The 71,873-nt window shown below is 42.4% G+C and overlaps 2 protein-coding genes across 4 annotated transcripts; one reads left to right on the forward strand and one right to left on the reverse strand.

Moving 5' to 3' along the window:
- Positions 1–20,350: 20,350 nt before the first annotated feature.
- Positions 20,351–31,968, reverse strand: DNASE2B (deoxyribonuclease 2 beta). Of its 3 annotated transcripts, none has more exons than XM_037060969.1 (6): positions 31,665–31,966; positions 28,606–28,783; positions 25,178–25,259; positions 22,860–23,021; positions 21,188–21,385; positions 20,351–20,842 (listed from the first exon to the last, which is right to left on the reverse strand). In XM_037060969.1, exons 1-6 carry the CDS (start codon positions 31,772–31,774, stop codon positions 20,502–20,504), a joined length of 1,071 nt encoding a protein of 356 aa, XP_036916864.1. In that variant the 5' UTR covers positions 31,775–31,966; the 3' UTR covers positions 20,351–20,501. The 3 variants fall into 3 exon arrangements, with proteins under 3 accessions (XP_036916864.1, XP_036916866.1, XP_036916865.1); XM_037060971.1 differs by lacking the exon at positions 31,665–31,966 and adding an exon at positions 31,495–31,657; XM_037060970.1 differs by lacking the exon at positions 22,860–23,021 and having other exon boundaries at positions 31,665–31,968.
- A 771-nt stretch (positions 31,969–32,739) lies between these two features.
- LOC118997369 (uricase) lies at positions 32,740–59,103 on the forward strand. The gene is made up of 8 exons (XM_037060972.1): positions 32,740–32,832; positions 42,258–42,476; positions 45,134–45,250; positions 45,348–45,426; positions 52,263–52,449; positions 53,994–54,117; positions 56,060–56,143; positions 57,979–59,103. Exons 1-8 carry the CDS (start codon positions 32,806–32,808, stop codon positions 58,051–58,053), a joined length of 912 nt encoding a protein of 303 aa, XP_036916867.1. The 5' UTR covers positions 32,740–32,805; the 3' UTR covers positions 58,054–59,103.
- The last annotated feature ends 12,770 nt before the right edge of the window (positions 59,104–71,873 follow it).

Here is a 71,873-nt window from a genome sequence, read left to right on the forward strand (position 1 = left end):
GAAAATTGATATCATACAAGAGAGAAAGCTGAAGGGCAGTGAAAATATGCTCAACTGGGAAGTAGACATACTGTATTTGCACCCCAACTTTTCCATTTACCACCTTTGAGTGCTTAGACAAGTCACTTAACATTTTTTAGCTTCAATTTCCTTTTGAAAGTAGGGGGAGAAGTAGCTCAGCTGATTGTAGGGATTAAATAAGATAATATATATAAAATATTTAGCATAGGGCTTAGCACACAGTAACTAAATAGTAGCTACCTTTATTCTCTTCACCATTACTATAACCCTTACTGAAGAGGTATTGTAAAAATTAAATGAATATGGAATATGGACCACATTCTTTTTTGAATTCAAAATATTTTGTTTACCCACTTCAAAAATTTATATGGAACCATAAAAGACCCCAAATAGCAGCTGCAATGTTGAGAAAGAAGAACAAAGTAGGAGGGATCACAATACCTGATATCAAACTGTATTACAAGGCCACTGTAATCAAAACAGCCTGGTACTGGCCCTGGCTGGCGTAGCTCAGTGGATTGAGCGCGGGCCTGCAAACCAGATGATCGAGGTTCGATTCCCAGTCAGGGCACATGCCTGGGTTGCAGGCCAGTTCCTTGCAGGCTAACTACCAGCAGGGGACGCACAAAAGGCAACCATACATTGATGTTTCTCTCCCTTTCTCCTTTCCCTTCTAAAAATAAATAAATAAATAAAATCTGAAAAACAAAAAACAAAAAAACAGCCTGGTACTGGCATAAAAACAGGCACATAGACCAATGGAATAGAACAGAGAGCCCAGAAATAAACCCAACTCTCTACAGTTAATTAATATTCAACAAAGGGGGCAATAACATGAAATGGAGTAAAGACATCCTTTTCAACAAATGGTGTTGGGAGAACTAGACAGCTACATGCAAAAAATGAAACTTGAGCACCAACTTACACCATACACCAAAATAAATTCAAGGTGGATAAAAGACTTAAATATAAGCCGTGAAACCATTAAAGCCCTAGAGGAGAACATTGGCAGGAAAATCTCAGATATTCCACACAGCAAGATTTTTACTGATACGTCCCCTAGAGCAAGGGACATAAAGGAAAGAATAAACAAATGGGGTCTCATCAAAATTAAAAGCTTCTGCATGGCTAAGGAAAACAGTATCAAGATAAAAAGAGAAGCAACTGTTTGGGAAAACATATTTGCCAATGATACCTCAGACAAAGGTTTAATCTCCAAAAATACAAAGAACTCACTCGACTCCACCCAAAGAAGACGAGTAACCCAATTAAAAAATGGGCAAAGGACTTGAACAGACATTTCTCCAAGGAGGACATACAGAGGATCCAGAGACACATGAAAAGATGCTCGATATCACTAGCTATCAGAGAGATGCAAATTAAAACCACAATGAGATACCACTTAACACCAGTCAGAATGGCTATCATAAACAAAGAAACAACAACAAGTGCTGCAACCCCAAGAGGTTGTGGGGAAAAGGGGACCCTAGCTCACTGTTGGTGGGATTGCAGACTGGTACAACCATTATGGAAAACAATATGCAATTTTCTAAGAAAACTAAAAATGAACGTGCCTTTTGACCCAGCAATTCCACTGTTAGGAGTATATCCTAAGAACCCCGAAACACCAATCCAAAAGAACCTATGTACCCCAATGTTCATAACAGTACAATTTACAATAGCCAAGAGTTGGAAGCAACCTAGATGCCCATCGGTCAATGACTGGATCAAAAAGCTATGGTACATTTACACAATGGAATTTATGCTACAGAAAGGAAGAAGGAGCTCCTACCCTTTGCGACATCATGGATGGAACTGGAAAGCATTATGCTGAGCGAAATAAGCCAGGCAGTGAAAGACAAATACCATATGATATCACCGTTAACAGGAATCTAAACAACAAAACAAACAAGCAAGCAAATATGACCAATGACACTCAAATACAGAACAGGCTGACAGGGTCCAGAGGGGAGAGGGGAGAGAATCATAGGGGAAAAGGAGATGGACTCACATGAACAAGTATAAAGGATACATGGACAATAACTAAGGGTGGGGGGCGGAAATGGGAGGGAGGTGGGGAGCACTGGGCGGGGGGCGGGCAGGGCTGGGAATATAAGACAGAAAACTGTACTTGAAGAAGAATTAAATAAATAAAAATAAATAAATAAATAAATAAATAAAACATTTTGTTTACCAGTAAGCATTAAATTCATGTAACATATTACTATCTCACTAAAAGGAAGTGATGCTAAGAAAGGTTAAATGATTATTCATTAATTACAAACTTAGCAAGTTATTGTGTATTATGCACAAAATAATGAGATAATTATCAAAAAGTCTTTTTTTCCCCAACTCACGATGATTTATATTCTCAGACACTCTTGAATGACATAAGCAAATTCAGGTATATATGTTTACAATTTGCACAATGAAAGATTAGTTAGTAGGCAAAAAACAGGTGATCAACTTCATATATGTACCACATTTTCTTTATTCATTTGTCTATGAATAGACATGTACTTTGCATCCATGACCTGGTGGTAACAGATAATGCTGGGTATAGCAAAGGTGATACAGTCAGTAACATTATAATAACTATGCATAATTCAGATGGGTACTTGACTCATGGGGTTGAACCCTTTGTAAGTTGTATAATGTGTAATCACTATGTTGTGCACCTGCATCTAAAATAATATTCTATGTCAACTGCAATTGCCAAAGACGGGTAGGATCAAGGGTGGGGATGGCTGGGCTGAGGGGGAGTGTTTTGGGGGGAAAATGGAGACAACTGTATTTGAACAACAATAACATTTTTTTTAAGTTACCAGTTTTTGCTTTATGCATGTATCTATGTACCTATCTGTCTAGATACTGCTCCCAATTATTTTAGTGTTAAATAAAAGACATTCCTGTCCTAAAGCCATGTTATCTTGTTCTGGATCACAAAAGTGATTGAAAGATTGCCAATTTGTATTTCAAAAACAAAACTCTTACTATTAACCTGATACATGGCAATAACTGTGAGACCCATGTTGTTCATAAACATATATTCTGAATCTAAAAATATGTGTCTAAAAGAAGAGTACTTAAAAAATTTTAAAAAGAACAACAATAACTTATTTTAAAAAAACAACTTATTTTGCATATTAGGCAACTGCTTAACAGGCCTTTCCAACCAGTAAGTGAGGACCCCACTTTGAATTCAGTCAGGGTGGGCGTAGCGGCTGCCGGTGGCTGTGCAGTCAATGCTTGCTGGCCCCGGGAGGGGTGCCAGCCCTGGGTGCAGCTTGAGCTCTGCCTTGGGTTCTCTCTTCCTCAACTTTCAAAGCCTCTTCATAGCAGCAACGCGGGAAGGCTGTGGGATCACTATCATTGAGCTCGGCCAACAACTCAAGGGTTTTCATCTTACTGTTCTTGGCTTGGACTCTTGGACCCCACAGGAATTCATAGTGTGGGAGATCACCATTGAGCTCCTGCTGGCACACCAGGTATTTTTCCTGCACCAGCTCTTGAGCGATAAGCTTCCTGGATTCCCCCCAAATTAAGTGGCTTCTCCATCATAGACAACTATCACATTCAGGAATTCCCAGATCTCCTCCTCAGAGGCACAATTGCCATTTAAAAATACCACACTCAGGAGAGGCACCAGAATTACTTTTGTAGGAAATCTCCAACCTCTGCTCAAATTCTCCTTGTTGGTGTCACCTTGACTGTGGAAAAGGGTGCAGAAGTTACTGTTGGGCTTGACCTCTTTCAATTCCAGGCCACAGCCAGATCTGTGTGCTCAGAGGCTTTCCTGAGGATCTTAGAAAAGTCCTTCCTCTACCATTTGTGGATTATCTTCAGCGTGTCTGCCTTCTTAATGGGCTCCTTCACTTTATACCAAGTAAGAAGATACTCTACCAACTTAGTCCCCCTCTGAGATGAAATAAAAGGGCCAGAGCCCTTTGTGGAAGTTGAGGCCCCAGAGGAACTTTGACTTTTACCAACATGGCCCTTGGCTTTTCCAGCAGATCTTTCACATGAAACACCTGGAGCAGCTCTGGTGGGGGCCCGGGCACTTGAAGACACCCACGGAGTGCCCGCACCAGTGGAGCCGGAGGGACTGTCCGCAGGAACAGAAGAGGAGAAGCAGGAGGCCTTTCTTCCTCCTTGCAGTGGCCTGAGCACTCTTAAGATGTTGGGTCTCAGCTCTTTTGTGGCAGTGTTTCTCACGAGCACAGAGCTTGCTCTTCTGACCCTGAGACACGATGGCTGTGGTTCAGGACAGCAGACAGCAGTGTGGGCCTACAAACAGGTGATTGGGGCACCTTGACTAGAGGCCGGTCCTGCAAATCTGCCCTCAGATGGAAAGCTGCCTTCGGAAAGTCTCATATGAGACTGTTTTTCATGGTAACATATTCTACAACAACTAGGATGACCGGGATAAATGACAAAATTTATATTTTAAAAACATCGAGTTGCTATGGAAGCAATGAAGATCAGATGAACTAAAATTCCAGAGAGAATAGAATCCTTTCCAAGTTAGCTGACTCTATCTGATATTTTTTCCTTAGGGTGTTTTTTGATCTTGACTGTGGATTGAAAGGTTTGCTTAGATAAAGAACTTACTCTGGGTTAAAAGGAAAAAAAAAAGTAAAGTTCTTAACAGTTTCAAAGGTATAATGTGACAAATAGGAAGGAGGAGACTCAAACATACGGCTGGTTTAAAACTCTCCATATTTGCTGAATGGAGGTACTGCACAGGAGTCTGCAAAACTAGGGTACAGCTCCCAAAAGACAGAATAAAATCTGCCTCTCATTGTCTTGAAATGCTTAGGAAGCAAAGGCCCCCTAGGGAGGACCTTTTCTCAAAATACTGCCAGTCTCTATTCAAGAAATTTCCTGGATGTTGAAGCTGTGGGGGACCAGAGGCTGAAGAGCTGGGCGGAAACTTCTGGAGCGCATGCAGACAGGATCTCCTACAGCCTTGCAGGGCTGAGGAGAGGATGAATGACTCTGGGCTCATGATGGCCAACTCAGGGGAGCCGTGCCCTAGAGCAGAGAACAGACTGGAGGGAGAGCAAATCTTAGTAAAATGGAGATTCAGGCCCAACACACTTCAGTTTCTCATGTAATTGCAGTGACCAGCCTCCTACCCTGTGTGCCTAATAGAGAAAAAGGGGAACGCTCTCTGGTAGAAGATAACATTTGTAATCTTTATGGTGCTTTTATTACTAATGTCCGGCATATGATAGAGGATTAGTGAACATGTGATGAGGCAATAAAACGTTGCTAAAAATCAAAAGAAAAAGGAGATGATAGAGACGGTCCCATTGATGATCTATAGATATTACAATCAGCAGTCAAGTATTGTCAAATAATTCAGAGCATAAAGTGCACGCTAACAAAGGGACCGCCAGTTCCCAAACAGAATAACAATTCCTTAGGACCGAGCTGTGGTTTGTGGGGGAGTGTCCTCAATCAAGAGCGATCGTCAGCTTCCTCCTTACAGAAGGTGGTGGCAAGAGCAAGGGAGGGATGGTCTTCGGACTGTACACCAGGACCAGGGCTTCGTGTGCTGGATAGTGGCTGAGAATAAGGCCAGATCACCACATCCAAAATTCCAAATGGGAGCCGAGGAGTACAAGCAAAAAGGGCAGGAACCAAGAACTGAAGTGTGAAGGTGAGGACTGAAGACACACGCTGATACAATGTGCAGATAAAGCAGCTCACAGGAGGAAGGCAGGGAGGAAGGCGTAGATTTGAGGGCTATTCAGGAAGCAAAGTCAAGTGGACGCAATTGTTTGGATGAGTGAGGGAAAGGGAAGACTCTACAGTGTCTTCAAAATTGAATTATTGGGTGAGTGTTTCTCAGACAGGGAAAAACAGAGGAGGAGCCCATCTGAGGACCAGGAAGGAGGCTTGAAGGTGGGGCATGTTAGGTGCCCTCCAGGTGATGTTCACTACACTGTTTTACACACTCACGTACGTACGCGTGCACAAGTGAGAACTTTGTCAGAAATATAGATGTGAGTGTCATCAAAGCAACAGTGGACAAGGCTGCCCAGGGAAAGTGTTTCAAGTGAGAAGAGCAGAGATAGAATCCTGAGAAATATTGACATGGAGGGTTCAGAGGGGAAAAGGTAACTTCAGAGGAGACCAGGTAAGAATTAGAACATTCTAATTCAGAATTAGAAAGGAAATAAAGCAGAACAGCTTTACAGAGATCTGGAGGAAAGCATGGCTTAAGAAGAGGAAGGTAGAGGATTTGATTTTAAAATAAGGGTATGTGTGTGTGTATAAATTTATCTATCAGTAAGTCAATAGAGATAAAAATCAGTTCTCACTGGATGGGATTTTTAAGATAGTAATATACAATATGCCTAATATTTTAAGTGGCAATACTATTAGTAGCCAAAATAATATATCCCAAACAAATGCCAATTTCAAAATTTTATTTCAGAAAGTGATTTTACAAAGTGCTTTACTTTGCCTTCTTAAACAAAATGTTCTGAACACAGCTTGGCCTTTGCTTGATGACTCACTTTGAACATCAATCACTGTCCAGAGCCCTAATGCCGCCACGCCCCGGCAGCATCTGAGGTCCGCGGGGCCGCTATCTCTGTTCTAAATGGCTCCAGACGGCTGTGCGTTTAGGCTTCTTCTTCCCACCCTGTCATTTGCCACTTCTCTGCTCCCATCGGTGTGTCCTGACTCTCTGCTTCTCACGTGTTGCCTTNAAACAAAATGTTCTGAACACAGCTTGGCCTTTGCTTGATGACTCACTTTGAACATCAATCACCATCCAGAGCCCTAATGTCGCCACGGCCCGGCAGCATCTGAGGTCCGCGGGGCCGCTATCTCTGTTCTAAATGGCTCCAGACGGCTGTGCGTTTAGGCTTCTTCTTCCCACCCTGTCATTTGCCACTTCTCTGCTCCCATCGGTGTGTCCTGACTCTCTGCTTCTCACGTGTTGCCTTCCTTTCATACACACCTGCTGGGTGAGGGCCTGGAAGTGCCTCCAGCTACCCCCAAAGTGCAGACACAGAGACAATTTGTTCAGCTACTCTGGTACCTTTCTACAGAGTCCTGACCCAAAGGAACTGCAGCCTTCCTGCCTCCAAGTCCTCACCTGGGCTCCAGGAGGGAGTTGTGGGAGCTGCAAGTCTGACTTCTAGGATGCAGAGACACAACAGGGTGGCCGGCATCATAGCCCAGCCTCCCCTAATCAAGTGGAGGCAATTGTTTGGATGAGTGAGGGAAACCAGACCCTCTTCCTTCTCTGGGAGGTGTGGAGACATGAGTTATCAGGAGGCTGTGATTAAACCCTTGTTTGTGGATGGTCCTGAGTTACTGAGCACTGCTGGGAATAAGTCATGAACTCTGACCAGTGTTTTATTTTTGTTATTCCGTCAATAGGGCCAATGTATGTTGTCCCTGGTAAAAGTAGATGGATTTTTATGGCTTCCTTTCCTGCTTTCTAGGAACCAGCCACAGCAGGATCAGATTAGATTACCCCACGGTTAGCATCTTCATCTAACTGCCCCAGTAGAAAGGACGACTTACTCTCTCTTTCTCTTTGGCTACACGGCCCACCTGCACACAGGTACCCGCAAGAGCGGAGGTGGAAGTTAGAAGGTAACTGCTGCTGCTTCCCCTGCAATCGGGCTTTTGTGCCAACATCCGTGATAACTACAGGGGTGGTTTTGACTTCATATCCTCTGGCTCCTTCTCACTCCTGGAATCCAGCATGCAAAGGAGGAAACCAGCTCTCAGGGGCTCATAATTGTGAAGGAAACAGAATGTGTCTCCCCCAAACATGCCATTTTGGTTTAAGAAATAGTTTCAGCTAAAGGCACTTGAAAAAGAGCAGGGATAAGAAGGGTGTTCCGACCTGCCCTTTTCTTCCTAGGTGCAGGAGACAAAACTCCCATGTGAAAGATTCCTCTCTATACTCTCGGGAAGTTGAGGCCCAGATAATTCTGTACAAACAGACTTGTTAAAATAACTCTTTTCTAGAAGAAAATAAACCAACAAACAAAACTGAAACAGACTCATAGACACAGAGAACAGACTGACGGTTGTCAGAGGAGGAGGAGGAGGGTTGGGGACTGGGTGGAAAAAGGGAAGGGATTGAGAAGTCCAAACTGGTTGTTACAGAATAGTCTTGGGGGTGTAAAGGACAGCATAGGGAATATAGTCAATAACATCGTAGTGACTATGAACAGGGCCAGATGGGTACTTGAAATATTGGGGGACTCTTTGTAAAGTAGATGATTGTCTAACCACTATACTGTACATTTGAAACTAGTACAAAATAATATTGAATAGGAACTATAATAAAAAATAAAACCTGCTAATTTTATGTTTAATTTCTTTAGATTTTATTTATTTATCTTTAGAGAGAGGTAAGGGAGGGAGAAAGAGAGGGAGAGAAACATCAATGTGTGGTTGCCTCTTGTGTGCCCCCGACTGGGGACCTGGCCCACAACCCAGGCATGTGCCCCGACTGGGAATTGAACCAGTGATCCCTTGGTTTGCAAGTCAGCCCTCAATCCACTGAGCCACACCAGCCAGGGCTACATTAAAAATTTTTAAAAACATAACTCTTTTCTTCATTTAGCCTCCCCACTTATTTTAGTTAGTTTTTCACAATTGCCTTTTTTTGTTCAATTTAGTATAAAAGCATTTCGTTTTTTCCACTTCTTTGGGTCTTCATTTCTTTATCAAGTTTGCATGTCACATAACCCTATATTAAAGCTTGTATGAGTTTATTCTGTTACTCTGTAATTGTATCAGTTTAATTCTTAGACCCAGCTGGAGACTCAAAGAGGGCAGCGGTAAAGTTTTGCTTCCTCTAAAATGACTTCTGGAAAATGACAGGTTTGTCTGTGAAAGAAAGGGCCAGCATTTTTTTTTTTTTCGCTGCCTTCCTCTTTAAGATGTCTGGTAAAACTCTCAGTGGAGGAGTCCTGCAGTTGTGTATCAGGCACACACACACAGGTAGAATCACATTTGCGAAGGCAGATGTGATGTAATCCAGGGTGCTGGCAGCCACTGCCAGTCTCTCAGCAGTCAGTTGCCATTAAATTTTGATGGCAAATGTTGCTCCAACATTTATATAGCAAGACTGTCTAGTAAGTGTGCAATGATTGTTAAATCATCAACAACGAGACCATGGAGACCGTAAAAGTCAAAATAGCTTTGTGTTTCTCTCTCCTCAAAGCGATTTTTCCCCTTTGGGTGTTACATGGTAAGCTTTGTGGGAGCCATTGGTTACAGTAGTAAAACCTACTTCTAGGTAAGAGAGTAAAAAATAGGAATTGATAAAAACCAGTTACACTTGATCAAAATGATACCATTTTTGCATAAACAAATATAAACCCATAGAAAATCATTTGAAAAAAAATGCATATAAGGGTATTAACAGTAATTTCATGTGGGTGATGACAGAAGTACTTTGAAAAGTTATCCATCGGCTTTATAGTGGCATTATTTACATACAACGAAATACTGTACCCCATGTAAGCATACAGTTCTATGCATTTTTAATGTTTTTTTTAAGTTGATTGTAGAAAAAGAGGAGAGAAGAGAGGAACATTGAGGCAAGAAAGAAACATTAATCGCTTGCCTCTCATACACATGCCCTGACCAGGGATCGATGTGCCGGACAATGCTCCAGCCAACTGAGCCACCCTCCCAGGGCCAGTTCTATGAATTCTGACCATGTAGACACATTTTTAAGCATCACCACAATCAAGGCAGAACATTTGCTTCTCCCTCTGAAGGTTCCTTCATACCCCTTTTAATCGATTTCACCCCACCGCAGCCTCCAGTTCCTGTCTGCCACTGATCTGCCTTTTTGTGAAGTACTTTGAATTTTCTTTCTTTTGCTTATTTGTATACTGTAATATTCTCCAGTTAACAGGTAATTCTTTTTTTAATTAAAAATCAATTTTAAGAACCTAAAAATAATTTTGAAACTAGGTTAAAAATAGGAAAGAAATGCAAAACATTAATCTGTGAGATAAAGTTATTCCAAAATTGATTTATATATTTCTTCTCCATAACATGTGCACCAAAGGGCGGAATTTCTATTTTCTTACTTTGCCCCCTTACCCTAAAGGACCTCTGCAAACTGCCTACCAACACTCCAGTCATTTGGCTGACTCAAAGTCGCTCAGGCCCGCCCTGCCCCCAAAGCCCACAGTCCCCCGCCCCCTCACGAATGAGTGGCCTCTAGGGGTTATAACAATCTTCTCACATGAAATGGAAAAATGGGAGACAGCTCCCTTTTCAGAAAGTTATAGATATGTGACATTGATACCAATTTATTGCCTAGGACAATCACTTAAATTATTCTTCTTCCTTCAGTTCTGTTTGAAATACCTCCCCACCACTGAGTGATAGTTAAACATAGTGGAAGCTTAACACTGTCCAAATATATCAACAAGATCGCCTTCCATGGATAGCTTTCCTGGAAAACTATCAGAAAATTTTGAGACTATAAAAAATGAAGGAAAAACAATGGGGAATAAAATAGACCAGATCTTGTGATTAGGTTAGGATGTTGCAAACCTAAGAAGCTGATAGCTTCCTTACACACAAAGATTATGGAGGAGATCCTAGCCTATGTATTGGGTACACAAGGTACTTCCATGAAAGCCAAAGAAAATGATCAAATATTTATTGAACACCTGCCTGCCTCCTATTCAGATACAAAGTCCTCCTTTGTACCAAAGCACCATGTACACTTTAGATGGTGCAGCCTAGAAACCCCAATCAGAACATACAATTTTATTTGTTTAACGTTACCCTAAGGGAGAAGTGATACAGTACACATGTCCTGCTTACTGTGTAAAAACTTTACATACATTTTTCTTAATTTCTCCGTTTTACACATGAGGAAATCAAAGCTTTGAGACTTGGGTAGGTTGCCAGACACCTCATGGAAAGTAGCAGAACTGGAATTTAAACTTCCAAAGCCCTGCGCTCCTGAATGGCCTCACGCCTGTTTGCTCTGCAAACAAAGGCGGCAGCGCCCTTCAGTCGGCTTGTCAACGTTGTACTGAAAGCATTTGCAAAAAACTCTCATCCATATTTGTAAGGCTTATGCCTGTACCTTCCTCTTCTCTTGAGATTATTTCTTTCATTCATTTCCTCTTGATTCCTCAAGTAGGAGATAAAGTGAAAAAATGACTGGCTTTTATGTGTTTGCCTGTTTGTTACTGAGGAAGCACTATCACCATGGAGAAAGGAAACAGTGCAAACAGCATTCTCGGTTCCTTTGCTTTATCTGCACCAATCCGTTAGACTGATTTATTCACAGAATTAGTAGTTGCTAGAATGTGATGCAGGCAGAGCATTTACTTTCCCCTCAACCTCTGAATGAGTAAGATTAATATAGGCAATATTTATTATTTTTCTGATAGTTTAAAATAAAAGATAAGGGGACATTTTTGTGTGCTAGGCACTAAATGTTTTACGTAGATTATCTTATGCCTATTATTATCATTCTTGTTTTCCAGTTTAGAAAATTATTTGGAGAGGTTAAATAATTTGTTCAAGGTCACACAGTGTGTAATTGCTCAAGGTCGGCAGGGCCAGGGCTGTGTGATTACAGAGCTGTTACATTGTACTCTGCTCCCTCCCAAATCCAGCGAGGCTCTCATGGGGTGGCACACTGAATCCAATCAAATAACCCCATGTAGTAAACATTTCCTTTAAAGTACCTTATTAAAAAACTGAGAAAAAAAACAACAAAAATCAAGAAACATTGGAAATAAATAAGTCAAGTGGAAAAAGAAGAAATGAGAGGCCAGTAAATAAGGAAGAGGGGGAGAAATGGGGTTAGGGAGAGCTGGTCCAGATCTCTAACCATCCAGGCCTAATGCAGGGAGTTGGGCTGATACGTAAAAGGAGATTTGGTAGTTACACAGCACAGGCTACTGCCTACAGTGATGAGACATTGTTATTGTTTGGCTGGTGTTCAGCTTCTGGTGTGTTATGTTAGAAGTGTCAGGGTGGAAAGAATAAGACTAAAGGATGGGCTTTTAAAGTAATTAATTGAAAAGGACTACATTCATTCAACATATGAGGGCTGGAAAGATGGATAAGATATAATTTTAATCCCTTTATGGTGCCACCTCCTAAAGGTCCGGTCTGGTCATGCAAGGTTGTAGCAGCTGTTCTGGGGGGAACATAAAGGTCACAGAGGCCATCTGTTTACAATAGAGGACATCATTTCCATGTAGCCATAATCAGCCAGCCACCTGCAGGACACTGGTGATAAAGGAATCTGAGTGACAGAGTATGTGTAAATTCATTGTCATTCTTACACAAAGGCTTGTAGGTATCTTGCTAGAGTTCAGTAATAGGATCTTTTTACAGCAACAAGCAAATATTTATTCAGCATTTACTGTATGTCACATTCCCATTATGGAAATAACTATAATTATTATGAATTTAGGCATGAATTCTTCGCAGCTTTTAAAAAATATGTCTCACATTTACCTCTTCTCCTTTTACTTATTACAATCTTAGGCTAGAACACCATATTGCATATCAGGATTATTGTCAGAGCCTCCTAAACTGGAATAGAATAGGAAAGAATACATCATTTCAGAGTTGAAAGGATATCATTTAGTCTGAATTGATTATAAGGCTAAGACACTACCATAGTCTAACTTCCCTTAAATCATTGCCTCTATCCTGGTGTTCATCTATATCCTCAAGAATACTCAGGGATGCTCTGGCTGGTATGGTGCAGTTGGTTGGAGCATCATTCTGTAACCAAGGGGTTGTAGGTTCGATTCCTGGTCAGGGTACATGCCTAGGTTGTGGGTTCAGTCCCAGTCCAGTTGTGTACAGGAAGCAACCACTCGATACTTCTTTCTCACATCAGTGTTTCTCTCCCTCTCTTCCTTGCTCTCCAAAAGCACTAAAAAATATCTTCAGGTGAGGATAAAAAAGAAAACTTAGCATTTGTCCATTGAATTTAATTCATAGCTTGGCTTTAAGGTCCCACCTCACATTGTGGCCCTCTATTTTACCTGCCCAGTCTCATTATCTTCAGTTCCCAAAGCACATCCTCTCCTTCAGTTAAGCCTCATTCCTTCTGGTTGTCTCTTTCTCATGTGCTACCCAAGTCTACCTCCAAGACTTTGCTCATAGTATTGCTTTCTCCTAGAATACCTTTCCTCCCATCCCAACTCCACCCACCCTTGAAGAGCCCTTGATTTTCCACTTCTTCAATGAAGACTTCTTGACTATTCTTCATTAGCCACGCCTCTCTTTGAGCCAATAGTGTAATTATTATACATCCCACAATTTAGTGCTTATTGTAATCATTTCAGTGTTGAAGAGCAGTTTAAGATCATCCACCCAGTTCTGCCTTTCAAGTTATGTGTGGATCTTCTCTACCACAGACCCTCAATGCCATTTTGCTCTTCACTCAAACACGTGTGTAGGCAGACCTTACCCTCTTTTATGTTCACTCACTCGTTCATCCAGCTGCTATTTACTGAGTACCCAAGGTTCCAGGTGTTCCACTAGGGCCTGGGCATTCGACAGTGAATAGAACATAAAGACCCATGTTCCATCACAAAGAAAATGTCATGTAGTGAGTGGTAAATGCTAAAATAGAATAAAAATAACAAAAGGGTGTTGTGTTAGAAAGTGACTGCTGATGCTAATTTAAGTAGTGACCAGGAAAGGCCTCTAGAAAGAAATTACTTAATTGCTGAGAGACTTCATGGAGAGAAAAGGCCAGTTGTGTACACATCTGGGAGAAAAGTTTTCAGGCAGCAAAACAGCAAGTGAATGACTTTAGGTGGGGCTGGGTTGGGTGAGTTTGAGGATCGGGAAGAAAGGAGGGGGTGAAGTGTGACAAGTATGCGGGAGAAGCTGGGAGAACAGCTGGGGAGGAGCCCAGGGCACATCATAGGCTGGAGCAAGAGGTCTGGACCACACTGTCTGTAGTTAGTTTGAACTAAATATAGATCATTTTATTTTCATTTTTAAAATGCCTCTGCCTCTAAATGTACAGAACAAGTGTAGATGCTCCTCCTCCAAATGGTCTCTCACATATTTGAAGATAACTATCCTGTCCCCAGGGAGGCCTTTTAGAAACAGACATTTTCATTTCTTTCTACTGTTCCTTCTACTGTCTTAGGAGCCATCAGTATTCTGGCCAGTATCTTCCATACGTCCTCCACTCTTCCTACATTCCTCATAAAGGCAGTACCTAGGTCATTATCATTATCATAAGATAGAATATGTCTGTTTCCTTACTTTCTAATATGTGTCTATTCATATATCTCAATATTGTATTATTCCTTTTTTCTTTTTTCAGCAAATCACACTATTTAGTCATATTGAGTTTTCTGCCAAAACTTCTGGATAATTTTCTACATTATCTGCTGCTAAACTGTATTTTCTCTCAACCTATACTTCTGTGATGGCCACTGTGTGTAGTAGTTGTTTTGGATTTAAGGGCAGTCTTACACTTATTCTTATTATATTTACTATTATTTGGTTTAACCCATGACGCTAGCCCTTGAAATTTCATTAGAATGCAATTTCATCATCAGTTGAATCTGCTGTTCCTTTTATCTGCTTGTCAAATAAAAATTTAATAAATATGTCTTCTGAATACTGACCAAAGTTGTCTAAAAATGTTCATGGAGCGAAGCTAAGGACAGACTCAAATATATGATCTACAAGAGCAGAGACTGTCTGTCTGGTACAGTATTGTATTTTTTTACTCACCACAGTGTCTAGTCTAGAGTATGTTTCATAGATTAAATCAGAAAAAAATGCTTTGATATGACACTAAGACCCTCCTTTCAAACTGACACAGATTCACTATCATTACCCTTTGAATAATGCCTAAATTCATTGGACTGTACTCAAATTCACCCCAAGGTATCATCTTGACCATAAGGATGTCAAGACAGACCTTTGTTTTGTTGCAGCCCAAGGATACTATACCTACTACGTTTTCATGTTCTGCCAGTCTTGTAACTCTTGTCAGAAAGGAAATGAGGTAGTTAGAGATGCCTGACTCTTTGAGAACTCCGCTCATGCAGACACCTGCAGATTGTCGAGTTGATCATTTTCTTTTTTAAATAAATTATTTATTTATTTATCTTTAGAGGGGAAGGGAAGTTGAGAAGGAGAGAAATATCAATGTATGGTTGCCTCTCATGCGTCCCCTGCTGGGAACTGGCCTGCAACCCAGGCATGTGCCCTGACTGGGAATCAAACCGAGATCGTGTGGTTCGCAGGTCCATGCTCAATCCACTGAGCTACACCAGGCAGGCACATTTTCTGGAGGTTTACAATCTGGCCCTGTAGAGATCCACTGAAGTTTCATGCTGAGGATTACAACCGAGACCGCACCTTCCATCCAGTTTTGAAAATTAAAATTATATTTATCTGTCTTCCATGTTTTCTCAAAGATTTCTGGCCTTTCAGTAGTTTTCACTACTGAATCAATTGATTGGGCCTGGAAACATAAACTCATGGCATTAAAGGAGTGTAATGCATTGTTGAAAATGGCATTACAGTGGTCTTAATTTCCTTGTCTCCGACCATTTTTTCTGCCTTCTTGATCTGAATACCATTCATCTTTACTGAAAGTACAAAGATAAAAGAGGGCTTTTTTTTGTCATTCACAAACTACTATTAATTCTAATGTAATTCTGATCCAAAAATAAGTATAAAACATTTTTTTTGTTAACTTTCATATTTTTTGTAACAAGTAACCATTGTGGTTTCATATAATTCTGTGTATGGATTGGTGCTATTCTTTTATTCTTCTCTGTTCATTGGCTTTTTCCTCCCATGCTATGTATGCACCTAAATGAACTTGTGAGAAAGCATTACTTTCTGTGCCCGCGTCCTCCTTTCCTTCCTTCCTGATTTGTCCTCACGGACAAATCTCACAGTCAGAATTTCATCCTTGATACCTTCTCAGTCCCTTGAACTTCATTCCCTTTAAGAGTCTTCTGCCATGGTACCATTTTTTCCCCTGTATCTCAATCTCAGACTTTCTAAACTCGGGCTATATTCAACTTTTCTTTCCCTAAAACTCATCTGGGGATATTTTTCTTCTGGGAAACCATCACTGTAATTTCACCAACACACTATTTCTATTTTTCAAATCTTAGATTCTGATCACTCCATCTATTCTTTGGGGGATGAAATTGTCAGTGTGTCAAGTCAAAAGTTAATTAAGAATTATTTTAGTTGCGTAAAACCCTTAGTAAATATCTGAATATTTGAATCTCATTACTTTGTCTTATTCTATCCCACCAGATTATTTCTATTGCTTCCTATGACGCACATTTATTATTCTATTCTATAATTTCAAGTTTATTTCCTTTATAACCCATGTACTGTGTTGATATGTAAAACACCCAAGCTTGTGAAACTGTGAGAGTTATTTATGACCCATTTTTCAATTATTATTCCAATTGAGGTGATTTGGCATTACAGTCACAATATCACTCCTTTGTTTGTGTGATTTAGACAAGAGTTTCTTGCTTGCAAGAAACAGGAACCTACTCAAGCCTACTTAAGATAAAAATGGGGCACTTAATAAAAGAATATAGGGGTATGTCATACTCATAGAATATGTGACTGAGAGGAATTTCTGGGTGCTGCAAGGAACTCAGCTGACTTCTAGACTGTTGGCAATTGCTATCACTTTCTCTTTGCTCCTTCAATCCTGTGGTACGTTTATGCCATTCTCCAGCTTCTGCAGCCCTGCATTCTCTGCTTCACACACAAGATAGAAAACGGTGATGTTATCTTTAGTGGATACGACACTCCAGATCAATTGCCCTAGACCCCAAATTCAGTCTTGGTACCCCTGCTATAAGCTTTCTTTCAAATCTGATGCCTTGGCATAGGCTATGGCTTAGCCTATGACTTATTTTCTTTGGTGTCATATGTTCACTATTGGCCTACTTATTTGGAACCAAAGAGGAAAGCATCGCTTGATACCAACAGATTGTGGAAAATAACTTTTCTAAGAAGGGTATGAGGGCATAGCAGAAATGACTTGGAATTTTCACGTCAGAACTGCTATCCTCCACTCTAATCAGTGCCATAGGTTTATTTTTGTTTTTAATTTTTTTCTCCACTATCACATTAAGTAATGTCCAGCCAAACACACTTACCCTTTTTTTGCAAGATAAACCCACATTTAAATATGAGCCTTTCATTCCAAGACTTACTTTAAGCCATAGTTTAGAATTTAAATTTTATTCAAAGATCTTTCCCATATCCTCTCATTTCACCCAAAGATAATCAATGAAAACATCCCCTATATTCTCAAATGTTTCAGTTTTTGTCCAATAATGTCCTTTTCCTAAAGATGCATCCCAAACTGGAATGCAAATAATGTGCATTCCAGTTTGATGCAGTGTCATTTGTTTATTTTTTCTTTTCCTTCCCTTGCCCAAGGAGTTATAACAGAAAAAATATTGCTAAGAGAAATGTCAGAGATTTTACTGCCTATGGTTCCTTCTAGGAGTTTTATGGTTTTACATATTACATTTAAGTCTTTACTCCATTTTAAATTTATTCCTGTGTATGGTGTAAGAAACTGGTCCAGTTGCATTTTTATTACATGTAGCTATTCAATTTTCCCAACACTATTTATTGACAGGATGGTCTTTACCCCATTGTATATGCTTGCCTCCTTTGTCGTTTATTAATTGACTATATGGGCATGGCCATAAAAAAGAAAAAAATCTCACCATTTGTGTCAAATAGATGGACCTAGAAGGTGTTATGATAAGTATAATAAGTCAGAGAAAGACAAATACCATGTGATTTCACTTATATGTGGAATCTAAAGAACAAAATACATGAACAAACAAAACAGAAACAGACCCATAGATACAGAGAACAGATGGTGGCTGCCAGATGGGAGGGGACCGGGGGGCTGGGTGAGAAAGGGGGCGGGATTAAGACATACAGATTGGCAGTTACAGAATAGTCACGAAGATGTAAAGTATGGCATAGAGAATGTAGTCAGTAATATTGTAATAACTATATATGGTGCCAGGTGGGTACCAGGATTTGGGGGGGATCCTTTGTAAATTATATGTGTCTAACCACTATGCCATACACCTGAAACAATACAAAATAATATTTATGTTTAGTATAATTGAAATATTTTTAGAGATTAAAATGTGGGTTGAATTTTACTATATAGTAAATATTTGGTAAGTACTAGTTCTAGTTATTGTTAGGATTAGTTTTTTTGCTTGTTTCTACATGTTCCTTTATTAACAAAGCAAAGTATAAAAGACCAAGGCTCCCAAAGGACCCATATGATTAAAAGTGCACATTTACTCAAACCTGAAATGGAAAACAAATGGCAGGCCTCGACTATTTGGGCTCTGAAAAACTGGTGTGATTAAAATGGTTTTTAATCATGCAACTGTACCAGCTGAACCATATTTAATGAACTCTTTTGTCTCTGTTATTGGAGCAAAACATATGCTATGACTGTGGCTGGCATACTGCAACATAATGCACAGTTTAGGGTCAGAATACACATTAAAAATCACAATAAAATAAGAGAATGTGTTAAATTCCACCAACTAAATCAAGGCACTTAACAAAAAAAGGTGCTGAGCCATGGCTGGTGTGGTTCAGTGGACTGAGTGATGGCCTGCAAACCAGAGGGTCTCAGGCTCCATTCCCAGTCAGGGCAGATGCCTGGGTTGTAGGCCAGGTCGCCAGTGTCGGGCACAGGAGGAGGCAACCACATGTTGATGTTTCTCTCTCTCTCTTTCCCTTCCCCTCTCTCTAAAAATAAATAAGTAAAATCTTTTAAAAAATAAAGGTGTTAATAGTATTGCTGAATATCTGATTCTTCAAAAACCAGATTATATATAATTTAGCTGCAAGTTTTAGTCTATTCTCTCTGTATGGATGATTGCATCTATCTTTGCCCTCTTTCAGCGTATACTTGCTTTATTCCCATCAAATCATGTGTTATATTATCATTAAAAATTAGTAGTATCTTCATGGCAGATATGAAATTTTAGAAAAATTAATAAATGCCACATTATAACACTAAAACTCTGTACCTCTCAAGGGACACTGGAAATATTAATGAGGTTCATTTTTCCTACTACTGGGGAGGGAGGTAATAACCTTCCTCTTCTTGGGTGGGGATAAGTTAAGTCTTCAACATCAAGGTCAATAGCCACATGTTGCAGAAAAAGTGACTGATTCCATGCAGATGAAAGAGACACTTTGGAAGTTGTTAGGTCAATTCTTTCAGAATGCCAGGATGTCAATTGTGTTAGAAGCCACTAAATCAGACAGGGATGGGACCGACACATCTGATCAGAACAGTGTTCTTGGCAATGGGAATGGTAACAAGCCTAAGAAGCTTGGCCCGAAGGCCCAGCACTGTTTTTCTGGTGTTCAAGGCCACCAGCTATCATTGCTAAGGCACAGGCAAGGACACTACTATAAATAAATAAATAAATAAATAATCTGAAAATAAAAATGAAATGCAAATAAAAAGAAACATGTTATTCTGCAGTCCTCCCTGATGTTGTGATTACTTTTGCTAGATCGTCAGCTGCTTGAAATTGGAACGATATCTCAAACTTTATTAAGCAACTGGTAGTTTATACAAATTTATTATTATTAATTTATATAATAGTTATGTTTATGGATAAGAATTACAGAAAATGAAACATCCTGGAATTAAAATGATTAAATTTGGTCGATTACACTTTTTTATTTCCCCAACTTGATGGGCTGGATTTAGATACTGTTTTTTTTTCTTTCTCTTAATCTGATCTGGAATTTTTTGGAAGCATATTACTCATTTCTAAACTTTTGTCTTTTCTAGGTGGGTGTGGGACTTCAGATTAAAATTCCACTAGCATTTCCTACTTGGCACCAGGCTTATTTCCTCCATTTCATAGGTAAGAAAACCAAGGCTCAGAGAGTTCAAGTGAATGATCCGAGATCATGCAACTAGGAAGTAGCAGCTGCAAGAATGACATGGCTTAACCATAAAATAATGAGAAAGAAATTTAAAAGGAATAAGGGTAAACAGCATGGAGTACACAGAGAAAGAGATGTTTTTTTCCTTTAAAAAAAAATAAGATGGGTAGGAGAGTCAGGGATGTCTTTGTGATGGAAATGAAATTTAATACACAAGATTGCCAGTCTGTCTGTGAACAATTGAGAGTGGGCTAATCTGGAGCAAATATCTTTTCTTTCATTCTTATTTTAGTTATATATGGTAGCTTATGCTTAGGGAATAAATGCAAAGTAGATAAAATAGCCACTAATTGGAAGATAAATGGTAAACAGGGAAGAAAAGTGTTTTACTTGATAATCTTTGGATTATACATACATTCATAGGCTTTTAAGATATAAAGGATGAATCTAATGGAAGAAGATGCATTTTCAATATTGAAAATGATAGTATATATGTCCATTCACCAGGTTTAGTTACAGTTCTCATAATACAAAACTAATCCTTGAAATGCTTGGTAAATATGCTGATTCTGGGTACAGATGAATCCCCCACTTCTGAAGGCTTGATGTGGGCTCCGATTTAGGTCTCCAATACATGTCCAACGATTTTTGGACCTTTTTTGGGAAACACACCATTTGGCGTGATCCTGATGAGAACTGAAATAAGATTGTCCAGATATCTTAATTGCTTTGACATTGTAGACGTGGTAAGGCAGGGAGCAGTTTGAAGGAAGCTGTTGTCTCTTTCGCTGCCAGGTTTCAGTTAGCAAATGTGTCTTCAAATGTTGAGCCATCCAGGCCACAAAGATGTCTAGAGTTTATAAAGAGATAGTGAGATTAGTATTTATATTTAGATAAGCCTCTAAAATGTCTTCAGGAATGAAAATGATCATTCATACTTGATAGGTGAATGTCACAAATACACTAATAACAACAAAGTAAGATAGTGTATGGGAGAACATTTTGTAAATGCTAAAGTAATATGCAAATAAAAATCATTACTATTATTACGAAGATGATATTGGTGTCTAAAAATGTTCTTCCCCCCATTTTCTACTTCTTTTCTCTCGAATAATCCGAATATTTCTTATACACAATCCAAAATGAGTTCAACAGCAGAGTTTATAGTGTATTGTTAAATGACGGCCTTTCATACCATCTAGAAAAGAATCAGACTTTGCAAAATGGAGGAAGTTTTGTCCCTGGGCTGACTGAAGTGAGGCGAGGTGCTGGCCAGGGGTCTCCGAGGTGCTGGACCCGGCACACAGCCGGGGCATGTGAGTGAGCTCTTGGTGAAAGGTAGTAGGGATGGAACAGCTATAAATGTTTGGGTTGCAGACCAAAAGCTGAGAATCTGAAAAAAAAACACGATAAAGAAAAATTGAGAATTAAGATACAGATGGAAATCTTATTGATATTACAGCTTTTTTGGTGAGTTAAAAAGCAGAACAAAAGTGTTCCTTTCTTTAAGCCAATTGCTTTCAAATGACTTTTGGGATGAAATAGTTGACCCCTATTGAGCACTTCCTACGTTGCAGGCATTGTTCTGTGAGTTTTACACGGATTTACTCATTAACCCTAACAGCGTTCTTATGACTGAGTTTATCATTGTCCTCCTTTTATAGGAGGATTCGTGGAGAAGTCATGTCACCTGCTCATGCTTATAAAGCTTGTAACCGAAGGAGTTGATATGCAAAGCCAGGCATATGTTTTTCCTCTATATGTACATACACAAAAGTAAGAGAGCTCCCATGTACCAGTCATCCAGCTTCGGGAATGAGCAGTCCGTGAGGCGCACACCTGAGCTCCATGCAACCCGGCTGTCTAATCATTACATGAACTCCACTACTTAGACTGGGGTTTGATTAGGCTCAGAAATCCTTGTTACCTGATGAAAATTGGATGAAAAACATTTCTAAACCTCTTTTATCTAAAGGCAAGTCACTCTTTAACTATTTCCCTCCCCTATCATAGTTTCCCGAACCCAAGTAATTGAGCTATTTGGGTTTGAGACCCTGGCAGCCTACAGGCAAAATGAGATCTGTACAATTAAGAAATATATACACAAGACTGAGGCTATATTTATTTATTTATTAAAAGTTTTTATTTATTTTTAGAGAGAGAGGAAGGGAGGGAGAGAAATATCAACATGTGGTTGCCTCTCATGTTCCCCCAACTGGGGACCTGGCCCACAACCCAGGCATATGACCTCACTGGGATTCAAACTGGTGACCCTTTGGTTTGCGAGCTGGCACTCAATTCACTGAGACACACCGTCCAGGGCTGAGACTGTATTTAAAAGGCAGGATCTCTTTCCTTCTCTCTCTCTCTCTCACTCTCTGTCTCTCTCTCTCTCTCACACACACACACATAAACACACAAACACACCCCTTGATTTTGTTTACTCCTATAAAATATGGACATCTGCAGCCATTAGTTCTGCATTCCTGCAGAGCTACAATACAATGGAGCTGAAGCTTTTGAGGGAAGCTGTGGAGAGTGAACACCTCAATTTGTTACTATGGACACTGCCCATGCAACACTCACCTGTTTCCCTCATTTCTGTTACCTGCCTGGCCCCTGTAGATACTTGAGACTACTACCCCTGAATAAATTCATAGAATTCACTGAAGGACCAGGAAATCAAGGTCCAGTAAATGAGTCTGCCCCAGGCCTCAGCGTGGCAAAGCCAACACGAGAATGTAGGGATCAGAATGTCTGTGAATGGAGAAACTCACATAGTGACAAATGTATTACCATAGCCCCAGTATGTTAGTATAGCCCTTCTCCAACATTATTATCTCTTTTTGTACACACTCTAATGTTACCTATTGCTTCATACTGGTTGTACTTGAAAGTCACGCAGATGCCAGTTTGTCCATTGCGTCTCCCTGTAGGTGGATAACCATAGCCTTCTTCAGGAACTGGAGGAAACTGGGGGATGGAATGAATCAGCCAGAACCCCTGGACTTTGTTCCACAGCAATAAACCTACCAAAGATGCAGTTAATACAGATAAATTAGAAAAACAAAGCTCCTTTTAAAAAGAGTTCAGAGTTGTAAAGTTTAAGCCCATTTATACTTCACGCTAATATATATATATTATTATATATTATTATATATTTCTATTGTTCTGTAACAGTTGTCCCAATTTTCCCTCATTGCTCTCCCTTGCCCTGCCTTCGAGGCTAATGTTTTATCAGGCTGATAATCACAAGGATTGTACCAATTTTTTCCAAGATTTCTAAACCAGTTCAGGCACATATTACATCACCCCATTCCTGATAATAAGCTACCAGAAAATGGGATCGAGGGCAACCATCCTGTTAGGAATCTAGAGGAATTTCATGTTGAAACCACAAAGAAAATTTGTTCTGATAGAATGCAAATTTGCTAAATTTGAATTTGACCTTGTTAAAACTATACAGTCACCTGGCAAGCTTTAGCTAGGTCTTTACTGCTAAGCAGCTAAGTTATTTTCAAAAACTGGCTAAAAAGCAGAGTTGAAAGAGAAAATATCAAATGAAGAAATGTACTTGCAGTTATTTGGTGTAAGGAATGGATGCTCATTTATTTGCAGAAGACTTACCCAGTTCCGAAAGCACCCGCTGACACACACACAAAGAAAAGCAAAGGGAAAAAAAGGAAGCCATGCTAGAGCATGCCAGTTAATTGTGTTTTAGCAAAAATCTCTAGAGAAAAATAACATGGGAGTCAGAAAGGAAGAAAACAAAGATTTCCATCATCTTGTGACACATGACAAAAACGACCCTGTCCAACGAGCATCTATGACTATTTTGTGTTTATAAATAAATCAGGGTGGTTTTGATATGCTAACAAGACTTTCTAGTTTTCATACGACCATGCAAACATAAAGCTTATTCATGTTTGCCTTATTGTTCCGTGGAAACCAAATGCCTGCCAGTTATTTCTCTTTCAAAAAGTCCCTTGAAGAAAGTACACTATTGCTCTCTCAGTGCATATAGAGTCAATACCTGCAGTAGAGGAATTAAGTAGGTGGAAGAAACTTCTGGAGACCCAAGCAGTTCCCCTTAAGGAACCCACACTGGGACTTACTCAGACTCACTCCCTCTGAGCTCCAGCACTGGGGGAGCAGCTTTAGAGGCACCAGTGGCATTAGGGAGGAACTGAAGTGTTTGGCATCAAGGCAGGAGCTGGGGGGCAGCTTTTTCTCAGACGGAAAGGCGGGCAGAGGCCATCGTCCCTTTTCTAAGCCCTCCCCCGACGGAGCCACAGAGCCAGCAGTCAGGTGCCATATCGAGACTCTATCAGCATGGCTAACACTGTTTGCCCTGCTCTGGAGATCCCCTGAGACTCCTTCCCACCCAATTTATAGGCCCACCTAAGCTGTTAACTGACTTTTCCGTATGAATGGCTGGTCTTGGCTGATTTCACAACTTCCTAAATCCTATCAAACAAACAACAGCCAGCCTCAGTGAGCCCCAGTCCTTGTACCCCTTGCTAAGGGACCCCAGGCCCAGCACTAGCAGCAGCCAGCCTAGATCCACAGCTTGCATTTCCCTGGGAGTCTCTAAGCCCAGCCACAAGTAGCAGCCATCTCAGATTGCTTTGTAGCTCAGGCAGGGTGGCCCTGGGCAGAACACAGGTCGGGGTTGACTCTGACCTCCAGCACCTGGAAAACCCCAGAGCACACCCTCACAGTGGAAGCTACAGTCCAGGTCAGAGCACCACTGCCCTGCCCTTGCACCGCTGATCTTCCGAATAGGGCAGAGGGTGGTGGTCAGTGGTCACAGCCAGTCCTTGCAGCTGACCGTCTGGCTAAATCCCTTCCATTCACCTGACAATGAAGGCTCACTCCCAGGGCCTTTGTGAAGAGGAAATTGCCCAGTCAAATTGTGTAATTATAACTTGTCATATAGAAATTACACATTTTTGATAACTCAAAATAAAGCATTAAAAACAAAAGCTATCTTTTTAATGTGGAATATAAGACTATTATATTCTTATATAATACTTATATAATACTTATATAAGTATTATATAAGAATATATTATTATTATATATTATTATAAGAATATATTGTATTCTTATATAATACTCAAGATGGAATGTTTAAGAAAATGCTGATTTCCAGTAGGAAAGAGTAACTGAGTCCTTGTCATACCTTTGGTGTGGCCGTACTTTCTGCTGTAATTCCCAGCTTTAGGGACTCCATCGTTGTACATTAGATAGGCCGTGTTGCTGTTCTGCAGGAACATATTAGGGTTATAATGGTGTAAATCTTCCACTTACAAATGTCCATAAGATTTCTACCAGCTGCCTAGCCTGCAATACAGAGCTTTCATTAATACACATGAGGAGCAATCCATTGCCCTAGTAGGCGGCTTCCCCAACAATAAAAATTCTGAGACCTACAAGACAAGTGACAGGAAGTCCATTCTGAGCCTGAATGGCTTTGTCTTGTGAGACGGGAGCCCTATGCATTGTGTTATGTGTGTGAGGGTGATATTCCTCTTATTCGTGGTTGTTTTGGATCCATGTTTCTGATTTGGCAACCAGTGTATAATTTTTTTTAAAAGTACTTCAATGTTTGTTCAGGAAATGAAGTAGGAACAACCAGCCAAGGATCATACCTGTTTACCCCCCTCCCCCCATTGTTGTTATTGGTACAACACGGAACTGGTTGTCAGGCTCTGGCTCTCCCTGCCTACTCTGTGCCTTGCTGCTTGGTTGCAGCTCTGTGTTAAATCGGGATTTCTCATTCTCTGCTCCCTCTACCTCACCGACAAGGGAAGATTTTTCTCCAGTCCCTTTCTGTATTACTTCACCTTTCTAACCTGATATCCCCTGATTAGAAAAAGTGGTGAAACTGCATGTGTGATATTGGTTTCCTCTGGGAAGGGAAAATATTAATAAATTCTCCAAACATTTGGCCAAATCTCTGAGTCAAAGTGAAGCCATTATTTTGAGAGTATCACAGTGTCATGTTTTAGAAGCTTGCTTATATTTGTTCTATGCAGTTTCATTTCATTTGGGTCATGAAGCAGTGACTTTTATTGAAGTCAATAATGTCAATTTTTAAAAAATAATCTCAGCAACATAATTAAAAGCAGGAAAGAACAACCCATTTCTTTTGAAAAGGTCCTTGCTTTTGTCTCAGAAAAATAGTCAATAACTGAATCTCTTATAGTTGCTTAATTATTTGATGAGGTCTAAACACATTTGTAAAAAAATGTGCCACATAATCTGCGTGTTGTAGCATTCTTGGCCACTGGGTTTAGGAATATCAGGAAAGTAAGCTGTTTTCCTGCTCTCACTTCCCGTCATTGACCACAGCTACTGTTGGCGTTTACATCTCCTCTGCGGTACCTGACCACTCAGTAAGCCTGCAGCGAAGTGGCGATGAGGCCATTGTGTGCCTTTGGGGTGCAATGTGGAGGGGCCCTGGGAGGATTCAGTGAGGGAATTTATTCTTATGGTAGATGACATGTATTATTCTAACCAGGTTTGAACAGCTAGCTAAGGTGTAGGGGTTGTAGCCCTAGTGGGGAGAGAGGCTTTCTGGTATGGGGGAGAGATCAGGGACTTCAGAACAGGCAGGTAGATGTAAGCATGTGCCTCTGGACAGCTCTATCCCTTTAACACAGTGGTGGGGAGTATTTTGATTGCTGGATGTTGAACAAGAGGGGTGTGGGCTCTGTTCCCAGCCTTACAAGGAACATAGAAAGGAAAGTACAGGCAACTGCCACATAATTGTTTAAGTATTATTATGAAGGTGTATGGAAGGTTCTTATCTACAAAGGCAAAAGAAGAGAAACAATTTTGAATGTAATCCAGATATTGGCCGAGGTCACCTTGACATTTGAGTTACAAAACTACTTGGTCTGATCTGGCATTCTACTCTCAGAAGTTCAATTCCAGGTCAGGAGGTGGAGAGTTAAGTTCTCAGAGTGACTATGGCCACTCTGACACATAGTTTCAGGGTCCCCAAAGCACCCAATCTCATGTGGATATCACCCACTCTTGTTCTTCTTTTCACTCTGTGCCAACCAGACATGGAAATCAACCTTTTACTGTCATTTTCCTCCCTTAGAATTCATCAGCGAGGGCATTGTGTATGAGCAGGTTTTACTGAAGGTATGAACATTGGATGATTGGACATTATCAAGCTGACCTGCCCCTAGTCTCCCTCCATGCTTCTTATACTTTTTAATTTCTAGCTCCCATCTACCCCTCATTTATATTGCAGTTAAGCTCTCTTGCCCTCCCGAGCCTCCAAAAATCATTATTATATTCTGCCAAACTAAGAACCATCTGCCCCAACTAAGGTAAATGACAGAGGCTTAACAATGTTGTTCCTCTCCGCCCACCCCTCCCCCCACCAACACACAGCCCTCAGTGTCTGAGATGTGGAGAAGGGAACATGTAAGTGTATTTTCTCACTGCTGAGTTGTGTTCCGGGTCCTCAGCCCCAACCTTGGAAAACACAAGCAGCCACAGGCAGTTTTGATTTCACACAATAATCTATTAATTCAAAGCAAAGCTGTTGCTGAGATGAAATATTTTTTTAAAGTGCCTGGAACAACAGTGCTTGGCACATCACAGGGACTCAACCAGCTGACAGGTAAGTTGACTTTGTAACTTGGGTCTGAAGGCTGGTTTTACTGGCAGGTGAAAAAGTGAGTATAAGTGTACGCTGTGACAGTTCTCTGCACCCTTTGAGCAAACACTTACACTCTGCAGTACTAGAGTCTAGCACAGCAGTGTTGTAGGAGACAAATGAGTTACTGTCAGTACAGGTTCACCACATTGTAAGTGCTGAGTGGTTTTACATATTTACTTCTCTGTAAGTCATTGGTTAGAAAATGCATAACCAGGTGTAACTGGACATTGATTACTGTTTGATTTTGCTTGTCACATCTGGTTGGAAAGCAGTGTCTTGTCGCTGAACAGCACGTGGAGCCTGGAACATCAGGAGACTGTCCACACCGGCCAGCGGGCCTCATTACCTATGTCTCTTTCACTGGTTATCTCATTGCCTGATGAGGTCCCGATAGCAGGTTTAATCTCCATTTAGGAGAGTTAGTTCTAGGGTCTTGAACTAGAGTCCCAGCCCTCAACCTACCATTTTGAAAAAGATTAATTAAGAGGAAGACTGAGCGACCCTCTGTGCAGGTAACTACCACTCGTCGCCGGCGTGGCATAAATGTCCCCGTAACTCGTGACAGATTCATCAAAGATCTACACTGCATGGTAACAGGAGAGGTTTCTGCTCCCCATTTCCATTAGAGGGATAAGATAGCAAACACTAAGAAAATCGGCATAATGTGGCAACCAGAAGACTTCACTGTGTAATTAGTTCACATCTTGCCCAGTGATACCATTGGACATGGTGCTGAACATACCGACAATCTGGCATTACTGTGGTGTCTGGTGACATATTCCCCACGGTATCGCTCAGAGTGATGCAGATTGTGAATCAAGTTGCTGAGACTGGGGGTTGGGTAAGGGAGCAGTTAAAATCTTTTGGGACCTTTGGGTTCTGCTTTATGCATTTGATATGATTCAAATTCATAACGAACTGTAACATACCTTGGAGGCGAATGCTTCGTACAGCTGTTCTAACGTTCTTCCCAGAGCACTCTCCGTGGTATTCATCAGCTGCTTACTCCTCTTCCAGCTTCTGGTTGTAGAGTCTAGGTATAGGTACTCCAACCCAGTCTTTCTACTTTCCTGGTCTTGCCTTTTAGGTAACTTGTAAAAGGTAAACCTAACAAAGGAAATAATTGGGAATCACTTTTATCGACTGCTTCCCTGGTGGCAGCCAGCGTGTTAAGCACTTAAATATATCGTTTCATTGACATTTCACAAAAGGCCTCTCAGTCTAAGGAAAGGGATGTGCTCAAACTCAGCCTTTTCCCCACCGTTATTCTTGCTCATTCCCAGGCGAGGAAACGAGAATCTCATTGGGCATATTCTAAGCCATATTCTGGGCCTCGTGGGTGGGATTCCTGTAGTAAAAAGTGTGTGTATATTGAGAGTGCCTCTGTCTGTTGTTTCTACAGTCAATACGGCTACCTACGAAGAGGAGACCAAGGCCCGGGCCTGGGCTGGAAGGTCTTTAATGTGATTTTCTCTTCTGTCCTAAGTTCTTGACATGTTCATCTTTGCAACTGGCTGGCTGGGTCTGAGATCTAGGCATGGGTTTCTGCGTAGGTGGAGCCTCTGGCTTAAACCACATTGTTCAACTCAGATTACCAGCATGCTCCACATTGAGAATTCAGGGCCAAGGCCAGTTAATTAAGTAAGTGCTTTGCTTTCCTTTACCACTGTCTCCTGTTCATACATGCCTCCTTTGGGGAGCAGAGGTGTTTGGGCCAACACGGCATTTGGGCTTGTTGGGATCACCTAGCTCAGGGTTTCTCAATACGCTCTATTCGCCTTCTGAGTCAGAACATTCTTTGTTGTGGGGGACTGTCCAGAGCGCTGTAGTCTCCACCTATCAGATGCCAGTATTACTCCCAGTTGTGCCGATCAAAACGTCTGCAGACGCTACAAGTCTCCTGAGGGCAGGATCACCCCAGTCTACCCAAATATTCCCTAATGGCACAAACCCCAACTTCATTCCTCAAACACTCTCAGTAGGAAAACATTGTAAAGAGTTCACTATTACAACACAGCAGTGTCTCAACTGCCCATAAAAGCTTCTCGGTGCTTATTCGGTTTTCTTCAGTCTTACTTGCATTTAAGTAAACTTTCTCCTGCCCTGACCATGCTTTCTTACCCTCAGGACAAGGTCCTCTCATGGGGCAGGAAGCAAGAAGTTATTCTTTGGTGCCGACCAAATATGACTCTGCCCTTTGGCTCTCTCAGTAAGTTGCAGCAGCTTCACAGTTTGCTCAGCTCAGCATTCCCCCTGGCCAGTATTGCTTAGCCACTATCCATTTAGTGATGGCAAGAATAAATTTTAAATATTGGTAATAATTTGGTGGCCCACCAGTGAAGGGTGTATAAGCCATCAGTGTGCCATGGCACAGCAGTTGGGAATCAGTGCTTTTCAGTATTTTTCCCAAGTGACTGTCTGTCTCCAATTATATGCTGAAGATTCCCAAGTCGGTTTTTAGCCCAGACCTCTGTGCTGAGATCAGATAAACCTAAGTGCCAGGATGTTCCAGAAAAGTTCCTCTTCCTATTTTGAAACCAAGTTTGTGATATTTTGCCCCAAATGTCCTCATCCCTTGCTGTTAGGGAATGCATCCATGCAGTCACAGAAGCCAGTAACCCGAAAGTCATTCTTTTCCCTGTCTCCTACAACCTCTGGCCAATTCATTACCCAGTCACCTCAGAGTGTTCCCTGCTCTCTTATTTCCACTACCCCTTCTTCTAAGTTGGGTCCACATCGCTTCTCACTTGTAATGCTGCAAAGGTCCTTAATGACTCTAGACTGGTCTCCAGCTGGCCAGCCTTCATAGTACTGCTGGTGGGCTTCCTGCAAAATGCAAATCTGCCCCCACACAGCCCTGCCTGAAGTCCTTCATTAGCTCCTTTTCAATGTCAAGTTCAGACTCTGGGGCTCAGCACATGAAGCCCTTCATTACCTGGCTTTTATCTATTTCCCTAAGCTCAGCTCCTACCATCTCCTCACCTTCTTCTGAAGTGCCAGCAGTACTGAACTTCTTCCAAACTCTCCTCCTTGTTTCTTGCCTCCCGACCTTGTCATTGCTCTTTCACTGGCCTGAGATGCCCTTGCATCTCCCTTGTTTTTCTAACTTACATTTGTTCTTAAAACTGACTTCAAAACTACTTCCTCAGAAAAGCCTCTTGGGCTCTATGCTCCCCAGGGCCCCATCTGTGCCCTTACCACGTAACTACGAGCAACTTGAGGGCAAGAACTATGTTTTGTCCATATTTATATTTTTAAAACTCAGCACAGAGCCTTGTGTGAGGTGAGCAACTGTTTGCTGAGAGACTGAGTTGAGCGTGCCTGTGTTTTCTAGCCTAGAGTTTATACAAAGCTTGATGCCAACTGTAATGGCACACTGAAATGCCCTAATTAAAGAGTGAAAAAATGATCAAAGCTTTAGGGGACCCATGACTATGATACAAAGCTGTTTAGTTACTTTGACACTGTTCAAGAGACCTCTGACCTGTTCCCCACTCCAATAGCTGCTTGTGCTGCCTAATAAAGATTAACCACACAGTACTATGTACGATCATGCCCTCTTATTGCCATAATGAGAAGCATAAGCTCCAGTGCAAAAAGAAAATAATCTGCCTTCTCTCCTTTGACAGTCTCCAAAAGGATGTTGGAAGGGTTCTGTTAGCAAAGCCACAATGCAATTAAAGGAAACTGCCAACTGAGAGAAGTTTCAGCTCCACCCAACATCTGTGGCCACCAGCCTTGCCCATGAAAGCAGTGGGGCAGGCCCACAGGGGCTGCTCAGCTTTCTCAGGAGGAAGCGCCCTCACTCAGAAGCCTACCTTTATCTGAATATTTGGCCCACTTAATTTCCTCTCTTCTTTAATTTGCTTTCTTCTTAAGTGGAGTCTTGGGGTAGAAGTCTCTTTTGGAACTTTACAGTGAACCAGTTTGCATCTGACACTCTGGCTTTCTATTTCCATGGACAAAACCATTCATTTCTTTTACCTACCAATCCACAGCATCCCCTTCTTCATTTCTGCATGATATTGTTGCCTCCAGGAACCCACCGAGGCCAAGCAAGAGCAAAGCAAGGGTTGTTCTTAGAAGACTTGCTGTCATTTTCTGCCTGTCGCCTCTACTCCATGCACAGCAGAAAACTCTCCCCACAGGCTGTGGAGTCTGAGTTGCAAGTCTCTCTCAGCCAGGGCTGGCTTTGACATTTGACTTCATTTGCCTCTGTGTTCACGGTTCGGGCATTTTCAGAACGGGACGAATCCCACGCAGCCTGATGATTCAGTCACAACATGCCAACGTGACTCTGGATGCCTTTGTGCTGAATTGTTGACTAGTTTGCAAAGTCATCTAAATTTCTGGAGAGAAAAAAGTGGTATATATTTAACCCTTTGGAGCGAATATTGTGTAAAATAAAATTCAGTAGACAGGGATTTTCCATGTTGGTAAGTAGATGTTGAATTAAATATATTTCATGTTTTGTTTTGTTTTTTCCCTCACAATTGTCTCTCTGTAAATGAGAGCAAATGCTTATGGTTCACACATTAAACAGAAATGACAAGCTGTTATGGCTTAGTTATAACTAGTATCTATTGTGTATAATAATATTTTTTAAAATTTCACAAAGATGTACTCTTTTGAAAAATATTTTATTTACTTATTTTTAGAGAGGGGAAGGGAGAGAGTAATAGGGAGAGAAGCATCAATGTGTGGTTGCCTTTTGAGTGCCCCCTACTGGGGAACCTGGCCAACAACCCAGGCATGTGCCCTAGAGTGGGAATTGAACTGGCAACTCTTTGGTTCACAGGCCTGTGCTCAATTCGCTGAGCCACATCAGCCAGATCTATCCTAAGGAAACAGTTCCAAAAGGATATTTCAGGGCTTGACTCAAAGTAAGAGTAGATGCAGTTGTATTTTAACAAACATGTTTACATATGCTCTCCACCTCCCGGTTTTAGCCACTCAGCATGACGCTGTGACTTTACTGTGGCCTTGTGTCCCATTGGCTGTAATGCAATCAGGTAAACACACTGACCACTCACCCTTCAGGTCAAATAAAAAATGTTACAATCTTTTTTTTGCCCTACCTGCTCTTTCTCATTTTTGAAACTGAATCTGAAGTTGAAGGTCAAGAGAAAATGGCCCATTACCATGACAACAATACGGTGAGACTTTCTTCTTCTTAGAGGAGGAGTAGAGTAGATAGACATATGAAAATAATTTCTTAAGTGCACGACGCTTTTGAATAAATTATTAAAGATGCTGATACAGCAGTTTACCTCATGCCTATAAATCGTTATGGCTCTGATTCATCCCTAGACTCAAGAACCCAGACCAGAGCAGAACAGGATCAGTTCTGTGCTTCAGTGCGAGTTGTTCAGAATTCTCAAGGTTCATGGGAAAGGGGGGGCTTGTGGTTCTATTTCTCCTAAAAAAGAGTTTTGTGGGGGGTGTCTGGACCACCCACTCACATTTTCCTGTAGTGCCTATGAAAAGGGTGGAATTCTTGGCCTGAACTCCAACCCACTAAGTCAGAACCATGCAGGTTAGGCCCAGGAGCTGTGATTTTCACAAGGTCTTTGGTGATGCTGGCATACCCTAAGTTTTGAGACCCGCTGTCCTGAGGCCCAAGCTATGCTGTATCTGATACATTCACAACCTACCAAATTGGTAAACCAAGAAACATTTTTATGAACCTTCCTTTATGTATATTATTTTGTTTTATATAAATTTTTGCCACATTCAGATAAAAAAGATCTGTCACCCCAACCTTTGTTATCAATTTAAAAATTTTTTCATAGCATGACATTTACTTTTCTAAGTTAAAATAAAATAAAGTTAATTTTATTTATCTTGTGGTACCTTTTGGTATTACAGTGTTGATAGCAGAGTATGTCAGGCTTAGGATTCAGTGATGCGTTTAGAGAATATAGAGACTAACTATAAGCGTTTTGGTTTGTTAGGTAGGCTAAACATTTGTTAAATAAGATATAAAGTAATTCCTTCTTTCTCATCATTACATGCTTAGCATAGCACCTGACAAATAGTGAATAATCTACAATATTAGTGATGATTGTTTTTACTACAACCTGAGTCCTTGCTGTGGTTGGGCTGGGGTACATCTGCGCGAAGATGGTTTTTGTTAAATCTAATTTTATTTCAAGGCTTCAAAAAACGCTGGTAGGTTACTTTCTTTCAGAAAACTTTCTTATCTCCCATTGCTGCTGACGCGATCGTGCCATTTAGGCAACAACCTCCCTTACGCAATCACTAGGTGCCGGACACCGTCCTGCACACTGAGGAGCCCAGGCTCCGGGAGTTTCAACATCACCCTAAGCCTAGATTCCAATGTGTCCCAGCTTCTACTAAAAACAGCAGAGTAATATTGTGGACAGAAACACAATGAATTTGGTGGAGAGAGAAAATGCAAACTTGGCAGAATGTTTTTCACAACTTTTGGAGCCCAAGCAATATAACATTATCAAAACACCATTTCTGTCTCACAACATGATCACCTCTAAAAATAGTAGCAAATCCCCTCATTGTCACTTGGCCAAGTGTATTGAATAAGAAAGAGTTTTTCTCTTGGTAATGAGCTTATTTCATGGTTGAAAGTTCATATTCATTCATCCAATAATTCTAGAAAATCTTAGTCTTGATCTCAATTGTGTCTCTTCCCCCTTTGCTCTATTATATTTCTCTAGTACATTTTATGTTTCTTTCATATACTCTATTTCCTGTGTATCTGTATTAATCCTTGATTCTTTATTTGGATCTGTCTTCCAGCTCTCTCAGTCTCTCTTTGGCAACATTAATCTATTACTCCACATCTCTTCCAAATAACTAATTCTTTCTTCAGTTGCATTTAATGTTTCTTAATCCACTTGTCAATGCAGTTCTAGAAGTTCTCCTGGGTTCTTTTTCAAATTTACTTGCTCTTTTTTATGGCCTCTTGTTTCTTGCTCAAGAGAAGCCATATTCACTCTATTGCAAGAAAAAGATAAGTTCAATCTTCTCTCTTATTTCTGTAAAAATGTTTGCTATAAGATGTTTATATTCTATGTCTGATCATTTCAGTATCTGAAGTCTTTGCAGGTTGCACTTTGCTATCTGTTGTTTCTACAAGTCTCTCTCGTGAGTCCTTACTACCTTCTGTACCTTTGATTTGGGGCAGTGAGTTCATGTTCCTTGAAGCTTAATCTGTGAGAATTTTTTGATACTGAGATAAAGTCAAATTTTTCCAAGCCTTGGTCTATGCTGGCTTTATCAAAATTCAGTCATCCTGTGAGGGCTCTTGAAGTCAGGCTGCTGGCTTCATGTATTTTCAATCATCTTTTTAGGTGTGGTTTACATAGCATAAAATTTCTCTGAGTTCAGCTTTATTTTTTGTTCCAACTTTTACAAGACTGTTGGTGTATGGAGTAAAATCTAGCACGTGACAAACTGAAGAAAAAAGATGACGTGCTTGTTGAGGGAGGAAGGGGAGGGGACTTGAGTTATTTTGGTGAAAAGGAATGAGGCAAGCAGAAAGACTCAGGTATTTGTAAAATAAAGAATTGTTCATTAGAAATGTGGGTAAAGGAAAACATCAGTGGAAGAGGGCCAGAAAAATTTTATTTGGTTATTTCCTACTCATTATTCGGGTGGCTGTGTGAGTGCCAATTCTTCCTGGAAGCCATCCATTCTTCCTTTCAATCTGGCTTAAGTGTCTTTGCAGGAGAGACCCGGAGCTCACTGTATTCTTTTAATTAGAGTGATTGTCAGAATGTATTCGAAGTGCTTGATTACTTTTCCAGTGGTTACTGGAGAGATCAGAGGTCAGCAAACTCCTGTGAGCCAAATCTGGCTCACCAGTTTTTTTCTGTAAATTGTTTTATTGAAACACAGCCATACCCATGCATTTATGTGTTATGCATAGTTACTTTGTGCTATCATGACAGAGCTGAGTAGTTACTACAGAAATCATACAACCTGTAAAGCCCAAAATACAATACTAACTCTCTGATTCTTCACTGCAAAAGCATGTTCTAGTGTAGAATCTCTATCAGGGAAGAACAGTGTCTACCTTGTTGTATCTCTGGAACTTCCCATGGTGCTTGTCTCATGGAAGGAGCTAAATAAATTTGGGTGAATGTAGGAATTGAATGCAAAAAGTTTTGAGAGACTTCTATTTTGGGGTGATGTGAATTTAGAATGAATTAGAACTAGTCGGAGAAATAGATAAAAGTAGGTAGGTAGGTAAAATCCCACTATAAAGAACATAGTAATGTTGTGTCAGGAAGATAGCCGGATAATGTGAAAATAATCAGGCAGACCAGGTTTCCATGCCTGCCCCGACTCTCCCTGGGCATATAGTTTTGACCAAATATTTAACACTGTGAACATCAGGTCCTTGTTCTAAAGGTGAGATTCACGATCTGCACCCTCACAGAGTGCTGCCAGGAGTCAACAAGATGCCGTGTGCGTAGCCTCTGGCCCATAACTGGTGCTCATTAATTGCTGGTTCCCTCCCACCTTCTTTCCTTTTCTTCTGTGATGCACCTCCTTTTCTGTCCTTACAGATGGACCGCAGTCCGCTGCTAATATGGTTCTAATGACCACAGATTTGCCTGCATCATTCATGTCATAATGGTCCTTAACCAGATAAAAGCCAATGTTCAATTCAAACACAGTGCTTTGCCCTGTTGTTAAAGGCATGATGCTAAGTTTTCATCCTGCCCCAAAGGGCAGCCATCCTTTGATTCTCTCCTTACTTCATAGTTAAACACCCTTGTGATAAACACAGAATCCATCTGAGCTTAGAATTTCCCTTTAGTTGAAAGCAATGACTGAAGTGCTAGAAAAAGTGGTAGTTTGGGCTCGGGGAATCTCTTAGTGTGGGGTAAGTTATGCTTCTTAGCGTAGTGGAAGCGGAATAAGACTTTTCAGTCTCAGCGGAGCTTTTCCTACTATACCAGTCTGCCTGTCAGTTGTGTGACTTCGGACAGCTCGCTTAACATCTCTGAGCTAGTTTATCTGTAAAATAGTCTTTGTATCAAATCACAAGGTTTTTCTGAGGGATAGCATAATGTCTCACTGGGTGGAAAAAATTTAAATGGTATAGAAATATAGGTTTCCTCAGTAGAATGGCAAAAAACTTCCTTCTATTGGGATCAGAATGCTTTTTTTCCTGTCCCTAATAAGGGGAAGGGCTTGTCATCAGGGGGTGTAGGGACTCTGATGTAGTGGGGGAAAAAAGCATGTCACCTGGAGCCAAATGGCCTGGCTTCTCTGCCTGCCTCTGTCACCTGGTAACTGTGTGACCACCACAGTTACTAGGGAACTCTAGTGTCTTCCTTTGTCAGGCTTGGATGACATATCTACTTCACAGAGTTTTTGTGAAGAATCAGAGGGAATAATATATGCAAATTTACTGACATGTCAAACCTTCACTAAATGGTTGCTACTATTATTTTTTTATTTGCAAGGCTCATACATTAGGAAAGAGATAGTGTGAATGCATCTCAGTAGAATTTTCTCCCAAGCACCTTTTTGGAGGTCTTCATCAATTCTCTGCTATGGGGTTTCCTCCCCTCACTGGCCCCACCCCCCAATCTAGAGGTGCCTGAGGACCTTGTTCCAGTTCCCTGGCCTGTTGCTATTGGTGCTGTGGACGTGCTGGCAGGAACATTAGCATCTCCCCCAGCACTTAGTGATGACTCTCTTTCTGTCACAGGCGGAAGTATGAAAACAACTGAACACCTGTAAATGGAGTCTTTATTTAGTAACTGTTCTTGCAACATCCACTTGACAAGGCCCTTTAGAGTCACCCTTTGAACACAACTCAGGGCGTAGCCCCCCTTGATAGTGGAAATAAACTGCTCCACAGCCGAAAGCAATATGACATTTCCTACGAGATATCAATATTTTTCCGCCTGACATTTAGTAGATCCTAGGCAACCAAAAAATACCAGCTGCCTCTAAGGCTGTTATTCATCATTATTGTTCTTATTGTTCCATATTGTTAAAATTCATCTGAGTGATATTAATATTGTTCATTTGAGTGCTCCTTTTTCTTGTGTTAATTCACATTTTTCTCTGAAGTTCTGTTGTTCACAAATGTGCAATTAAATAGCCAGTCAAGGGAAAAAGCTGGGCGGACAACTGGAAGAACTTGCCCAGCACTTTCCGGAGGAGAGGGAAGCTGTGTCCATGCACAGTTCCCCGCCTAGTACTGTGCCCTGCAGCTGAACTGAGAGTCGTCCTTGCGTGCTGGGCCCTAAATAGCTGGCATTTTTGTATTCCTCTCTGTTACAGAGGGTAGAGATGTTCTTCTAAGACATGAGATAAAAGTCTAGTTATTTTTAAATTTAAATTTGCAAAAGTTTTATCTTTCCTAAGAGTTTTGCCTCAAATCCACCCATGTGGCCTTGTAGAGGTTCACTGACTCCAAGCCAAGAGGCCTTAGACCTGCCGTGACAACCTACATCTCTTTCAATATGGAAACAGGACACTCACCATCTCATCAAAGAAGCAAAACTTTATGACACTTATTTAAAATCTCTGAGGTTTCTCCAACATTACTTGTGGGCAAATAGTGATAATCCATGCCTTTATTTTTCAAAACACATTTAAGAAAAGAGGATTTTTCTTTGGAGTTTTACTCTAGGTAATTGAGAGTCCTTTCACAACTGTGTCCTCAAGCCACACAAGCCCGGGGAAGGACAATGAAAGCGTGAGGCTGAAGTAGGCTTCGTCTTAGCTGCAGTCTTTGATTTTTGCCACCGTGGTCCTGGATTCATGTGTAGTCTAGGTGTTCATCATTAATAGTAACCCTGAGAACTCTTTGAGGCAACATTTCATGTCGAATTATTATTTGCCAATGATAATTACAGCTAACATTTATGGAACACTTATTATTTGTCAGACAGTTTTCTAAGTACCTTTTTTTCTTATGTAATGTTCACAGCAATCCTGATAGGCATTATTATTATTTTAAAGATTCTATTTATCTATTTAGAGAGAGGGCAAAGGAGGGAGAGAGGGAGGGAAACATCAATGTGAGAGAGAAACATCGATTGGTTGCCTCTCGTACACGCCCCAGCTGAGACCAAACCCACAACCCAGGCATGTGCCCCTCCAGGGAATCAAACCGGCAACTCCTTGTGGAACGATGCCCAACTAACTGAGCCACACCAGCCAGGGCTGTGCACTAGTATCATTCCCATTTATACATGGAGAAATTTGCCCCCATTCATAGAACTAATAGGTTGCAGAATAAAGATTCACACCTGGCCTATGTGGCTCCAAGAGCCGGGGCACCAGATGAAAGTGACCTTTGTACTCCATTGTGTAGCAGTCTTGGACACGGATCTCTACACCACACTGTGCATCACGCACAATGTGGTTCTGGCACTTACTTCTGATATCTCTGACTATGGAAATGAGAAAGACTTATTGCAGAAACAACTTCAGCTGCAGTCAGACCATCATCTGTGTTATCAGGTACTGCAGAGAGACCCTTCAGGGTCCCACTGCATTCTTGTTCCATTCTGTTCCAGCCTCAGATGCTTGTGCCCTTTTTGTTCTGACTCTTGGCTCAACAAACTCGATTACGCAAGCTTTGCTCGGGTGCCAAGGCCGAGTCAGCAGCTTGCTACGGAGCGCTGACCTCTCACGTGCGGCACGCATGGACTCCGGGATCCTGAGCTCGGCTGGAACACTCCTAGGCTTGTTGGCTATGTGTGCACTTTGTGCTGCTCGCTGGCTCTGTCTACACTCGACTCCGCCTTTCCTGGACCTTTCTTCTCTGGCCAGCCCTGCCTGTGACCTCCAGGCTGCGGTGATCAGAGGAAAAGGGGGCCTTCCCCACTTTCCCGGGGGGAGGCACTTCCTGATTAGGGTCTGAGCTGAAGCAGCCTTTCCTGTATTGAAATCTTTTGGGTACTTTCATTAACTATTCTGTGCCAGCACACAAGGGGTAGAGGTGGTCGTGCACCATTCATTTATTCATGACGCATTTATTAAGCACCTATTCACGTTCTAGGCACTGAGCTGAGTGCTGGCGTTGCCGTGACAACTAGGATAAAAATTGTTCCTGCTTCCATAGTTTACCATTCCTGAACAAATCAGACACAAAATGAGGCAACTGCAGTACAGTTTGATAAAAACTCTAATGGGAAAGAACTATTCTGAGGGCACATGGAAGGGGTACCTACACCAGACCTGAAGGGCTGGGGCAGATTACTGGGGAGAAGTGACATCTGAGACTTGAAGGCTTGCTAGAAGTTAGGCAGGTGAAGAGGCTGGTAGTTGGGTAGTGAGAAAGAGAAAGAATGTTCAAGAAGGAAGGAACAGCAAATTTCAAGGCCTATAGGCACAAAAGCACACAGAGCCCAGACAAGCACTGTCAGCCCCAGACAGTGGAAGTAGTTTGAGAGAGGCTGTGGCAGGATATGAAGTTGGAGAGTGAGCAGGGCTGGAGACATAAAGTGTGGCTCTCGTTTCTTTTTTGTATATATCGCATAGCTTTCACAGACAACCTACTGTACCTCAAGTATTTCGTGGCAGGGGATGGAACTGAGGAATAACATTTGTTGTCTTGCTGTACACTGGGGATGGTGGATAATTTCAGAGACCTTGGCTTCTGAACCCTAGCCATACCACCCAGGGGCCCCACGCCATCCACCTGTTTCTCTCCCCCAGGTAAAATCTCTTATTGCTCGAAGCATGTAAGAGCCTTTCTCCTTCTGCTACCATAGCACTCTCCATGCCCCAAACCGGTGCCCTTACTCAAGGTCCCCTCTGCTGTGTCCACAACCAGGCTTGACACAATCACTGTCATTAGGGTTGACCCCACTGTACCACTAGGCACTAGAAAGTGAACCAGGCCTTTCACATGCATCAGCAACCTCACAAAAAGGGGTAGTTTTCTCCACTGGTGCAAATAAGAAAACTGAGGCTCAGAGACATCAAATGACTTGTCACCAGCCACAAAGCTGTAAGTAGCAAGGCAGCATCTGGGCCCACTCTGACTCTAGAGCCATTGTAACTATACAACAGTGCCTCTTTCCTCGTCACTATTATAGTTCTTATCAGGATCCCTTCAGTCTGCTCTTCCTGTTTTCTTATTGAAGCTTTTCTTGAAGATGAGTCCCCCAAAGACTGGTTCACAGATTTTTGAGGGGCCTGCCCAAGAGTTGTCCCTAAATATGTCCCTCCCACAGAGGAAGGACCAAATTCAGACACGACAAATCTTCAGAGTATGCAGCAGGCCCTACTGAGCTCTATTTCCAAGATTTAAGGAAGTCTCCCATCTCTCACCTTGGGTAGGATCATTACAGTCATTTCTGATGCTGGCTAGAATTTTAAAAATTTACCAGGGGATCTGGTAGTTCTTTAGGCAAACATTTTGCAGTAGCCCTTGACATATCCGAGCATATCACCTATGTGCGATCAGCAGGTGCGTTTCCTTCTCTGTGTGCTTCCCCAGAGTCTCACTGAAGGTTGTTTTTGGTTTATTTTTAGTTTTGTCTCCTTCTTTCATTACCATTTTAATGTTCAATTTCAACGTTAAATAAAATAGTTTTTCTGCCCCCCCTGCCTCTTCCTTCAAACACCAGTAAAGTGGTTAAGTCTTGTGGATCCTACCAGCGCAGATGGACGTATTTGCTGGTGAGGGCTCCAGCTTCAGACAAGAGTACTAAGGAATCAACTGCCCAGCTTTTATTCAGTGTCTCTTTGCTAAAGCATAGCTTCCACTGCAGCCAGATGGCCCTGGTTCTGCACTCCTGAACGTAATCTGGACCCTGTCGCTAATGACGCTTCTTCCTGGCAGCAAGTAGAAGAAGCAATTTTCAGATTGTTTTTATTGATCACAGAGAATTTTCTTCAGAGTATTACTCTGTAAAAAAAAAGGAATGAAATAATTTACAGTTAACATAGATAAAAGTTTTACATAAGAAAGGCAGTTTCCATAATTATTAGGACTATACATTTTAAAGTCAACAGGCCTGAGTGTGACTCCTCGGCTCTCATCTTTCCTAGTTACGTGTAGTTGGGCAAGTTGCTTAAACTCTGAACTTCATCTTCTCCCTCTACAAAATGGGAATGATATTAGTTCTCAGAGCTGTTATAAGGATTAAGTTAGCATGGATTAAATAAAGAGTAGTTTGAACCATGAGATACAGTTATTATTATTATTTATTGTCAAGAAAACTACCTACCTGTCTGTCTTCAGGCTAAGCTGAGATAGTTTCATCTGTTACTTGTGGTTCTCTTCTCCAGGAAAGTTCTCATTCTTCTTCAACAGTAAGACGCGATCTTGCTTTCATGAATACTCTGATTCTCACCTTTTATAATTATAGGAAGTCCTCACTGAACATCGCTAGGCTCTTGGAACTACATGAAATGACATCATTATAAAGTCAATTTTACCATAGGCTCGTGGACATAAACAGGGATTATGTTAGTACACCATCTGATTGACATCATAACAACGCGATGTTATTTGAGGACTTGTATATGGTTAAATTAAGGCTTAAAGAAATTGCAGTTGACTTTTTGTTTTCATTTAGCTTTTTCCAATAAGATGATTATGTTTTCATTGCAGAACGATGAAGTGGAGTTTGTTCAAACTGGCTATGGAAAGGACATGGTAAAAGTTCTCCATATTCAGCGAGATGGAAAGTATCACAGCATTAAAGAGGTGGCAACTTCGGTGCAACTCACTCTGAGCTCCCAGAAAGATTATCTACATGGAGATAATTCAGACATCATCCCTACAGACACCATCAAAAACACAGTTCATGTCTTGGCAAAGTTCAAAGGAGTATGTGCTATCCTTCTTAGATGCTACCCATCTTTTTTTTAAAGATTTTATTTATTTATCTTTAGAGGGGAAGGGAAGGAGAGAAGGAGAGAAATATCAATGTATGGTTGCTTCTTGTGAGTCCCCTGCTGGGAACTGGCCTGCAACCCAGGCATGTGCCCTGACTGGGAATCGAACCGCGATCGTGTGGTTCTCAGGCCCGTGCTCATCCACTGAGCTACACCAGCCAGGAGATGCTACCAATCTTGATGCAGAATTCACTGTTTTATAACATGGTGATATTACTTGCTTATCTCAAGTTTTTTTTTTGCTTTTTAACCCTATTTTTACATTTTTTCTTTTCTATTCTAAAATTCCTAGCCTTACAGAAAAGATTGGCTGTTTGTTTGTTTGTTCGTTTGTCTGTTTGTTTTTTAAACTCACCTCTTTGTTTCCTCTCTGTTTTCTTTTCTTGGATCGTAACTCTTTGCACACCTTTTAGGTAGAGAATCCTACTAAAGAATTTTACAGTTCTATCTTGATTCGCATCATTGGCAAATCAAGGTCTTGAGAGTGTTTCAGAATAGAAATTTACACATTTTTGTCATGCATTTCTTGGAGTCTTAGTGTTTACTTTGTAAATGGTGTGCATGTATAGAAGAAAATACCGTTTTTCTTCTTGGTGTTATACAAGAAAATCTTAAGTATAAGATACATTTTGAAATTAATTTGTCCAACTTTGAATGCTTTCTGTATTTTCCCAACTCCATGGCCACCATATAGGGCAGTAATTATGCTCTTCGAAGGGCCTTGGGACTGATTGGATCCGGGATCTCAGCGCTCTCACCCCAAGTTTCTTTAAGTGTTAGGGAAGCAGCAGATTTCTGAGCAATTCAAGATTATTTTTTTATTCACTAGGAAGTCTAAGAAGACAAAAATGTGTACTGGAAAGCTTCTTTCTTCATGCTTTTACATGCAATCTGCATCCATGAAATGAACAAAATAATTGAAATATAAATTCTGCAAGGCATATTTCCACCCTCAACCTTTCTCTTGTTAATCAGAATGGCCCAGCAAGCACAGACAAGGCTGTGGAAAAGGCATGGCTCTCTTGAAAACATAAATTGAAACTGGGTGTTTGTACTGCATTAAAAAAGAAAGCTGGGGGAAAAGGTTTCTTACATTTTCTGTGTTGCGTGACAGGTACAGAAAAGTGAAGGAATGAATCTGGATGTTAAATGTTACTGAAATTCATTCATTTTTAGATAAAATGAATTAATAGTCATTCTATTTTTAGATAGAATGACAATATAATTTTTTATCCAAACCAGGAATTTTGTTCTTATTTTTTAATTGAAGTATAATTGACATACAATGTTATATTTGATATTTGTATATATCACAAAGTGATCACCACAATATGTCTAGTTAACACCAGTCACCACATATAGTAACAGAGTTTTTACTCTTGTGATGATAATGTTTAAGATTTCCTCTCTTAGCCACTTTCAAATATGCAATATAGTCTCATTAACCATAGTCTCCATGCTGCACATAACATCCTCAGGACTTAATTTGTTTTACAACTGGACATTTGTACCTTTTGACTCCCTTTATTCATCTGACACAGTAAGCTCGCCCCCCCACCCCTCGCCTCGGGCAACTACCAATCTGTTCTCTGTATCTATGAGCTTGGTTTTATTTGTTTGTTTTGTGTTAGTGTTTGTTTTAGATTCTACATATAAGTGAGATTATACAGCATTTGTCTTTCTCCATCTGACTTATTTCACTTAGCCTAAGGCCCTCAAGTTCCATCCATGTTGTCACAAATGGCAAGGTTTCATTCTTGTCATGGTTGATTAACATTTCACTATCCATTGATGGACACTTAGGTTATTTCCATATCTTTGCTACTATAAAAATGCTTCAATAAACATGGGTGTGCATGTATCTTTTCAAGATAGTGCTTTCATTTCCCAAACCAGGACACTTTTGAGAGTGAAATAGGGTGCTATTAATACATGTTCTGGGACAACATGTACAAAATGTCTCACAAATGTCAGAACTATCCTGGAGAAACCTGTAGCAATAGCCCATATTAATTATAGGCAATGCCACAAATAATCTGTAGACTATGAGAGTACCATAAAATATTGCCTAGAGATTAATATGAGGATTTTGTTTGGAATTAGAGAGCAGCTTTATGGGGGTGGAGAGCTGAGGATGGTCAATAAAAGGCCTGTTTGCAAGGCAAGAAAGCTGAAGTGGCCCTTCATTACCATTTTTCCTTGGAAAACTGGGAGGTCTATTTGCCAACCTCACAAAAAGACCAGAGTGTTTCAGAGTGTACTGTAGCACTGTAGCTGGTGGAAGCGATGCCTCCGCTCGCCATGAGGGGTGTCTGAATATGAAGTTACTTATTGCTCATACACATCTACAGAACAGGTTTCTTTTAAAACAGGATAGTCACATTTCATGATGGTGGTTTATTAATTACACTTAGGAACCCTTGTGAAAAATTGAAATAGCAGCCAATTCATCTCTCAAGAATTTTCTAATTCTATGTTCCTCTGACTCTAGAAAGCACTTGATCAGAACAGAGAGCGCTGAGGACAGTAACAATTATTTTCAGGTGGGGCAAGTATTTCTGATCACTGCCATTTTGTTTCTTTTTACAGATCAATATCATAGAAACTTTTGCTATGAATATCTGTGAACATTTTCTTTCTTCTTTTAACCACGTCATCAGAGCTAAAGTCTACATGGAAGAAGTCCCTTGGAAGCGTTTTGAAAAGGTTGCTTCATTTATTTGTGCCTTAGTTTAATGAAAGAAATTAGCTTCCTGACATATGCTGAACTTTTACGGAAACAATGTTTTTTTCTAATTTTCAGAACGGAGCTAAGCATGTCCATGCGTTCATTCACACTCCCACTGGAACTCACTTCTGCGAGGTTGAGCAGATGAGGAATGGTGAGAAAATATTTTTCTTGCTATGATTCTGCTGTAGCAATTGCAGTTAAAAAAAAAAACTACCTTGTACAGGAAAACCACAGAGAAGGCTTTTAAATCTGAGATGGGAATGAGCATTGTGAGTATGGATTACATTTTTTTAATCTACTTTTTATCTTAAAAATATAAACATGAAATAATACTTTTTGAAAGAAATCTGGAAGTTAAGTAGAGTAGTAATTTTTATTACCCAGTTTTGAGGTAAGAAAAAAAAGGCCCAAGCTGACAAAACCCTCAAATCTTTGAACTTTCTGACCAATACTTTTAGTACCATACCATGCTTTAATTATAATAACCTTCTTAGGAAATATCTAGTGAATAGCAATCAAGTTTTCCTGACATTTTATTTGCATAGCAATAAAACTACTGATATTGTTACTATAAAATAAACTTCACTTCAAGAAGCAATGGCACTTATATGCATGTAATTCTATTCACCAAAAAATATAAGAATTAACTGTGGACCATAATTACAACAACCCTGGGCTTGAAAGTAGCACATAGTGCTTCTCCCGGAGAGAGCCCAATCACACAGCCTCACCTGACTGCAAGGAATGTTGGGAAATACGGGCTAGCCAGGTACCTAGGAAGAAGAGGAAATAAATTTAGTGGACAGCTAGCAATCTCTGCTAAAAAAAGGTTAAGAAGTTTCAATTAAGCCCTGGCTGGTGTGGCTCAGTGGATTGAGTGCCGGCCTGCAAATCAAAGGGTTGTGGGTTTGATTCCCAGTCAGGGCACATGCCTGGTTTTCAGGTCAGGTCCCTGGTAGGGGGAATGTGAGAGGCAACCACACTTTGATGTTCCTCTTTCTCCTCCCCTTCCCCTCTCTCTAAAAATAAATAAATAAAGTATTTTTTTAAAAAAGCTTTAGTTAAAAGAAGACTAAAGAGAAACTATGAAGTTTGGCTAATAGGCCATTGGTGACTTCCACAAGAATATTTTAGCAGGGCCCTGGAGCTGGAAGTGGAGTGGCCCAGGATAGGGCTCTCCTGGTCATAACAAGAAAACTGGCTGCTATTTACACTCTTGTTCTTTCCAGGAATTTCCAGGAGTTATCATCAGCCTGAACTGCTCAGCTGGCTGCTGCAGGGTGGAAAAACTAGTCACCATAATCAGAACAAAGCTTTTTTCTTTCTGCAAAAAGCTGCAAAGCTTCAGGGTAGCAATCACTGTGGCAGTGTTCCCAGAAGCTCCAGCTTGACTCACCTAGAATCCAGCATCCCTCTCATTTCCTGTGGGGCTGGCAGGGGTCAGGGTAGGACCAGAAACATGTGTTGCCTTAAGGGTGGGCAGTGTGTGTGTGCACACATATGTGGGTGTATATATCTCCCAGTGTTGTGTGTATGAAGATGACATTTGTACTCTGCACCTCTTTACAGAGTAGGGATCTATGCTCTTTGGGCAGCAAAGTTGAATTCGTTTGCTTATTGTCTAAGAGCTGAAAACGTGAGTTGAATCAATGCCCTTGTGTAGGCTTAACTGAAGAAAACAATCATTATTTTACACACACACATACACACACACACACCAGTCCACAAGGTGAAGTCTGTTATTACAAACTTTTAAGTAGGGGTTTTGGTGGGGACCTGGCTACGTTGGTGAGAAGTCTGCCCCCTCAAACACGTGCATTTAATCACACATTCAGCCATGCAACTCCCAAACAGGACTTTTCCCAGCAGAATATGTAGCTGGGTTTCTTCTGGTGAGCTGGATTTACTCTTATCAATTGAGCCAACATTCATAGGAAGCCTACGTGAATCTCAAACAACATTTTAGGTCCTCAGAATTGCTGTAAAACTCCCATTGCATTATTTAGGGCACTTTTGGCTGTCTCAAAGTCTGCTGATTCTATGGGAGAATCTGGAAGAGAGAAAGAAATCTGTTCACCCAAAGGGAGGAGGACTGTTATGTTCATGACTTCATGAGCTCTGAGAGGTGACCAGCACCTGCGTGTGTGATGCAGGCTGTTGGTTTAGGTGTTATGTGGAAGCTGAATCTCCCAAACTTTCTTTCAGTCTCTGTGAACTACAAGCTTAGCCAAGCCTTGAATTCACTGGGCTGGTTGAGTTACCAATTTGAACTCTATTGGGCCTCAAACTTCTTCACTTTTTGAATTATAACTCATCAAATTTCTCTCAATCTGACACTAATTATAAAAATTCATAGCTACGTTGAGGAATGGAAGATGGTGATATGGTCTCAACTAAGAGACTATTGTCTGGTAATAAAAAAAAGTATTAACATGGAAACTAGTAGAAGTAGGAGGATGATTTTAAGGAAGAGTTAATGGCATTGAAGTCCTGGGGGAGAACAGACTGAAGAGCTGTCAAGCTGGGCAGACCATGGAAGTGAGATGGGGCAAGTGGGGAAGTGAGATGGGGGCCACTGCTGAGAAGGCAGCTTGCATCCTTTAGATATCAAGACTAAAGCGCCCTCCAGTTCCTCCCAAAGAAGAGTTCTTGGCAAACCCAAGGTCTTTGGAAACCATTGCGATTGTCACCTAGTTGTCCAACAGCCCAGTTAACTTCCTTCTTTCTGGATGACGTCATCTTTCCGGGTCCAGAACTGCACACAGACAACTTCCGCTCCCCCTGCTAAATGAGCTCAGTGGACAAAGGCAAACGATATCTAATTGGTTTTCATTTCTTCTAGCACTGTGCAAATTTGAGGCTTTCTACTAGAATGATTTAGTATAGTTTTAAGATATTCTGCTTTTAGCTATTTGTGTCCTTTTTTGAACGTGTTAAATGTGGAAGCAATTATCCCCTTAATGACAGGATTTTTTTTTTCTTGGCTCAGTAAAGCTTTGTGCTTCGTGACACCTGATGCGTAGGTAAGGATTGGGCTTATTTTCTATTAATTCGCAGTGAGCTCCTCTCCCTCAGAGAACTGAAGGGTAGGGTGTATGCTTCTCTGGGAGACAGACCACAATCTGCTAAGTGTGTAGGAGGACACTCAAAGCTAGAAAAGATTATATTCTAGCAGACTATAAATGTGACAATCTTCCTTTTGCATTATTTCATAACCATGGCAGAAAGACAAGAGAAAAGGCTGATTAAGTGGTTTAATGGGAAGTAATCTAGAAAAGGACAGTTGTTTTGGTTGAATCATTTCTTCTTAGTCTAAACTGGAATCTATTTTAGAGTGTGTGAAGCACCCTATTTTTAGTTGATGGGTCCATAAATCTGAAAGGCTCAGGTTTTTACCAGTGTTCTGAAAGCTGGGGCACCGCCAAGAGAGGAGATAAAACGAGCTCTCTGATTTTATCCAGAGAGCCTAATGTGTGCCAAGGGAAAAAACTCCACATTCAAAGAGAATAGGTATTTGTTGCTGTTGTTTTTGTGCATTGAATGATGAGTATACATGAGAAGATGGTTTGCGTTCTGCCCAAACTGTGGCAAATAGTTAACTGTCTTTGGCAACATGAAACATTTTATTCTGTGTGAAACTGAGGTCAAAGACACATTAGAAAATGCACCTACTTTCTCCACTTTCCAGTTCTAGCAAGAAAATAGATCATTTCAAAGTTGCCTAGCAGGAGTGACTCTCCCGGAAGATCAATAAATCTCAACCGGGGGCCGGAGATAGCTGTGGCTGCTCATCAGAAGTAGTTTTCAGAACACAAGGAGCCTTTGTGAAACATGGGGAACATAAAAAAGTCCGTTATGGCAAAATCATCATAAAGACCTTTACAGAGCATTTTCTATGTGGCAGCCATTCTACCAAGTCCGTTACATGCATTATCTTCGACTGTCAACTCTAGGGCACCATCACCATTTGACAGATGAGAAAATCAAGGTAGAAAGAAGTTGAGTAATTTTCCAGGGGACCAGTGCTCATACTTTGGGGAGAAGGGGCATGGAGAGTGCTGAGATTTGAAGTTAGGGAATCTAAGGTCCAAAGCTGTGGGCTCAATGGCCATGCAACAGTGTGTCTAAGAACCCTCTTACGATTAAGGCCGTTGGAGGAGCCGGAGTCTTTTTCGGCGTACGTGGGGGCGGGCAGTTGAGGCCAGCTGTCTAAGAAAAGATGCAGAAGGTAACTCTTCTCTTCAGTTTTCCTCTACCTCTCTTAATCCCCCTTCAAGTCTACCCGCCACTGTTTTAACCACACTCCTGATCGCAAACCCAGCTTCATTTCTACAGGATTTTTTTAAAAAGGGATTACTGTTGGAAACAGATTATATTAGTTTATAAAGGTTTTAGGAGTCAGTTCTTTAAGGGGGTCTTTGTATTTCAATAAGAAATTTTTAAGGAATAAAAAGTCTTCAAGATACATAAGGGCCACTTCTAAAAGTGATGTTTGCATTTCAGACCAATGGAGATGGTATTTTTCAATCTTCAAGCTCCACATGAGCCCCCAAAGCAGACTATGAAATGAGAAGTGGCAACCTTCCTATATCCTAGAAAGGCCTCTTTTTGTAAAGAAATGGGGAGAGTGAAAGGGAGGAGGAAACTTTGGGTGGATGGAAGTGATCCAGAAAGGAGGAAAAGAAGCACTGACTCTCACAAAGGGGACTGATTTCAAACTCTGCTTCTGCCGGTTCCTAGCCATGTGACTGTGGCAAAGGAATGAGTAAAAGTCCCCTGTATAAAATGCGGTACCCGTGTAACAGTGGTGAGAATCATCAGGACTGAGAAAGACAGCAACTAAAACCACGCTGGCAGTAAAGGCATTCTCAGCTGATGCCCATGTCCTCCCTCCCCGCTGCTGCGCTGTCTATTGGAGTCGCGGGGGGGGGGGGGGTGGTCAGGAAGGGAAACTGTGAAGACCAACGGAGGAGAACTGTCTGGAAGAAAAAGACACTAAGGTGTGAGGTACTTATTCCCTGATGTGAATCAGTCTTGTTGCACTCACTCGGCCATTCGTTGATTCCACAGGTGCTTACTGATCACTTCTACAATTCTCTTAGATTGGAGACTTAGACTCCCTCCGACCAGCACTTAGAAATGCTGATTTTTCAGAACTACGTCATCATACGTCTAGAATCTGATAAACCCGGCCATCTTAAAAGAATCGAGGCATTGCTGGTGTCTTTCTCTAGATTCTCCTGCATATATAACTTCCAATGAGAACTGTGGAGTGTTAAACCAATATCAGTTTTAGCTTTACCACATTATCCTGGAACACTCTGGCCAGAACGCCTTATTTGATCAGTACATATTTAATCAGCAGATCTACCACCAGCCACTGGCCATTGCCCTCTCTGATAGATGCACACACATGGCTGGGAAAATACCAAAATACAGTCACCATTTATCTACTTCTGAAACAGCACAGCTCCCGAATTACCCACAGCCACTGAAACCACACAGGTGACGTAAACCACTAAATTATTAAGAGATGCCCTGGATTGGACTTATGGATCATGAGTTCTATTTTTATTCTCCAACGAAGACCATGCAAAACATAGTGATGCCTGACACTTCTGGCCCTTGATTTATGTGCTAAGCAGGCCAGGAAGGTTAGATATTAATCAGGACTAACTTCGGGACTGAAAAGAGGCGACCTTAGTCATCCTGCCACGGCACGGTGCTAGTGGGGGTGTGTATCGAAGTGCCCCCTGAACATCCAGACCACAGTGATGTTGTTTCCTGAATTTTCCTGGCCTTGTAACTCTCTCACTACACAACTTCTGGTCTTCTCCAGGCAAACGTCCCGTTGTTCTGACAGCCTGAGGGTCTCTCATATGCTCGAGGAGAAGCTGGCACCATTGGCTACAACTCTTGCCTCGCTGGCCCTGCTCAGCGTTAGCTGTGCCAGCTATCACTGCCCCTTGGGAAGAATGATGTTCTCCACAGAACACTGCATCCTGGTGTGGTGGGGCATGACAGGGGGCCGGGGGACTTCTCAGTGTCACCTGGTGCCATGTTCTCTTCAGGCTTCACCAAACTGTTGGAGCTACAGTGTGTTCCACAAAGAAAAACATAATTGTCCCCTCACCAACTCTGCACTCCACCTGCTGCCCCTGGATCCTGAGCTAAAACTGCCTGGCACACAGGTCAACAGCTTACTCAAATTATGCCCCGCACCCTCCCACCTCCCCCACTCACCTCACGGAAAGACAGCAGGGTGCGGGAAAGCCATATCATCCCCTGCATTGTTTTCAGCTCTTCCCTCTCACCCCCAGGCCCCCATGAACCAACTTCGTCTCCTCTCCCCTAGCCAAAAAAACAAAAGCCTTCACGGGTATGCACTTAGGCAGGTCTATGCCTTGTGCGTCACCAACCTCACCTTCCCAGTCTTTATTAAGGTTCAGCCAGGCTTACACTGCTGTTCATTCATGAAGTTGTTTGATTTTGCTGAGCTCATAACCACAAGGGAACTGAGGGTCTGGCGGTGATGGGAGCCGTAAGTCAGTGTAGGCAGTCAGCACCAGGACTACTCCATAAAGGATTCACAGCAGCAGACAGAACGGCTCTGTGGGAGCTTATTAAGTCATTTCAGCATGACTGTTGAGTGAGATGCAGCTCAAAAAGTGGAAGGCATTTGGCCTTCATGTAGCTGAGAGGACGGTATTCATTTCTGTGGGCTTCAACTCAGTGTGGAGGAGGAGTCTCTGACCTTCAGTTCTCCAAGGCCAGGAGGGGGCTGGGAGTAAAGACAGAGAGAAAGGAACACCATCCTCATCATTTGGACCACAGAGGAGTCGGGGGTCAGAAAATATGGGCAGTGATGCGGTTCTCTGGATAAGCCTAGTGTGTCATGTTTTAACAACCAGGGTGCTCGGGGCCAGGGATCAGTGAGAAGGCACCGTTTTATGACCCCATCCCTTCTTACCTTTGTACTTAACATAGGACCTCCAGTCATTCACTCCGGAATCAAAGACCTCAAGGTCTTAAAAACGACCCAGTCTGGATTCGAAGGATTCATTAAGGACCAGTTCACCACACTCCCCGAGGTGAAGGACCGGTGCTTTGCCACCCAAGTGTACTGCAGGTGGCGCTACCTCCGCTGCAGTGACGTGGACTTCGAGGCTACCTGGTATGAGCATGTGCTAGGGCCTGGCGCTGGGACAGGTAGTGTCTGCCCTGGTCCCTGACGTTCATGAAGTCTTCAATTTGAAAGGGAAACTTAGAGGCCATTCAATTTCACTGCCCCATTGTTCAAAATCCCTTCTATTGTATAACGGAAAGCCAGGGGTCTTACTCTGAGTTAATAGATCTACCCTTGACCCTCAGATGCTATTAGCAATAATGACATTGAATGGACCTCCTAATTTCTGTGATCCTCTGCATTTAATTGATTAAATCAGTAGTTCTCAAACAGTATTATGTTACCAGAATCACATGGAAGGCTTGTTAGAAGGCATGTCACTGGGCCCACCTCCCAAAGTTCTGGCTCTGGAGGTCTGGGGTGAGGCCTGAGAACTTGCATTTCTAGCAGGCTCCCAGGTGATGCTGATACTGCTGGATCAGGAGCCACATGGTAAGAATCTCTGTATCAACTGAGGATAATGATGTTTGTCCTCATCATAGATGCAGGAAGAGCTATACTAGGGTGACCAATTTGTTCCAGTTTGCCAAGGACATTCCTGATTTTGACACCGAAAGTCCCATGTCCTCAGGAAGCCCCTTGGTCCCAGGCAAACTGTGGCACTTGGTCACCTTAGGCTAAACTCAAAATGAGATAACATGTCACCGAAGCACTTCATAAATGATAAATGCCTTAACAATATAAGGATATGATTATTGTTATGATATCCTTACACGCAGCAATGAAGTCTCTGAATGCCCGGAGTTTACTTTTTGACCAGGCATCCCGTTTCTTTGCTGCAGGTCAGCCAAGTCTAAATTGTTAGACTTCCCTGTATGAGGGGCTGGAGCCTGCCCCTGGCAGCTTACTCCCACTGGTTCAGCTTCGCTCGGCTCCTTTGATTATGTGATAGGTTAGGAAATGCTTAAAGAGAACCTCACCTCAATTTCATTTTTCCTTTTTTATTTCACATGTTTCCTGTGGGTAGCGGCCTGATGTGTTTATGTGGAAAAGGGCCCAAAGTGGAGTGTGCCAGAGTCAGGGTGCTATTTGCGCCTCCCACTGAAGAGAAGGAAGTAGAGTGGACCATTTAACTTTTAAACTCAGGTTCCTCATCTCTTAACTGGGGATAATAGTAGTATCTGCCTCGGGTGTGTTGAGAGAATTCAATGAAGTAATCACAAACAATATTCAGCAAAGAGAAAAAGCCCCTAAAATGTAGCAATTCGAGGAACCAGCCAAGCTGAGCCGGAGTACCTGGGAGTTCTCTTCCTAGGTTCTTCAAGCATAGAAGAAGATTTATCCTGGAATTCCCATCATTGGGCCCTGGTGCCAGATCAGGAAGATAGCCGAGTGATGCTCAGTATGTTTCTTGAATGGTGCTCATGTGTTAGGGAATGGGAAGTGAGATTTTTTATATTACAAGATATTAATATCTTCTAAAATCAACAATAACATTGTTTTCTGAGGCACACGAAGGTCACTGTGTCTGAACTTTATATACATTCCTAAAGACTGCCCTATGAGTCCTTAGTTCTCTTTCTGTGTTTTAGGGACACTGTTCGGGACATTGTCCTTGAGAAATTTGCTGGACCCTGTGACAAAGGCGAGTACTCGCCCTCTGTCCAGAAGACCCTCTATGACATCCAGGTGCTCTCCCTGAGCCAGGTCCCCGAGGTGCGTACCCTCACTGGCCATTCCATGGACTGAGAGAGCTCGTGTCTCCTGTCGGCTCTGAGAGAGGGCTGAGAGTTAAAATAAGAAAGTGGAAGACACATGAAAAACGACATCTGTTGTTCAAAAGCTTGTTATAGCAAGTGAGAAGAGAGCAAAAAACGGAAAAATCTGTCCAACCTGAAAACACAGACCACTGCTGTGGCTCTTTAGTTTTGCTGAAATCTCCCTGAGTCTCTTCACCCTGCCACAATTTAAGCCTTGTATTCAGGACATTCACATGCCCTGAATGTGAGAGAGACTTAGACCAGCAATCTATGTTTCAGGAGATACAGAGAACAAAGGACAGGTTCAGAGAGACTTTATCCACATGTGCACCCATCCATCCAGCCATTTGATATTATTGATGGTTATTATGCCTCTGTCAAAACATGAGGAATATAAAGACAATTTAGACGTGGTTGCTGTCTCCAAAGAGCTCCTTATTCAATCAGAGAAGAAAATAAGTGAATTAACAATACAATAAAGAATAGAGTGTTGCGGAAATACAGAGGAAGGCACCTCACTCAGACAGCTCCAGCCAGGCTTTCTCGGGGGAGAGGTGTTTGAGTTGAGTCTGAAGGGACAAGTGGGGTCTATCTGGGCTCACACTCAGGAGTGAGGGAGCAGGGTAGGTATGGAGACAGAAGGCAGCAAGGAACAGCCATTTCCTGTTGAGGGTCTGCCTTACATGAAGCTCCACAAGTAAACATTTTGCCACGCACCTAGAGATGAGGCGAGAGGAGATCTGCAGGGCCCCTGTGGTCTCCTTGCCAGCCTGCACTTTATCCTGGAAGCTCTCAGGAGCCACTCGGGGGTTTAAGTAGGGTGTGGTGCCGCCAGATTTGCATTCCAGAAAGACCACTCTGAAAGGCCAATAGACTTCAGATGAGAAAACTGTGGAGAAACCTAGAAAACGGGCCTTGATTGAGGCTGGGATGGGATGGGCAGGAAGAGTACTCTCTTCACGCCTGGGCAGCAGGGACTCCTGCCGTGGCCAGCACTGTGGGGACCTTTCAGGCCTTCCCATGGCTGTGCTTCTCTCCACCGATGAAAAGTCAGTGAGACCAAGACAAAAAAAAAAAAAAAAAACCTTTCAGAAGCCCATGCATTCCTTTTAGAGCACTCTCTGGATACCCATAATCCAGAATTTCCTGCCCAAATAACCTGAGACTAATTCTAGAACCTAAGCAATTCTCATCCCTGGAACCATCCTCTGGAGGGCAGATCATGCCATCCGTGTGTACACCTTTAGGCCTGAGAGTGAGGAAGTCAGATGTTTGCAGAAGGTGTGAATGGGGCTGGATATACAAGCTGGGGTGTCCACCCCCCTGAGTACAAGAAAGGAGATGGGATGAGCCAGGGCTGGGAGCTGACTCTTCCCACACGACCACATCCTGGCATGGCGCTCGAAGGAGGCAGAGAAGTTCACATTAGACCCTAGCCTTCCAGGCTGTTTTGAAGGTGTGTTTGCCAAGTTAGAAGGATAGAACACATTTCACATAAACATTTTTTAGCTTGATTTATAACTTTTAAATCTTTAGACATCTGGTATGTGGGCCTCCACTTCCACTCTTACCCCAGGGCCCACAAATGTTAAAGGAAGGCCTGGTGAAGTGGGAGCGAAATGAGGAGAAATTTAGGAGGATGACAGGCCAGCCCCAGGAGGCCAGTTAGAAGTGGTCTCCCAGGTTTCTGATCCAAGAAGCTCTTGCTTCTCTGAGTGGCAGCTCTTGTACACGGAGAGGAAAAGAGGAGGTGCACCACCTAACAACAGGACTAGGAGGTGATAACAGTGTCAGGCCGTAGAGGAACCACAGAGGTTGGGCTGGCGGGGGAAGGGGCTGAGTGGCAGGCAGATTCACAGCTGCCCAATGTGATGTGTATGTATTACTGTGGATTCCAGATAGAAGATATGGAGATCAGCCTGCCAAATATCCATTACTTTAACATAGACATGTCTAAAATGGGACTGATCAACGAGGACGAGGTAAGCACTTTAAAAATCTTTATAGCACATCTACCCTCCCTCCACCCCTCTTTATAAACTTTGGATGATAATATCACTGACCAAATCCTGTAAGATTTGGAATATTTATAGTTACCCCTAAGTACAGCCCTCAGACTCTGGGCCTCTTGGCGTCGGAGGCCAGAGTACCGGAAGGGGGTGAGTGATTACAGAGAAGCGTTGGCGCCCCAGAGAGCGAAGGACAGAGGAAGAACAGAGTGTGCCCGAGGAGCAGCTCCGACGCCTCCTTCTCTGAAAAGGGCCATACAAGGTCACGGCTTAGAACGATTCTATTTTCATTTCTTCCATCATCTCTAATTCTCAATTAAGCAGTCAATTCAGTAGCATACAATATACACATAAAAAGATGAAAGCACATTTGTGTTTCTGCTTGCAATTACAGAAGGCAAGGTGGGGAAATTCAGCTTTTGAAAGGAACCCTTGCCTTGGAAAAAGCTCACCCTGGCTTGTTTTAAGCCATGGCAGGAGGTAAAACCTCGTCAGTGTGCCGGCTAGACAACCCCGGGGCCTGTCAGAGCTACTCCTGGGAAAGCAGAACCGCCCCTCCCCCTTGGACCACTCTCCGAACAGTGGGATTTCTTTATTTGATTCATCCTTCCACAGGCTTCTAGAATATGAAAAAAAAAACACATTTGGCAGCTTCTTTTAGTATGTGGAAGGAATGAGACAGGGAAGGACCACCTATTAACATGATTCTGCCACCACAGAATCACATTCTTTGGAGAACAAAGACGTCCAGAAGGTGCTAGTTCTGGGGCCCCCGACTCAGCAGCCTTATTAGTCACAACCCTTCTCGCCAGGCACATGTTTCTCTGTTCTGCAAATTATGTTGACAGCTTCACTGGGCTGCGCACCACCCCAGCTGTAGTGGAGGCGGAGGAGCAGGCAGCAAAGCCGGGCTTAGGTGCCCGCTGTAGCCTTCAGAGCCCTGAGCTGCTGCGGATAGCCGGATAGCCGCGGCGACCCCACGTGCGGAAAGGAGGGGGAGCAACTTCAGAGGAAGGAAAGGACGTTGATGATCGGAATGCCATTAATTAGGATGTAAAGACTTTTAAAAATGATTACCTTCTAAAGGGGAGGGACCTAAAAGTAGTCATGGCCCTGTTCACCATCCGGGAAACAAACGGGCCCCAAACAGAAAAAGGCTGGCGCTAGGACTAAAGCAATGTTTAGTTCAGACCCACTCAGCCCGCCCCCACCGGCAGAGAGCGGAGGGTGTCATCAGCTGCGTCTGTGTCTGCACTCTGGGGGCGGCTGGAGGCACTTCCAGGCCCTCACCGGGCAAGTGTGTATGAAGGGAAGGCAACGCATGAGAAGCAGAGAGTCAGGACACACTGACAGCAGCAGAGAAGTAGCAAATGACAGGGTGGGAAGAAGAAGCCTAAACGCACAGCTGTCTGGAGCCATTTAGAACAGAGATAGCGGCCCCGCGGACCTCAGATGCTGCCGGGGCGTGGCGGCATTAGGGCTCTGGATGGTGATTGATGTTCAAAGTGAGTCATCAAGCAAAGGCCAAGCTGTGTTCACTACCCTATTCAAAAGGCAGGGGTATGTAATGCACTTGAGAAACATTTATATCCCAATGATTAAAATTTTCCTAAAACTCTAATTTTTTGGAAAATTGACTCATCTGTCAACTGCTTCTAGAAAAATTAGGCATTACCATGCTTGAAGAGACTCGACTGTAGGACATACACATTTTTCTGTCTAGCAAGCTGTTGATTTAATGTTGATTCATGGAATAAAGGAGAGTCCTATTTCAGTGTCTGTGAAGTTACAATGTGGCTTTTCTACAGGTCTTGCTCCCGTCAGACAACCCCTATGGCAGAATTACCGGTACCTTGAGGAGGAAGCTGACTTCCAGGCTGTGACACTGGAGCCCAGCTGGAGTCCACTCTCAGATGCAGAATTCCTTAAGGCACTTGTGATGCTGGCTATCATAGCATGTAACCATGCAGATTTTCAGCCTAGTATGTTGATTCATGGTGTGCACTGTCCTCTTGTACAAAAGGATTCTCCTAGCTCAGCAGGGTGTTTTATGATTGATTAGTAACCATAACAGGCTTTGTGGATACAGTTTATTTCACAAATGCAGAGCAATATTAGCATAAGCATATATTAATATTTCTTTTTAGCTTATCACAGAGAAGCTTTGGAATCAGTTCACTAAGAAAACAATCATGAATTAATGGAAGTGTCATATCAGGTAATTTATGTACAAGTTTAAAAAACAAGCGTTGTTTTCATGCTGCTGGTGCTAGAACTTTGCTTCTGGGAAGTGCAAAAACATGATGAACAAAGTCCCATTTTGAAATACATCACCATTGTGGCTTCAGTGAGACGGCATATCTGGATGTGTAAGAATGCTTTAGTTTATTCCTACTCTAAAAGTACTTTTGTAATCTTACTATATTGGTTTTATGACTTTTACAATCCTTAGAGAATATTTAGTACACATTGGGGCCCTGAAAAAAAGTGTAAGTTTTTCCTTTAAATAATGCATCACTTTGTCACAAAGAGCACATTTAATAAAAGCTAAGTCAATGCACTGATGGATGAATATACATACAGAAAGAAGACTAGAAATTCTGTGTATGGCAATATTAGCAGTGAGGATTTCTTGATGGTGGGATTCTGGGTGATTATTATTTTTGGCCATGTGCTCTTCTGAGTCTTTCAAATATGAACATTTATCATCTACATAATCAGAGAAATAAATATAATTGATGATTCAAAGATGCATACAAATTGGAGTGGTATTTATATCAATTGGCAAACTCTACTATTATATATATATATATATATGTGTGTGTGTGTGTCATAAAACTTCAAAAAGTATAATTTTAGAAACCCATTATGAAAACCTGTCCACATGACCATTCTAAATAACCCTCCTCCATTAAAAGCTCTATTTATTAAAATCTTAAACGAATCTCCATTTTAATAAATGCTTGCATGAGAGTACTTAGTATAATTTGATAATTCTGCTTCATTTACTTTCATAACATTACTACTTAAGGCAGTTGTATAGTGTTTAATTTCACACTCATTCAAGTTCTGGTTCTGCCTCATACTAGCTGACAAGTTTCCTTATATATAAAATGGAGGTGCAAATAGAACCTACCTCATAAGTTTTTTGAGGATAGATGGGTTAATGTTTGTAAAGTATGTTGATAGTAGTTATGTCTAGCACATAGAAATTTCTGTATGCATTTGTTAAAAGAAATATGCTGCCTTCTTTTCATCTGTTATTAGACCCACGTAGAAAGTCATCAGTGGACTTTGTGGGTGGGGTGAGGGATGGAAGGTCTGGGAGCAACAAGCCCTGGGAGACACTGGAGGCCACTCACCAGCTAGCAATGGAAAGGACAGGAGGTAAGAGCGAGGAACTCATTTGATAAAGAAATTTTGGGGTCATACTGAGTACTCATGTTACAAAGTGTGCTTCCACAACATGTAACTTGCATGGCCCAATGGCCAGTACACTTTATTCCTCTGCTGGTTTGATAATTCTATTCAAAGAGGAAGTTAGAGCCTGACATAGTTTTTCCTGAAACAAGCAAACAGTATGAAAAACTTAATTAGGCTCTTCCTTCTCACTTGATATTCTCTTGGTCATGTAAGTTATAGAAACACTGTAGTGGCTTCAGAGAAGAAATGCATGCCAGAGTAGAACACTTAGCAACAGTGGCCCATTTTATACATATCTGCACTTGCTTCTCCTGAGCTCTTAAAACACTTACTGTAGTGAGTGGCAGACGAGCTATTTTACCCCAGATGTGTGGCAGGAAAGCCTTCAGTCTGTGACTCTTCAGCCAGGTCCCAGTTTGGTGAAGGATGCTGCCTTGTGGTCAGGACTGTACACCATGTACTGCAAACCGGGCTTGGGGTTTCACTTGCTCCGTTCAGGGCTGGCAGACGGAGCAGACCCACCCGACTGTAAACACCTGTGAGGTACTTGCATCAAACACTTTGTAGTTTTGTTATGGAAGGAAAGGGGACCGTGTTCCAACCCGGGAAGCAGAGCTGCTCTCACAACACTCTCCCCTCCTTTCTCCCCATCCTCACCCCCGCCCCCCCACCTCAAGTACTTTCACAGGGGAATGAGACAGGTGCATTTACCACCTGGAGGCAGTTGGCGTAGCACTGAAAGGGGCAGCCATTGCTGGGACTTGTGGTTCTGGCAGCCAAGATTCTGCCTGAGACTCGTTCCAAATTCCCTAAATCCCATCTCATAACCTTTTCACTGACACAGGCCCAGAAAACGTGTCCTGTTCCCTTGCCTTTTTAGAGTCAGGCTTAAGGTCATATACCATTCTTTACTTTTAACAACCTCTTTTTTCTCCCTTTTTGCTCCTCAATAGAAATAACACCTTTGAGACAGCATTTTACTTCTTTATCATTGAAAGAATAGTTGTCTTTTTCAATCACCTACAAGGTTTAACTACAGTATCTTAACTTCTCTCTAACCTCCTAACCTTCTGTCCAGAAAGAGCGTTTCCTTTCCTTTAGACTCTGGGTGGAACAGAGCTTGCCTTTGTAGTCTTTGTAAAACCTTTGTAATTTCTGCTTCCCCACCTGCACTTATGAGAAATCAAACCTTTCTAAAGATATGAATTTCAAGCCTCTAACCAGACACACTGGGTTCTTTCTGCTTCCAAATATTAGGAACAATCTCGTTGTATTTTTTATATTCTTTGTTATTTCTCAAAGAACTCAGCTGTTTCTCATTCTTCCACTTGCCCAAACTCTTTCTCAGAAATTCTTAGAGTCTTTTTTTATCTTACTGAGGCCCTATTGAGAATATAATGGCCATGGACCTACTGTTCAGGAAAATGCTCACTCTCTACTGAGGAAGTAGTTTACATTCTATCCTTAACGTACAAAGGATTCCAATAGAAATTCACCACATAAAGAATATACTCAACTACATGGAGTCAGGCTGGACCTTGGTTCAGCAACCTTGGTACTTGAGTTCTGGCTAAGAAACAATTCAGAGCCAAGACTCAAACTGTAATAGGAAGTCTATTTATAAAATCACAGTGGCAGAAGAAGTGAGTTGTAGAAGAAATAGGTTCAGGCAACAAACTACAGAGGCAAAAAAAAAAAGACCCTTGGAGCTTAGGAGAGAGAGGCAAGGAGACAGCACCCAAGGAGATGGGGAGGGGAAAGGTGCTGTGTGTTCCATAGAGAGAATTGTGCTGGGTCCTCTGTCTTGCGGGTTATTTCTTTGAAAGTCTTGGGATGATCCCAGTAGAATATTCATCAGCTTTCTACATGAGTCCTTTCAGGGTTATGGTCTCTACTGATTGGTCAGCGCCAGGGCAGAGGGTCATTAGTCAGTGCAACTGGTCCTGATGTCAGCCCTGACATGGCTTATCCAGTTTTGCTGCTTTTCTCAGCTTGGAGCTGAAACATACCTGAAGCCTAGATGTATTTGATGAGGGTCAGAACCTCATTGTTCTGGGGGCTTAATGATTAAAAGCTATTCTCCAGGGCCCTTGTTCATCCCCCCTGTGAGGGCTCTCACCCATGTGACTAGCAACAAGCCAGGGGAGAAAAGGTCAGGGGAGGGTCCGAACTGCATGAACAGGGATATGAAATGTCAGGGGGTCTAAACTGCATGACCAATGACAGGAAAGGTCAAGGGTTCAAAACCACACGCCCAGTGATATGCTAGAGGAGGAAAGGTCACTCTGGAGGTAAAGTCCTTGTTTTCCCAATTCTGCCCTGTTGCTAGGCACCCGGGGCTCTGTGCCCTGGTGACCTTCTGCATGTGGCCCATCGTCCTTGCTCTGCTGCTGTCTGTCTAACTGCCCACCACAAGCCTAGAATAAAAGACAAGGAACCAGGTGTATTAGTTTCCTGAAGCCACTGTAACAAAGTAACACAAACTTGGTAGTATATAACAACAGAAATTTATTCCCTCATTGTTCTGGCCAGACGGCCATAACTGAGGGGCTGGTGGAATTGTGCTCTCTTCAAAGCTCTAGAAAAGATTTCGGCCTTGCTCTTTCTTCCTTCATCTTCTGGTACCTTCAGAGGCTCCTTGGCTTGTGGCTCCACTACTCTAACCTCTGTCTCCATGGTCACACTCCCTCTTTCTCTTGTCTGTCTTCCCTGTGTGCATTTAGGGCCTTCCCAGATAACCTACAGGGATTGCTTCATCTCAAGGTCCTTAACTTACTGACATCTACAAAGTCTCTTTTTGTCCACATAAGGTCACATTTATAGGTTCTGGCGATCAGAATGTAGACATAAGATTTGGAGGTAACCACCGAGCCTACTATAACAAGTCAGGGGGGACAGTGGGCATCTTGAGGGTAGCTCTTTTGGTACCCACTAGTTCTTTAGGTACATTCTCTTCATATCTTGGGGATGGTGGCATTTCCCTTCCAGTTTGATCAGCTGTCCCACAGATGTTTATAAAAGGTAGAAGAGCATAGAATTTGGATGTAGGTAGTGATTACGGTTTAGATGGGGCTTCACCAACTTCTAGCTACATGACCTTGTACCATGTACACTAACCCTTTAGTTCTCTAATTTTGAAATGAAAATAATAATAATCCTTATCTCAGAGTAGCTGAAGAGTCAATGAAATAATGCATGTGTGAGCGAGAATGCTGTTGGTTTCAAGTGACTGGCCACTCTTAGGTGAGAGTGTCTTAAACTGAAAGGACATCTGATTTACTTACGAGGCTGAGACAGACTGTCCCGGGACTGATTTGTCCATTTGGTGATAGCACAAGTCCTCAGGCTCATTCCATTCCTCGTTTCGCCATTCTCAGTGTGTGGCTGTGTTCCCCCACAGAGTGAGGGGGGAAGCTCCTGCTGAAGATGTGGTGGTGCATCACCCAGGTCTCTCCTGGGACCAAGGCACTCAGCTGCCAGCCGTGCTGGCCTCTGATGGCTGAGTTAGATCCCTGCACAGGAAGTGCCCTTGGCTAAAGGAAGCTGTTTTCCCCAAGTTTACTCCCACTCTTCTGCTAGTCATCGTGAGGGACGCAAGATCCTGATCTCCTTGCCTCAGGTGGAACAACTCTGCAGGCACATTCCAGCTCCAAAGCTCCCAACTGGTAAAGTCCTCTGTCCAGTCCAGCTTCCCTCACTGTTCACAGGCCTTGGTCTGGAGACCACTCCCCAATTAACCTCCCACCTGATAATCTCAGGGTCTCACTCTGTGTTTCACAGGCAAGGTACCCTGGCATACCAAGAGTGGTTCTAGGAAGAAGACTCTAAGATGGGGTGTTTGGAGCTGGACCACTCACTGATCAGCAGGCCATGAGCCAGGAAATGTAGCCATGCAGTTGTTAAGCCTTTCACCAGAGGTGAATGGGGAGGGGGCCCTAGAAGAAGGACTATCCTGGCAGGGGCAGTATCTTAGATGCTTGAGAAGTTTAGGGGAAATAATTATTACAAGGACTCTGGAATTTGGATGAGTATTGCTGGGGACCATGAAAGCATTTAGAAAGAATTAATAGCTGAGGATGACTAATAACCAGTATAAGGCAAAACAAGAGGGCATCTTCGGCAGCATACAGGGTGGGGCAAAGTAGGTTTACAATTGTTTATATGAAAAATAGTACAATACTAAATAATATTACAAGAACAAACTCTGTTTTGTGTACTCACAACTGTAAACCTGCTTTTGCCCCGTCCTATTTAAACAGACTGTGGCCAGATGCCAGAAACATTTTAGGATCAAACCCAGAACTTATAAGAATAGCAGAATTCCAGAGAACATTGAATCCTCAACCTGGAGAGGTCTGCCATACGAAAATCAGGGTCCTGATTGATGCACCTGAAACCTCAAGTCCTCAGATTTCCCTGAATTCTCTGGCCTCCTTCTCCTTTCTCCCTGCTAAGAGCTAGCACTGCCCCCATGGCCCTTTCCTTCCAACAGAGGCTTCTGCCTAGCAATGAAACAGTCCCCCAGGATCTATCCCCACCTCCTCTCCTGGGCCACCAGACCTGTTCATTAAGGTCAAGTCACATCACAAACCAGACAGAGACGTGCTGGGTCTACTCAGGGAGGAAAGGGACTACAGCCCAACAGAACGGCAAAGACTCACAGGAGTTCAAAGATTATACATGAGACTGAATCCTGAGAGTGAATCCTGAATCCCTGGATAAAACCCATCAGACTTTCAAATCAAGAAGGAGGAACAATCTAATGAGCAAAATAAACTAAAAAACAAAATAGAACCACAGGCATGAAAACATGGAACAAACTGACAGTTGGATGACCCACGGACATGGACAATGGTGTGGGAATTGACTGTGGGAGCAGAGATGCAGGTGGGATGGGCGGAGCAGGGAAAAGGGGGGGATTGGGACACCTGTAATAGGTAATACAATAACAATAAATAATAAAAAGGAGGAACAGGAGCAATTTTCATTCACATGGGATGGACCATTGTATTTGTTTACGGTCTTGCTCAGGACTACAAGTCTCCTACTGTTGGTATATGGAAACTTGACCATCTGGATATTCCACAGAATATCACATCGGTCCATCACATCCACGGTGTCATCATGTGAACTGGACTGGAGGAGCAGGAAGTGATGCTTGTGCATGACAGAGCATGACAGAGAAACCCACCGCAGGGACCCCACACTAGTGAAACATGTGGGTGTTGGGAAAATCTGTCCCACCACGTGTATTTTGTAAATAAAATGTTATTGGAACACAGCCAGGCCCATTTGCTTGTGCATTGTCTATGGTTGCTTTGGTAGAGTTGAGTAGTTGTAACAGAGAGTATTTGGGCCACGAAGCCTAAAATATTTGCCCTCTGGCCCTATAGAGAAAAAGTTTGATTGTCCCAGGTCCAGTGCATTCTAGGACATTTCTTTCGAAATAAAGAACACATTACTACATCTCACTCTTTCTACCACTAAGAAGCAAACACAATGCCTAGAAATTTCTTTGGGGGTTGAAGCCGTCATATTCCAATGGGATACCCCAGTGGAAATACTGGCCCAACCCACTAACAGGGGCCTCCAGCTTTGTATGGGGCCCAGAGTAGCAAAAGGCTATGCCGCGGGTCCAGGCTGGGCACAAACATTCCTAGTGCTTGGGCCATATAATTTAGCAGCCCATATTCTATTAGAAGTGTCTCTGATTGGGGAAGATGCTGTGGGGGCTTATAGCAAGCCGCAACAGGAAAAGTACAACAGGGTTTGTAGCATGCTCACTGCAGAAGATAACTGTTCACCATGTGAAAAATAGCTCATGATGTGTTACTGGGTCTTAATAAAGACAAATGTCTGTCATGGAACAGTAAGAGACTTTGCGTCTGGAGCGGCTCATCATGAACAGGTTCCTAGCAAACCCGACAAACATCAGGGTCTGGTGAGCCCAGCAGGAATCCACTGTAGGATGCGAATGACAGGTCTGGGAGCAGGTACAGTAGGGCGAGAGAATGCAGGACAGGGGTGTGGGCCTCATTTTCCATGGCATCCAACAGTGGTTGTAGAGGGAAGCTTTTATGACCGTGGCAAAGGGAAACCTCCCAGTGAGTAAAGATTTAGGAAATGCATCAAAAGGTCATCTACTTTGTGTAGAGAGAAAAGTGGCCTTAGGTAAGAAGACGTAAATACTCAAGGGAGAATGTCTTGGTTGGTTGGTCAGTCTCCTGGGAAGAGAAAGATTGAGAGATTGGGGACAAGAAAGAGGCTGGTGAATGGAGCTGTATGTCTTCATCACGTTTTTTATTTTCTGTATCTTATGATGTTTTGAGATATTGGGGGGACTTACAGACCCAGGGAGAGAGCACCCCTCCCAGGTGTAGCTAATACCTAAAGATGAAAACTTACTTGGGAGCTTGTCTCTCAGATGTAACCTAACCACCTCCTTTACCTGACTTACACACCACACCAATGCTTCCCCTGCCCACGTCACCCCAGGGCCAAGAACCAGACAGCTAGAGACAGCCCCTGTGCCCTAAGGCCTGTGGGAATTATTCAAACCAGCGAATTCTGAACTGTTTACTCTGCCCTGGTTTGCCTTTCCCGTGGACACTCCAGTTAAGGCTCTGGCTTAGGCCTTTCCCTTGCTCTCGATTCTGCCTCCTGACCAAAACCCAGTTCTTTCATTCTGGCCCTATATAGTGTGTCATGCCCCTTTTTCTCAGAAAATATAAGTAATAAATTCTTTAAATGCCATTGACTTCTCCATGTTGTTACTCAGTGATCTTTGTAAACAAAGACCTGGACACAAATCACAGTGGGAGTGGACATGAAATGTGAGAATCTTTGTATTGCTTAATACCTATCAAAGGGCATTAATTATGGAAGAGGCACTGACCCATCAAGTGGGCAGATGACGGGGCTAGTTAATGTCAGTCATCTTTTGTCACTGGCGATCTAGTGCTGGCACAATGAGCTCACAAGTATAGTTGTCATAGTAGAAGAGATAGTAGTCATAGTAGAAGAGATAGGATCCATACACATGGCATTCAGCTTTCCATTACTGCCCATAACTGTTGCTGACAAATATCCAACTTTCCAGCAGTAGAAACCAATATCAAGGGAAAACTTAATAGGCCACCAATCCTTGAGAACACGAACCAGCTTCTCAGCAGCAAGCTAAATGTATTGGACCCCTTTCACTCTGACGGGGGCAGTGACTCAACCAGAACTGGTGCGTCCTTTGGATATGGTTTGCCTTTCTTGCCTGCAGGGACTCAGCCAGCAGCACTATCCAGGGGTTTGGACCATCTTGCCAAATATTGCTCGGACCAAGGGATCTACTTTAAAATAAAATGGCAGCCTGTGGATGGCCATATGGTGCTCCGATCCAACCACATCCTGCACCACCCAAGAGCTGCTGGCCTCATAGAGCGATGCAGAGGTCTGAGAGGTCTTTTAAAGGCACAGTGAGGGGTCAGCTTGATGGTGATACCATGTGATGATGGAGTATCAGCCTCCAGGATGCAGTACATTCCCCAGATACTTGACTTTCATATGGGGCTGTGTCTCCAAATGGTAGAGCACATGGGGCTGCTACCCAAGGGCAGGAATAGCAATGGCCCCACTTACCATCGTTCCTAGTGACCCGCTGGGAAGTTTATGCTTTTCCATCCCCTCAACTCTAGGCTCTGATTGTGGAGCAGTCCTATTCCTCAAAGGGGGATACTTCCACCAGAGGATCTAATGGGAGTGATTTAAACTCAAAGCTGTAGGCTTGTTCAATCAGCCGACTCGACAATGCTCAAGCCCATCGTTCCCAGCCCACTGCACAGCCAAGCGAGAATCAATCAGACTAAAATCTTAGAACGTTTATAAAGGGGAAATGACACTGGAAAACATGACAAGGCTGGGAGTTTTCATTGAATGGTGGAGGGGAGCAGTGACACATGTATCTCAAATAATTGGATCCTTAGAAAGTCACAGCAATGAATTGCAGAAACAAAGTTCTAGTTGGACTTACTTATTTTACATGCGAGGCAATTGAACCAACAGAGGTTAATAGAGTTGCACGGGGCCTGACAGATAAGTCAGCGCTGTTCCCTTGCTCCTCCAGGCTGGATGCACAGTTCTGAAGTTTCCTTTTCACTCTGTGTGGATTAGGCAGTGCTAACTTACTCTGCATTCCGCATGCACACCACACAGAAGACTGATGAATGACCTGCATTCTGGTGGCTGGAAGAAGTCACCTTAGCATTAAAAATTCATTATGAAAGATGCCCAAATAGACAATTAAACAGACTGATGTCAACCTAATTGGCTCAAATTAATGAATGCAGATTGACTCAGATTTTAAAATGCTATTATTTTTGTTTTTCTTTTTTTGCTGTTTGTTGTTGATCCGAAGGTATCAGAGTTCTCCCTTTAATTAGCCTCATAAAACCATTTGACACGTCATTGTATGCTCATTTCTAATTAGGGAGAGGATGTATCTAGAATTCACAAAAGCTTCTAACTAACTTCTCTATGTCTTTGGGGACCAATAAAAACATGCATTTTGCTTAGCACATTTCCCTTAACTCAGCATTACCAATTTTTATGAAGCTTAAAAAATGCAGGTTTTTTTATGTGCCCTTACAAAGATAGAGCTTTAGAACTACCTGATATCCAAGGACCTAAGAAAGAAGTTGTTTTATCTTTTGGTAATATTAGAATGCATCAAACGAGCAGTATTTGGGTTCAGCGTGTTTGTTAATCCTGTGACTTGGCCGAGGTTGAAGTGGAGTGAGATCATGGAATAAAGCCACACTTTGATTCACTCTCCGTACAGTCATACCGTTGACTGTACACTGTAGTCTCATTCACTTCTCCATTGACCTTACGAGACTGGTACTGTGGAGGGGTTGCCTGCTTTCCCACAGCATTCGTACTCCTGTCCTTGATTTAGCTGCTGCTTGGCCGGCTACTTCCCAACCTACCTTGCAAGGAGCTATGGCCCCATGACTAAGTTCTTATTAAAGGGATGTAAGTGCAAGTTGCTATATGCAACTTTTTTTCTTTTTTTTTTTCCTGGCTGGAATACAGTTGTGATAAGCAAAGTCTAAGCAGCCACCTTGGACCACAGAGGAAGCTGTGTGTTAAGGATGGTGGAGCAGTGCTCTGGAAGTCTAAGGCCCAGTGATTGTGCAGTGGTCACACCAACCCTGGCCTGCTTATCTTCAGACCTCATATACATGACCAAAGACGTCTGTCTTGTCTAAGTCACCATTATTTGGGTTTTCAACAGAAACTTGTCCAAACTGATACACTTGAGCTGTTCTGTCCTAATTGAGATGTCCTGTAAGTATAAAATACACAGTGGATTTTGAAGACATGAAAAAAGATGATAAAATATATCATTAATTACTATTGTAGTGCTTAGATATGGAAATGGTAAATTTGGGATATATCGAGTTATTTAATTCTGTTTCTTTTTACTTTTAAAATGTGACTCCCAGAAAACTGAAAACTGCACATGTGCCTCGCATTGTATTTTCACGGGATGGTGCCAGGCTAGTGCCGCGGGCTCTGCCTCTGTGTCCGCACCGGAGAACCGAGCAGGTACCTGAGGCCAGAGGAGCCACACGTCTGACCCGAGTTCCCACGCCAAGTAAATGGTGGGACGGACTCAAGTTCAGGTTTATTGGGAATGGCTCCAGTGCTTCCACCCACCGCACCACAGTGCACCAACCTGTGTTACTGAGTTCTGGCGCAGGTTGGAGGACACTGTCCCAAACACTGATTCTTGATGGTACAGCGAGTTGGTTGACTGAAGAGTTTTACTGAGTTTCCCTCAAATTTGTGTCCATAATCTGATGAGTTTTCTAATCTTATTTTCAAATTGTATATTTCCCAGCATATAAAAATAGGTTATAATCCGGGGGGAAAAAGAATGAAACACCATTTATAGGATGATTCTGCTACCTTTAACTCAGCATGAAGGCATTTAACCTGAGCGCTTTACCGCAGGTGTGCCCCACGGATGACAGAGCTGGAGAGCCTTACGGCAGAACATTCCATGTGTGCTTTACCTGACTTTTCTGGGAGCTTAAGGCCTCTAAGCTCTGTGACCTAACATGCCCTGTGGTGATGCCCAGGTGACAGCATGGTTACCTCATGGCACGTGTTCCCTTATCTTGCTGTTTGGAGACCTGGCTGCCCAGGTCACAGCCTGCTCCATGGGTGGTAAGGAGGTAGGTTCAGTATTGTTTACCCTTTTGCTATTAACTTCTCCCCCACCTGTGCCATGGTAAAGGCGGTAAGTCTGTCCATGTACCTATCGATGGAAGAGGGGCACATTTTCTATCTGGAGATTGCCTGACAGCCCTGGCTTTCCTGATTTCTCTCTAGAGATAACTGTAGACCGGAGCAGCCTGCCTAAGGTAAATAGACATTAATTCATATAGCTACCGATTTGCAAGCAGCCAAAGATTTCTCTTGCTTTATTCACAGTCTCCTCTGTTATTCTGCCCCAGTGTGGGTGAGACACAACTCTCTTCTTGAAGCTCACAAAGATAGAAGACAGCCACAGTCACCAGATGAACTTGGATGTGATTGTTGTAATCTCTTTTTCCCTCCGTAGAACTGCCACTCCTGGCCAGAAATGGTACCCAAACTATTTAATTGCCTCTGGAGCTACAGCATGAAGCTAACGAGCTGCTCATTAATGCACCCATGGCTCTCTCCCTCCTTCCTGCAGCTTCTGTTCCTGGTTAGAAGCAGAATTAACAAGTCTTTCTCTTAAGAAGCATATCTGTCCTACAGCAGTCAGCTCTTTGAACATCTAGCTTCATCCTCCCGTCATTACAGAGAACAGCTAACAGCTCTGTGCCCAGGCCTGACCCCTGCAGATCCCATTTGCAATGACCGTCAAAGGCAGATGGATCTCCACCAGTAAGTCCTTTTTGCATTCGGCTTCCAAATATGGGAGCGGCTGGATAACTGTGGGTCATTAGACATTTCCAAATTAAATTGCTGCGAAGATACATTTCACTAATGCAATGGAAGAACATTGTGTGCCCTGATGAGTACTCTGAGCTCAGAGGGCAGAATCCATGCTCATGGGGGATATCTGTTGAGGACAGATGAGGAGACTGCCAGCAACTGGTCTCTTTTTCATCGTATTCATCATGTCCAGTGCGCATCAGAAACGATGCCCGTATCTGCTGCACACTCCAGTGCAATATGCCAGCCTGTTTTCAGTGAAATCTGCGCCCTGCTAATCTCCGGTTCCTGAATTAGATTACGCTAAGGAGGCTGTCTGTGTCTCTTTGCTTTAGGTCAGGGGTCTACATTTCACCATACCTCAGGATCTAGACAGTCAGTGTAGAACTATGCCTTTGCTGGCTGCAAAAGATTGGGGAGCTAAAAGATTGTAATGAATTGGAGCTTTCGGCCTGACCTAGAAGAAAGCAAATGTAGTTGCGAAAACATGTACATACTGTACTGGCCAAAGGAAAACATGTCAGCTTAGGTTTTACTGAAGAGCAACCAGTCTGTGAGCTTCCCTTTAAATCAGTTCATTACATGTCTTTCCTAGAGACGGAATCATAGAGGTTCAGGTGTGGGGTGGGGAGCCGGGCGGAGTGGCAATTACTTTTTGAAGTCCCTTGTGCTTCTGCTTCCCTGCCGGCCCCTTTGGTTAAAAATAATCAAGGTTAACATTAAACAGTTTTCACATACAATCTATTGGCATCAAGGCATGCTTGCTCCCACTTGCACTCGTGATGTGCTTCCCCACGTGATGTGTGTATCTGCTCCTAGCTGCAGACCCAGATCACATTAATAGAAATTCAGTGTGATCTGAAAAGGAATCAGCCGGCTCTGGTTTTGCTGTTGACTGGGGACAAAGGCTGCCTACCTGCTGAATTTCAAGTACTTCCAGCTACTCTCCATGGCCTATTTTGGTCGCACTGCTTGTCCCTGGCTTGGGAGTAGGAGGGAAAGGTGTGAAAGCAGCCACCCTTGATGCCACGGTACTCAGGCTTGCCTGTCGCAGGCCTTCATTCTGGGCGTAAGAATGGGGAGACTATCTTTAATTTGCTAGTTTTACCTGAAAGCTGTCAACAGAGGCTGAAGAATGATTTGATTCTTTTGTTTGATTTCCTTTTTTTAATTGGTTAAATGCTAATTTATTGTGGGTACGGTGAATGTTTGGGCTGTGATACAAGAGATAACAAGAGAGACAAGGAGCTATTATAAAACTCGAATGGTAATGCATGGGGATGGATGAACTTCTATCACT

The sequence above is a fragment of the Sturnira hondurensis genome, unplaced genomic scaffold, assembly GCF_014824575.4.
Source record: "Sturnira hondurensis isolate 20B ecotype Veracruz unplaced genomic scaffold, ASM1482457v3 Scaffold0013063, whole genome shotgun sequence".
Taxonomy (NCBI): Eukaryota; Metazoa; Chordata; class Mammalia; order Chiroptera; family Phyllostomidae; genus Sturnira; species Sturnira hondurensis.

Excerpts from the sequence above, each read along its gene's own strand:
- LOC118997369 (XM_037060972.1), top strand. The coding sequence starts at position 32,806 with ATGGCCCATTACCATGACAACAATACG. Across the intron at positions 32,833-42,257 it reads ATTACCATGACAACAATACG|AACGATGAAGTGGAGTTTGT; the intron begins GTGAGACTTTCT and ends TTTTCATTGCAG. Across the intron at positions 54,118-56,059 it reads CCCTGAGCCAGGTCCCCGAG|ATAGAAGATATGGAGATCAG; the intron begins GTGCGTACCCTC and ends TGTGGATTCCAG.
- DNASE2B (XM_037060969.1), bottom strand. The coding sequence starts at position 31,774 with ATGACAGCAAGTCTTCTAAGAACAACCCTTGCTTTGCTCTTGCTTGGC. Across the intron at positions 28,784-31,664 it reads GAAGGGGATGCTGTGGATTG|GTTTACCTTTTACAAGTTAC; the intron begins GTAGGTAAAAGA and ends TTCCTTTGTTAG. Across the intron at positions 23,022-25,177 it reads AAAGTACGGCCACACCAAAG|GTTTATTGCTGTGGAACAAA; the intron begins GTATGACAAGGA and ends CATCTTTGGTAG.